The sequence below is a fragment of the Lolium rigidum genome, chromosome 6 (genome assembly GCF_022539505.1).
Source record: "Lolium rigidum isolate FL_2022 chromosome 6, APGP_CSIRO_Lrig_0.1, whole genome shotgun sequence".
NCBI lineage: Eukaryota > Viridiplantae > Streptophyta > Magnoliopsida > Poales > Poaceae > Lolium > Lolium rigidum.
The window spans coordinates 136,583,298-136,655,386 of record NC_061513.1 but is presented as its reverse complement, the minus strand read 5'-3'; the positions used below and the strand labels follow the sequence as shown (position 1 = coordinate 136,655,386).

Here is a 72,089-nt window from a genome sequence, read left to right as displayed (position 1 = left end):
TGAATAGTTCTCCGTTATTCAAAAAATTCACCTTTTTATCCATCAAGTATAAACTCTTTAGATAAATACTAATAGTTCACATATAGTTTTCTATTTGTGAATTCTATTTTGAATTCAATGATTATATGCCATCTCTCGGAACTATTGGACCTATCATCGCTTCCTCATATATAATTCGTAGGACTAGTCATCTTTTATTTTTCAATAAAAGCATGTTCATGATGGACTCATAATTTCTCCAAACGGTTGCACCCAAAATCCATGTCATTGCGGTGCTCCTCCGGCTGGAGGCATAGCCACATACACGTCCAATGGGTAGCAAGATGGGTAACCTGCAAAAAATGAAGCATTTTTTGTCTTGTTAAAGATATAATCATTTCAGACACACCACATTGCCCATAAGAGAGCACATATAACAACTCTAATTTGGTTTTACTCTCTTTTGTATACCATGAATCTAATTCCTGAAAACATTAGTGATATTTTGGGTTGGCGATATTCCAAAAGACATGTGAACAACCCTCCAAACAATCTTTGCAAGCGGACAATCAATAAACAAATATTGTACTGTTTCATCTTTGTCACAAAAACAACATGACTTATTACCGTGTCATTTCCTCTTAATGAGGTTGTATTTTGTAGGAATAACTTTCCGGTGCAAGAACCACATAGAAATCCTTATTTTTTGTGGTGTTTTAAGTTTCCAAATATATTTTCTTAGATAAATAGTATGCCCATTCAATAGATCGCGATACATTGACTTAACTATATACCCTCCTGATACAGTCAAGCACTAAAGCATCATCTTCATTCGATAGGTTTACATGTACCAGTCGGCCTACCAAATACAACCATCTTGTCCACTTATATTCGCTAAGATTTCTTCTAAAAGCTATATTTAGAGTAAATTCTGCAAAAACATTTGCAACTAGGACATTTTTATGGTGTACTATATTGTATAGAGATGGATACTATTGAGCTAGAGGCTTATCTCCTATCCAAACATCCTCCCAAAACCGAGCATGTAGGCCATTCCATATCTGAAAAAACCCCTAGCAAAGAACTCTTCCTTTACTTTCATCAAATCTTTCCAAAAAGGCGAGTCAGAAGGTTTAGATTTAACTTGAGATAGGGTACTAGAATGTAAGTATTTATTATGCAGCAGTTCTTTCCACACTCCCTTTTCGTTTAAGAGTTTAAATAACCATTTTCTATGTAAACACTTGTTTTTGATATCCAAGACCTCCACCCCAAGCCCCCCTTGATCCTTAGGTTAGCATATGATGTTCCACTTAGTTAGTCTATACTTTCTTTTGTGTCCATCACTTTGCCAAAAAATTCTAAAGAAGTCCAATCTCTTACACACCTCTTTGGGTATCTCAAGAAAGGATAACATAAGCATGGGAAAACTAGTAAGAACTGAATTAATAAGAACTAAGCGATCTCCATACGATAGTAGCTTACCAATCCAATTACTCTGCTTTTTCTCAAAGCGGTTTTTTACCGGTTTCCATTATCCATTCTTTAGCTTTCTAAAATGTATGAGAATCCCTAAATAACTAAAAGGTAGAGAGCCAATATCCCACCCAAAAAGGTCTCTATATAGATCTTCTATTTCTTTAGCCCGGCCAAAACAGAAAAGATCACTCTTGTGAAAATTATTTTTAATCCTAAAAGTTGTTCAAAGATACAAAGAATCAACTTCATATTTAGAGAGCCTTTTATAAATCGTGTTCCATAAATATGATGGTATCATCAGCATATTGTAACATAGACACCCCTCCATCCACTAGGTGAGGTATTAATCCATCAATTTGGCCATCCTCCTTGGCACGTGCAATAAGAATGGCAAGCATATCCGCTACTATATTAAACAATAACGGGGAAAGAGGATCTCTTTCTGAAGACCCTTTTGAGTTTGAAAGTAATGCCCTATGTCATCATTAACTCTAATCCCAACGTTGCCATTTGTAACAAAATCATTAATCCACTTACACCATTTACGGTCAAAGCCTTTCATACGAAGCACTTGTTGTAAAAAAGACCAAGTCCTACTAGAGAGAGATCTTAGATGCCTAGGAGGTGGCCCTGGAAGGTGGTTCAAAATGTCGGCTCTTCGGTCGACGAAGTTGCGATGGTGGTGGCTTATCTCATTGGCTGTGTGGACGGCGAGGGATTGTGGTGTTGGCAACAATTCCAAAATCATGTCATGGAGGTCTATTTTGGTGGTGGCGAGCGAACCGTGATATCTTGGGGTTGTCGAGGGTAATTTCACAAGAAAGTCTAGCGCTTCGGCGCTAGCAGCGGCGATGCCTCTGGGTATTGTGACCCTCTTTGGGTGCATCTATGGTTACCTCTTCACGCTAGGGGTCTCGGTGAAAACCCTTGATCATTTCAGTCTTAGAGACAACGACACTTTGTGTCATCACCCTCTTGGGTTGTAATCGTTGAGCCCTAATATTTTTCGGTCGTGTGTTGGTGTCATCAGCGGGCAAGCTCAGATTATGATTCGAAGCTCCTTCGGCTCCGACGTGAGGCGGTCCTAGCGGCCTCCTATCTTATATACATGGCTTAGTTGTCACCATTATCGGTCCTCGTCAGCCCGGAGCGAGAGGATAGGTGGTCCTCTCCGAGTCTCTGGCAATATCTTGGTGTGTGCGGTTCTATGATGTCCGATGCTTTTCTAAGGAGGCGTGATGTCTCTCCTAGTAGATAGTCTAGGGAGTTCCTTGCAGGTGCATGACTACTCCTGTTTTTATCTTTGATTTTATTTGTAAGAGGGTTTTCTCGTCACTTTAGATCAGCTCAGCAATGTTGTTTTATTTATAGACTGGGATGAAAGCATGCTCCGGGGATGTAAGACTGTGCTAATTGGATGACAAGAAATGCAAAAATAATTAAGCAGGTTGAGCAAGTTTATATGCATGCAGGGCAATCTTCAAGAAGTACTTAAATGGTTGAAGTACACCGGGGTACAGGGAACAAATATGACCTCTTTTTGTACATTCTTGTAACTTAAACAAAAAAAAATACAAATATACAGCAAGATCCTACTGCTTTCGTCGAAAGAACACTTCTAGCCAACCTCTCCTACCTTGTTCGTAAAATCTCCTCATTCCCATAATTCTGAGATAATAAGTTGGATTATAAACTCTGTGACAACATGTCACCATCGTAGAGAAAGCGTTGGAGAATTGTAATTTGGAATCATGGAATGGAACAAAGAAAAGTCTTCGAATGGATGCTGCTGCGTTGAGTCGTGGTCATGTTGCACCAAATTTCCACATCCATTGGAGCCAGGCAACCAGGACCAGCGATCGATTCCTCCCAGTACTACTGCCTTATTCACTACCTCGTTCGTCTGCCAGGCACTTCTTCCTCCTCCCTCCAAAGTCCCATACCATGCATCGTCTGCTCCGCCTCCCGGCCCTTTTCCTCCTCTTCACCGCAGCCGACGCCTACGCCGCTTCCTGCAGCAACGCCACCTGCGGCGGGCAGACCATCACCTACCCGTTCTGGCTCGCCACAGGCCCCAACTGCGGCTACCCTGGCCTCGGCATCTCCTGCCAGGAGAATGCCCCCATCCTCGACGTCCAATTCCACCAGTACAGGGTCCTGCACATCGACTACGCCAATCACACCGTCTCCCTCGCCGATGTCGACGCGTGGAACACGACCTGCCCGCGGCTCAGTTTCAACCTCTCCCGCGACCCCAACTCGTGGCTCCAGCTCACACCCTCCAACTCCAACCTCACCTTCCTCTACAGCTGCAAGGCCAACGTATCCCGGCCCTCCGCCGTGAGACTCCATGGGTGCCCGGGACAGAACACTCTCTGGTACGTGCTCCCAGATGATGAGGCCACGGCCAAATCTCTCGGGTATGCGTGCGACGAGGCGGTGACGACGCCAGTGCTGAGCTCGCATCGTCTGGGCAACCAGTCGCTTGTTGAGGTGCTCAGCCAAGGATTCGAGATGCGTTACGACGCCAAATCCCAGGAGTGCAGCGCATGCGAGCAATCCGGCGGACGGTGCAGCTACGGACGCACCGAAGAGCACAGCGGAACGGAGTTCGCCTGCTCCTGCGATGATGGTGCTAACGAGCGCCAGTGCGGTATGTATGCGCTCCTTAAATTTGCTCCTTCAGTTCTATTCGATTTGGCATTTGCTTGACGAACCACGCGCGACAGTTTGCTGTGTGGCCGCTATCTGACAAGTCCTTGAGCGCTTGGCGAATCGCAAGTCCAGGTCTCGCGTGCTGGTAGAGTCGTAGTCTCCTATGCGTGGATATGTGGACTGGAACGTTCAGTCGATACGTGGGTAGAAATCTTCTTACAAGACACACCATCCAAATACCTCACTCCGGGCGTTTGGGAAAAACCCGAAACTTCGGATTGGTTATTTCAGAAAAAATAATTTATTTCAGGTTTCAGAAAATGACGCCCGAAAATTCATCATAAAAATTTGCTACCTCAGGTTAGGGATCAGGTAATTCATGAATAGCCCAAAGTACATGCAGTGAACAAAAATATGACAGCAATCAGCAGCGTTTCTGCAGTATTTCTGCATTTTGACAGCACAAATTATAGAAACAGCAGTATAACAACATTTTGACAGCATTTCAACACTATTTTGACAGCACTTGGACAGTTTTCAACAGCAAACAGTATAAATAACATAACAAAAAAAAGTTGAACTTCGAAGTTCAAACAAGAAGTTAAGTCGATCACAACATGATCGTACATCACACACAAGTTCATGAAATAAAACGAAATCGCATAACAAAAGTCTAGGAGCTGGACGTGTACATGTGCACCTCGTCAACTCCATCTCCATGGCTCTAGGAAGCATTAGACCACCTCTATCACTCTATGGCTTCAATCTCAAGTCCAAGGCTCCAAGCTGCATAGGTTCCACTCATCAGATTAGGCAGATAGACACTATTGTAGAATTGTATGTCAAACACTAGTTCTAGTTTAGTACGAGCGCTATGTTAAGAAGTTAAAATATATCATCACTGAATAAATTATTGACTTGCAATTCTAGCATGATTTCAACAACTAAAGAAGCTCTATATCATCACTGAATAAATTATTGATTTGCAATATTAGGCACAATACACACTAAGTCACTAACAATATAGTAGACAAAATTATCTCAATTCTGAGTTACTTCAGAGCAGGAACTTGTATCACACAAAGAATATACAACAAGCTAAAATGTGTAATGCTTGTACCTGTAGGATTTAAGATGATGTTCCAAGATTGGCATGCTTGCTACAGTTTTGAAAGTGCATACCCTCTTTTTATCACATTTTCTTTTGCTAGTGTGTAGGCCACCAAATTCTTCGATTAGCTCTATAATTAATGCAATGACCAATTTAAAAAATGTGAGTTAGAGACAATGATGCGATAAGGCAAGTACAAATACATAAAAATGAGGGGATATCATTCCTTTTTTCAATGACAGCTAGTTCCTCCATAGTCTCATGGACATCAATAGGAGCAGTCTCTAAGACAATCATGTCTACATACTAGAGCTTCCAAACTGAAAGGATTAAGAGAGGTATGGAATTCATCTAAGATACACCCACTTCTGCTGAAAGCCGACTCGGAAGCGAGCATTCAGATAGGAATAGCAAGCACATAATGTGCCAAGTGAGCCAAGATTGGAAATCTACATGCATTGGTCTTCCACCAACCAAGAATGTCGATCTTCATTTCTAGATCTTCGGTATCTTCAGCAAGATACTTGTTGTTGTGAAGTGTACAAGTACATTGCCAAGCCCTTTCCATCAGTTTGGACTTTTGGTTCAAGTGGCTAGTGCATGAAGCTTAACATGGTATCAGAGCTCTAGGTCTCGAGTTCAAATCCTGGCTTTCACATGGTTTTCGCAATTAAGCCTAAAAATTGTTGTTGCCCCCCTCTTACATGGTTTTCGCAATTAAGCCTAAAAATTGTTGTTGCCCCCCTCTTTAGCCACCGCTGTTTCGGTGTGCTCTTCTTCTTTCACGTGTTGACTTTCTCTTCTCCCGTCACACGCGAGTGGGGGTGTTGTGAAGTGTACAAGTAGATTGCCTAGCCATTTCCATCAGTTTGGACTTTTGGTTCAAGTGGCTAGTGCATGAAGCTTAACACTTGTGAAGTTCTGACTTGGCCTTGTACCATTGTTCATATTCAACTTCTTTGCAATTACATCCTTTAGCATGCCTACACGACCTCCTTTTGATGTTGTTGAATCTTTTACTTCAGTTGTTACTTCAACTGGAGGATACAAAGTTGTATATCCACGCAAGTGCTGATTTCTTCCCAAACAACTTGTCCTCTTTGTTGTCCAAATATTTGTTCAATTATTGCATGTGTGTACAAAGATATTTTTCTATATCTTAGATCAACAATTGTTGCAACAAAAAATGATCACGTTAACACTCTCATTCCCCTTTCCTTTTCCCTTTTCAGTTTCATTAATGCTCTCCTTGTCCTTGTTATAAGTGTGACAAAGTCCCCAATATTTATCAAATTTATCTTTTGTTCTTTGCACCAAAGCAACTTGCAAAGCATGTTCACTATCCAACCAAGTTTGAAACAACAAATGAACTTTTGCAGTCTCATGAAAAATGTGTTGTTCCGGTGATGGAGAGGTGATGACGGCGGCGCGCCTTTGGCTCGCGCTAGTGCTTGTAGTCGTCGCTAGGTGGTCTAAGCACATATTTGTAATTTCTATTACTTTAAATATCTTTATACTAATTTTGATGATTTTTAATAGATTGGTGGAATTTCGCAAAAAAATGGTATTCACTCGTATTTATGTATTCATTTTATTCTAGCTAGACCAGTGTGTCAGAATATTGCTCGAGCCTTCAGTAAAAGAAAGAAGTGTCAGAATCCTCTACACGGGCCTATGCTCTTTTTTTTTCTTGATTGATCGAAGGTAGAGGCGACCTCTACATTATAGTTACATGGTGAGCCAAGCGGCTAAAAAACGCAAAAAAAAAGAGGAGGGAGGACAGTGAGAATTTACAACCAGGATGCAAGCCATGGCAAGGAAAGAACAAAGAAAACTTAATCTGTCAGCTGGACTGCCCACTGCCCTTTGTTTGCAGCTTCGTGATCTCTGTGCCCAAATCTTTATTTTATTTTTGTAAACACCATTTTATTATTTAAGGTTTAAGATTACACACTGTTTTATTATTTAAGGTTTAAGATTACATCCGGTCTCCGCATAACCAAAATGAATATGGCTGTTCAACATCCATCATTCGAGTAAAAAAGATAAAGGCTCAATCCACGTAATCAGCATGAAACTGCAACAAAGCCTAAGAAAACGGAGCAAGCCTAAGATTATGCTGCCACTCATGTCAGATAATATAGTCATTGGCGTGCCAAAAGCTTTATGTCTTCTGCAACCTGCCAAACAAGGAACCGTCTTGTGTAATGCTTTGTTGTTGAAGATTTCTCTATAACAGCTTTTGTTCCAGGGTGGATGACATTCAATCAGAAAGAAAAAAAAAAAACAATCGGTTAATGAGACAACTAGCAATGAGACCAATTTTGTAAAATAAACCATATTTTGGAACAATCAAAAGTCGGGACTTCAAATTTAAAAAGTCTTGGCAATTCAAACTTGCCCTTGATCTACTATTAATCTGTGTCACGGGTATATTGCAAGATACACAGCTTTCTCCCCGTAAAAACTAAGCTACATAGAGTTCAGTAAATTTGTATTTATTAACTCATGAGCATTTGTGTTCACATAATGCAGGGGATACACGCTCTTTGCGCTTGAAGAGACAAAAACTATGTAAGTGACATCTCTCATTCTCCAGTTCATCATTTTGCTTCTCATTTGCGTTCGTACTGTTTTAAAAGAGTAAAATACACCACAAGTCCTAAAAGTATTCGAGGGGTGCGAAGTTAGTTTCAATAATGCGAAAGTGCATATTGAGGTCCTAAAAGTATTGTTAAGTGTGTCGCCTGAGGTCCTATCCAGGCTACATCAGCTTTAACTTGCATGCGTGGCAGGTTAACCCCTGCCATGTGGCAATAGTTGTACAAAAGTCTCTCAAAATTCTTCTCTTCTAAAATTGTAGCCTTTCTCCTTCACATTTATTCTTCCATGTCTTTCTCTCTCCCAGACCTAAAGTGTTGTTTGTTTCTACTAGCTTGGTAGCCTAACACGTAAAAGCCCAACAAACCAGAGCCTGAAACTACATGTATTATTTCTTCTTTTTAGATATGGAAGCCATGCTCCCGCCTCTGCGTCAATAGATGCACACAACCATTAATTTAAAACAAAGTATCAAACATTCCTGTCAGTACCATGCACTTAAGATGTAAGCGGTGACATGATAACAAAGTGTTAACCATTTTCTATACATGCTTCTAGTCGTGTTCTATGCGTACGTATTAATGATAAACATCGTGTATTTAAGATTTCCTTTTTCTCCAATTGCATTCACGGTGCTTAAGCTAGCTAGCCATGTATTTGATTGACTAGTGCATACAGATGCAGGCCATGCACTGATGCAAACATGGTTCTTGGAACGTGCTGTGTGGCGTGGATTTGACAACTGGACCTACGACTTATTTCTGATTTGTTGTCTGCTGTTGGTATTTTCCCATTTCGGTTTAAAACCGAAAACCAAGCTGAATTGTCAGTTATCTGAACTAATGGTTAATTAGATAACCAATCTTATTTTGGTGCCTCTTTTGTATAAAGCAAAATATAGAAAAGTAAAAAATAAACAAACCAAACCAAAATTTTGTATTAAAACCGAATGCCCATCCCTAGGAAAGGAGCTCTAGAAAAAGATTTGGAAAAGACGTACCCTGCTTCAGCCGAAGATCCGAGGAAACAATTTGATGTTGTGATGGTGGCCGACTATGACATGATTGGAAGAAAATGGCCACAAAAAATTGGATACACATAACAAACTTTTACGACATCTATATACGCACTTTCATAGTTTTAGGACTAACTTGACACCCCTCGGATAGTTTTAGGTCCAGTCATGTATTTTACTCTTTTTAAAAACAAACGAGTATATGTGAATGACGGTCAGCGTCTACAGAGGTAAGAGATCAGCAAGCAGAAAAAATGATCTTTGGTTCAGCTTTTATTCGCCAAATAGCAAGGTGTCTGCCAACATTGCCAGCCAACTGGCAGTGATAGCCCAAACTTTTTTTTGAAGCGTGGAGGCAAAGAGTTGCCTCCATTCGTTAAATGAGAAGGGGCGTCATGGCATGAGAAGTTTTAAGGTCCAAGGTCCAAGAGCAACAAACAAGATTGCCCTTCCAAAATTACATGACCCAAAATGCTTTGTCTCCACGATGCTAAGAGAATTAGTGGTGTATCCAATTTTTCATTTAAGACTCGAATTTCGCTCCTTCCAAACCATCCAACTTATGGGCATGGTGAAGGAGGCCATATTTTTTTGGTTTTAGGAAGTCATCGAAGTCTACCATGACTTGACGGTGAGGTCGCAAGTCCACTCTTTCATTCGGATGGAGGGAAGCCAAGCCAATGTTTGGCAAAACCCCAAAGCCTCTTGGTGAACCGACAATGGGAGAAAAGATGTGCCTCCGTCTCTTGAGTTTGCTTGCAGAGCGGGAAAATGCCACAACTGTTCCAGCCTCTTTTCTCAAGGCGGTCGGCCATCCAAAGCCTATTGCAAATAGCCAACCACGCAAAAAACTTAATCTTCGGTGGTATCCAAGTCTTCCAAACCAACCTATTCATGCTAGTAGCCGTGGCCCCGAAGAATTGGGCCTTATATGCCGACTTGGAAGAGTACCCACCACTTGGCGTTAGGTTCCAAACAATAGTGTCTTCAATCTCCTCTTGGAGGTGAATGGAGTTGAGGAGGCCCCAAAGCGTAATATACTCTCGATTGAGCGGAATAGATAAGGACACATACATCTTGATCTTGGGAATCCACCAGTGTTATGAAGAGCTTGTTTGACATTCCAGTTTTTCCTCGAGGAGGCATCGAAGAAGAGGGTCACAATGTCTTTGGGATTTTTCCCAAGTATCCAAGAAAAGTCCCAAAAATAGAAATATTTCCATTCCCAATGGTGATTGTTGTGGCGGCGTAGAAAAGATCCAGGTCAACATCATTGCAAGGGTTGCCCATCACAACCCACAGCCTCTTTGGGTCACACCATTGTAGCCAAGGCCATCTCAACCTAAGAGTCCTCGCAAATTTGCCAAGGTATAGAATCCCAATCCCCTAAAGGCGGGTCGCCTACAAACCGCTTCCCAATTTAGGTTGCATTTTCTTCTGGTAACCACTTTGGTGCGGGCGGCCCATAAGAAAGCTCTCTCGATTTTTTACATACTAGCTAGGCATCTCGGTGGAATGTTGAGTGGTGTGAGGTGGAAAATTTCTTATGAGGTGAGTAAGGACTTGACAAGAGCCCCACAACCAACCGCGCTAATGTTCTTTCCATGCCAAGGGACAAGCTTTCTGGCAATTTTATCCTCAAGCGGTTGAAAGTTGACCCTTTTTAGTTGTCAAACCTAAGGGGGGGGGGTATTTCATGGGGAAGGACATGCAGATCACGACCAACTCCTCGAGCACCACATCAAGGTCAATGTCATTGCATCTAATTGGCACCACCATGCTTTTTTTGAAGTTTGTCTCATGCCGGTGACCTCCCCAAAAGACTCAAGGGTGTATGAGAGGTTTTGTATATTATCCTTGTTGGGGGCCACAAAGACCGCCACATCATCTGCATAGAGGGAAGTTCTAATGATGGCTCCTCTCCCCCTAATTTTTTGAGGAACCCAAGATGAGTGGAAAGCTCAAGGATGCGTTGGAGAGGGTTAATGGCTCAACTCTCCAAGTTCAATCACAGTCTCGGAGTCAGTCCATCGCCATTGAATGTAATGCGGCTGATGAGTGACAAAGTGAGGGTGATGTCCTAAACTTCAGGCCAAACGGTGACAAAGAAAATTGGCACCACACCACCGAAGTTGCATCTGCGCATACCAGATTAGGCCCATATGGGCCCACGTAGCAACAACCAAAACCAGGAGCCTGCGGGCACTCGCTACGACTGTACCGCGCCGCAACTCCACGGGCTCCACCGCTTCTCTCATGTGCCACATTCGGAGGCAGGGCAGCCGCCACTGCGGTGATGCCGGTGTCATCGGCGGCGGGGAAGAGTCTGGAAGGGGAACTAGCGGCGGTGGCAAGGTTTCACTTGAGTCACTTCCCACGAAGGGTGATGCGAGGGACGGAAATATGTTGGAAGTAAACTTAAACTTGCAGGGATTACCCATACATTTGTGTTGCTAGATTAGTTAAATGTGGTTTATATTTATTTTGTAGTATGTAAGAATGTTTTAATATAAAATATTGTGTAACGCAAATACACCATTTCCATGGGAGATCAATTCCCTTGGCAAACTAAATTTGGAACTTAAATATGAATTGTTATTTTGCCATCTATACTCTTTCCAGAATACAGTAAATTATGAACAAGTATTAACTAATCGCTTATGTTTCTCTTATTCAAACTCTACACCCTTTCTACCAATGTGGTATGCTAGATAGATTCCACTTCACAAATCTAAATGCTATTGCAAGTCCTCTTAATGCATTTTCTGCTTTTATGTGCAGATATAACAGCAGGCAGCTTGAGCATAATTTTTATATTCCTACTACTTTTTGCATGTTTGTTGGGCTATAAGAGATATGGATCCAAAATTATATCAAAGGTAACATCAAAAATTAAGTCCTTCATAGAAAATTGGACCGGAAAGATATCAAAGCGGACACAAAGGATTGAGTCTTTCTTACAAAAGAATGGGACCCCATACCCGAAAAGATTCAAGTACGCAGAAGTGAAAAAAATAACAAAATATTTCGCTGCAAAGCTGGGTCAAGGTGGATTTGGTGCTGTTTACAAAGGCAACCTCTCCGATGGTCGACAGGTAGCTGTCAAGATACTACATGCCTCAAAGGGTGATGGGGAGGAGTTCATTAATGAGGTAGCAAGTATTAGCAGAACTTCTCATGTCAACATTGTAGCTCTATTAGGATTTTGCCTCGAAGGATCCAAAAGGGCTCTCATCTATGAATACATGCCTAACGGTTCACTTGAAAGATATGTTTTCAATAGCAGCTCTAAAGACGCAATTTCTATCACTTGGGAGAAATTGTTTCATATAGCAGTTGGCATTGGCCGAGGACTTGAATATCTTCACCGTGGATGCAGCACTCGCATCGTGCATTTTGATATCAAACCCCACAACATTCTACTGGATGAAGAGTTCTGCCCTAAGATTTCTGATTTTGGAATGGCCAAACTGTGCGTAAATAAAGAGAGTATTATCTCCATCGGTGGTGCAAGAGGAACAATAGGCTATATTGCCCCAGAGGTATTTTCAAAGCATTTCGGAGCAGTGAGTAGCAAGTCTGATGTCTATAGCTACGGAATGATGGTCCTTGAGATGGTTGGAGCAAGGGAGAAGAATATCAATGACAGTGAATCTAGCAGCCAATATTTCCCGCAGTGGATCTATGAGCATCTAGATGATTATTGTGTGAGTGCTTCTCAGATAAATGGTGAAATTACAGAGATCGTGAGGAAGATGATAGTGGTCGGGTTGTGGTGTATACAAGTAAGTCCTAGTAATCGACCAACAATGACTAGAGTTGTAGAGATGCTAGAAGGGACCACAAGTGGCCTGGAGTTACCTCCTAAAGTGCATTTAAGTTTTTTTGAAGATCGAGTAATGAGTTTGTAATGTGTTGTTCAGTAGTTGCAAACCTGCAATACTGCACATGTTAGTCAGTAGGATATATTTAAAACCTACATTTAGTGTTGAGTGGTCTGTAAACAGTGATGGAACCATGAACTGGAGTTCAGTATTCAGGCTTATTCACGTGACACTACATTATGGCGTAATCTGGATGAAACTCGCTACACTCTTCTACCCAGTTTTGGTTAGATCATTCCCTGAAGCCTGATGCATTACCAAAAACAAGATGGAAAGGAAATGGTCTCTAATTCTAATTCTGTTGTTTGGATGTATATGGTATTTATTGTTAGAATCAAAGGGTGGCATCTAATTCTAATTTCTGTTTGGATGTACAAGCCATGGAATTTGATGTTTTGTTAAGTTTAGACAACATAAACTTATGTACAAATATAAAAATAGTATATGTATATATTGGAATGTTTATATCTCTGTCACATGACCTGTCATCAAGTTGAAAGCTCAGCAGCATAGTTACTAACGATGCTTCAAATTTGTGCAATAAGTCAATTGAAATACTGCTGCACACATGCTTGTATTCGTTAGGAGCTAATTTCAGCATAGTTGTGCAACTCACAATTGCAACATCCAGATTACGGCAAAGCATTTTCGTTCAACCAGTTCAATAGAAATTTCACAACGAGTCTGAGAGATAACAATTTCACAACATCGTGATGGATTATACATTCACGACTACATCACAGATTGTCTGCACTAGATTCTGTATAACATCAAACTAATAAACAATTCAGGAAAAAGAAAGGGCTACACCCTACGGAACCAAGATTGAATGTCGCGTTCGCCTGGGGGCAGCGATGTGTCCACCGAGTCCGCCATTGCTGCCGAGCAGCTGCAGCGCTCTACCGTCCCCGGAGCTCTTACCTAGTCAGCCGCCGCCATTCACCCTCCCGCCACTGTCCTAGTCCTGTCCCCGATCTAGGGTTATGACTGGGCGGACAGGAGGACGAGCGCCAGGGACGGGAGGCCGTGGAGAGAGGAGGCCAGGGAAGGGAGGGTGGGGAGGAAGGCCTTACTTGCCCCGCCGCCGGCGGGGTCTTCTCTGCTCGCGTGGTCGGCGGCCTCAGGAGGTCTCGCGAGCGAGCCAATTCTGTTCGACGAAGCGTACCGCTTCGCTTCGTACGATTCCAGGCAGTTTCCGAGGGTGGGAGCTCCGTATTGCGCGAGGTCAATTTTGCACGGGAGAGAGCTGGGCTCGGAATTTGCCTCCGATTCCAGGCCCAGATTCTAAGCGCACCCAAAAAGCCGAATTTGACGCCCGAATACCAGATTCGACGATTCCGAGCACAATTCTGTGCATCCAAACACAGCCATAGAACATTTGGTTCAACTAGAATTTCAAAATCCTTTCAAATCAATATAGCTCAACAGAAATAAGATCTTTTCGGACGTGTGGACGCCATCCACAATCGTGTCTTATTGCTTTATGTGTGACTGTATTCTAATACATGTTTTACAAGCTGAATATTTCTTTGCTTTACATGAACAAGTTCTATAAGTTGCTATAAGCAAGATGGAAATTTCCATGTATAGTGGTACCAACAAATGTCAGCAATTGTAGACAGAAAAAAGCTAGAATGGTTCATGTTTTATTATATTATATGTTCTTAGAAATGTATTTTGTCTATATTATATTGTGCTATGTGATGTTAGAAGGTTCTTTTTGTATAACTCCTTTTTCATTGTTGTTATTAAATTTTATATTTTGTTCGTTGATATTTTTAAGGAAGTTTATCTTCATGTCAATATTGAGGATAAAAAACTGAAGTAAGACGCCGCCCACCCAGTGGGCTGGTTCATTTAAATTGCGTGGACTGGGTTCCCTGAGTACCCCTAGTCCATGTCTGGTTGTCTATTTTTTTTCGATAAAGGGAATATATTAATATCAAAAGATACCAATTACACCCAGCCTCTGCAACAACGCCCCACCCTAATGGCAGTACGGATGCATACAGCCAAAAAAGAGAAAAGAAAACTAAGAAATAAAAGTCCCGCTACAGCCTTCTAGACCTAGCAATAGCAATACAACCACCACCGTGACAACACCTGAAGTACAGACTCTCCAAAAGCAACGCCTCCAAGAAGGAAACAGTGCACCAGCGCCGTCGTCGCCCGACCAAAGGTCTTAGGATTTCTCCCTGAAGATAGTCTCAACTCTCAAAACAATGCCTCCAACAAGAACATTGCCAGGCACAACCAGTTAAGGCCAGACCTTGGGTTTTCACCCTGAGAGGTAAGACTCCGAACTTTCCCTGTGATGCCGCCCCCACATGCATACCACTGCTGCAAGCCCGGAACGCCAAGCAGATCTATGAGCATCACGTTGACTCGAACCTCCTTTAGTCAGTCCACCAATCCGGCCTTCATGATATTCCTTCTTCTGACTTCACCATGGACCAAAAAGTCACCAGATGTCAACACAGAATATAGCTTCGCGGCGCTCCCTCCGGAACCAAACGGTCGGAATAAAAACATGGGTGCGCGCGACCGAATACCACCCGATCCAAGCAACCGCAGGCAAAATATGCACTTGTTCCATTCGCCACGTGAGCTTTCCGGAACTCATCTCTCCAGCCAGATCAAAGCAAACTGACATCCGGTAGATCTTCATCTTCGCTTGCAAGAAACCCGAGGACCACCACCAAGAACAAAGCAAGACCAGCAGCCCCCACGCTGCCAGTCCCTCCTGCCGGATCACCAGGGAAGAAGACGGTGGCGCGGATCATGCGTACCACCGCTGAACCCGTCACCGGGGCGGCGGCCGCCACCGCTCCATCGAATCCTCCATGGCTACCGACGGAGAGCATCAGGCCCCGGCCAAGTAGTCGTGCCGCCCGGCTTCCTCCACCGGCGCTTCATCACCTCCCATGGAACGCCACCGTGGAAACCCTCTCCTCCCCCTCGTCGTTCGACGAAAGGGGCGCCGCCACCGCCGCCGTGGCCGAGGCCGGGGCCGGGGCTGTGGCCGGGCCGGGGCCGAAGCCGGGGCCAAGGCCAAGGCTGTAATATCCCAGGTATTGGGGTTACAAAAATAGAGGAAACAGATGTGTGCAATGCATTCATGCATAGAAAATCTGGGGAATTTTCACGCTTTAAAGTAAAACAGTCACAGTGACTGAAGTTTCACTTGACCTTGGTGGAATTGAAGTAGCTCATCAAGTCAAGCGCTATAAACCTCAATGTGACTTTGTTCCAACCTTGTTTTGGGTAGAGATGATTTGATCTAAGGGGTTAGATCAAATGGAACTAATAATCAACACAACAACACTTTACTCAATGATCAATTGCTTGATCTTATAACATATCATAATATGGTAATCCTTACCATAACATATGAACATACATCTATTTGGAAATCAAGTAACAATAAATGGAGAAACCATGCTTCCCTTATCTTTTCCATGTCTTAAACAAATCCTTGATCCTACCATGAACCTCAGGGTATTCATTCTACTCTAGTCTTGGAAACATAACAAGGAGATCAACTCTAGAAATACATTTCTCTATTCCATATAATTAATACACACCAAACCTAGAGAGGTGAGAGTTCTATTATAATTATTAGAGCAGCAATAACAAACCTTGAGTTAAACCTGGGATATACATCCAAGGATTCAAATCATCCTCTTCATGAGGAACCCTAGAGTAATATACAAGTCCTTCCCAAATATGAGAGAGACCAATCATACTAATTCTAGTTTTACCTATTTAAGAATCAATGTTAAACTTTGAACTAAAGTAATAGGTAAACCATTCCACCTTGAAGTGGTGAGATCACCAAATGCCAAATGGAATAAGACTATATCCATGACTTAGTGAAATAAGGAGTGGAATAAACCAACTAAGATAGACAATTAAATCTTTGGCTCAAGTAACCTAAATAAATATTAGGAGTACACCATAAACCCTAGAATAACTATTCTTAAATGAGAAAGCTCAAACCATGGTGTTATACTCAAGATAATTGAGACAACCATAACCATGTCCACTCAAGAAACTATAAGGGAGATATTATGTTTAGTTAATCTAGACAATGCTTGATCATGGAAGTGAGAACCCCATTTAATGAGAGATCCTTAGGAAGCCAAACTTTGATCATTATAAATTGAGTGATGATCCTAAACCCTAAGAACTTGAGATAGAGATATTAAGAACAAGTTGATCATGCCTAATCCATGATCATGCTCTTGAGATATGTGAGAATAAGTTAAACCCTAATAGGATAACTAGATATCATTCACCACATGAAATATTAGGGAGGTAACTAGTAAGAAAACCTAAGCTTATATTCCAACCTTAACTTGTGAATCACTTGGTGATCATAAGTAGAATCCTACCATATCTATACTCCATAGATTTAAGAACCTAAGAAAACCTTAGAGTTAAACTCTCTATTTTATATGTTGAGAAACCATACATTTATATGACCAAAGTTAACTATAAAAAGAACTATAACCAATCTAGTTACTTCAATGATGAATTAAGGATTCTAATAGAAGCCCAATGGAATAAGATAGAGCCCATTCTCAAATCCTTAGTAATTAGATAAGCACATGAAATATTAAGCAAGTAACCATCTTATCATGGTTAGGGGAGATTAACCCTATCCCATGCAACATGATGTCATTTCATCTCTATAACCTAGAATTATATCTCAAACCTAGTTGTGGATCACTTGGGTGATTACAATTATAAAACCAGACCATAATTGAGATTCAAAACAATTACCATTAGATGAATATGGTTAGAACCCTAATTGTTCATTAAATCAAATCCTATGCTTCAATTGTTAAACACAAGAGACACCCAATGATAAACCCTATATTAAAACCATGTGTGATTATCAACCACCCCTTTCTTATAATTTGAACCAAACCATAATGAGAATAGTATCTACTCTAGGTATTTCAAGGTGTTAGTACTAAACCTGAAAAGGGAGTTACAATAGAACTTACAAGACTCTTAATATTAATGAAGCATCTTATCAACCCTAACAAAATACTCTTAAAGCCAAGAGAGGGATTAATTGAATTATCATCATTAAGAACCTTACTTAAAAAGGTTAACCATATTCAAATGCAAGTGTACAAACAATATGGTTAAACACATAACAAGGATCCACCCATAATTCTACCATGAAAAATAAGGCAGGTTAGAATTAATCCTCTAGGAAAAAAAGGAACTAAAGTGAGTATCTAAAATCATATGTAATTAAAAATTGCAACAAAGCTCGCATATGTGAAATGATTATTCAGAAACAAAACTGTAATACAATGGCCCTGGTATTAGACCTCATGAAAGTCAAATTGTCAAACACCTGCAAAATGAAATGAAATCAAATTAGATTCAAACCAGAAAATTATATAAAAGAAAACAGAAAAAGAAAAACTGAAATAAAAAGAAAAGGAGAGAAAGGAGACTTACCTGGCCAGGAAGCAGCGCAGCAGCCCAACCACCGCAGGCCGAGCAGCCCAGCAGAAGCCCACCAGCATGGGCCAGACCATCACCAGACCAGCCCACCATACCCCTTCATAAAAATTTAACGAGGAGGAGTTCATCCTCATCCTCTCCATCGTGCTGGAGGCCACGACGACGCCGTGATCGTATTCCTCTTCGTGCTGGCGCCCTCTCCGCGACCGACTCCGTGACGAGGCACGCCCTGGCGTTGTATAAAGGCTCGCGACGACCTCTCGTTCTCGAATTTCTTCCTCCCTGCTCCATTTTCCCCCATACCGAAAACCTGACCCGCTCCGGCACCGAACATCGCCGCCGATTGGGGAAGCCCCAGGCCCCGCTGTGACCACTGTTGGCACCACCATGCTCGACATCATCACCGGGTAGGAGGAATCGAGCTGACGCGCCTCCTATCAATCGCACCAGGTCGTCTTCTCCGAGGCCGGCATCGAGCAATTCCGGCGACTGCGACATTCCCTCACCTCGCCGACAAGCCCATCGTGCTCGCGGTGAGCTACCGAATCTCCCGAGCATCTTAGCTCCCTCTAATTCGTCCTAAATCATGCCCGAAGCCGTATACCTGTGAGCGCCGCCGTGGTACCTCATCGACGGCCACACTCCGATGACCTAATCGGAGCGGCGCCGCCACTGGGATGGTTCACCGCAACGTGTTGGGTCGAACGGACCCGGTAGTGCGTCTCGCGGGGCAGCCCAACGCCGGCGCCGTCGCAGATCGATCGCCGGCAGAGTGCCTTCCAGGCCACATCATCGCCACCTGGGCAGCTGATGTGGACCACTGGTCCACCAGCCAGTGGCTAGGGGTAGTTTAGGTCTGGGTGCATTTAGTAGATTTCAATTTTTTCCAATTCAATAAATGCTGAAACTTTGAAAATGATTATAAAATCCAATGTAGCTCAGAAAAATATAAATGAGACATCAAAATTCTTAGAAAAGTAAACTCTATCTAATAAAAATATAAAATGAATTTTTTTACTTTTAATAAAAATTCAATTATTAAATACTTATTATTTAAGCCTTTAATTTTAATTCTAAATTCAATTAAAATTCAATAATTAGTAAAAATTTCCAAAACTAAATAAAAACCAGTAATTAAATAAAGAAAACATTAAAACTAATTTTCTTTATTTATTATTTTGTTAAATCCTTATTAGAAGGATTTAAACCTAATTGACCTAATTATTAATTGCTCTAAAATAAAAAAAAATGCCAAATTCAATGTTATTTTATCTATTTACAAGTTACTAATAACTTCAATCTTAAATTGAAGTTATTAATCATAGAACTTCATGGTAAATAATAAACCCTAGTTCCATATGGTAGAAAACTAGGAACCTATCATTTCATGTGCAATTCTAAAACCCTAATCCAAATTGGAACCATAGCTCCACTAATTCTTTTGAACCCTAATTTACTTCTAAAACCTAAACCCTAGATCCTCTCATATAATCTTGGTGTTCTAATTTTCATACATAGAATCATAATAGCAATTACATACTTGCCATGCCACATAAAATTGTAGGAGCCCTATTATCAATAATTGGTAGTCCATGTAGGCATACCTATCCAACCTAGATGATCAAATAGGACCAACACTAGTTCCTATACTTAGAGGCAACAACTTTAAATATCCATATTTATCATCACACCAATGTGATGAACCTTAGGAGCAATCATACCAAATCTTGAGCATTCCATAACCATACTCCACTAAACCTTATTAGTGTTGGATACTTATCCACCCTCCTATTTAGTAGCCAATTAAACCTTACTTAATAGAACCAACAGTAAAACCTAGACCACCTCAACCCTAATTGATATACTTCTTATTATTTAAGAAGTATGTTCTTCAAAAGTTATTCTTTTGAAGTAAATAAAGAAGCATCACCAACCCTGCTTATAAGGACCTATAAACCCTAGCTAGTAATCACCAGTCAGATGAATCAACCTTGATAGCAACCATGTAAAAATACTTGCTTAGGATGCCTAAGCTTAACTCAGCCTTACCAGCCTTAAGTATTGATGAATCCAACCTTGTTTGGATCCATCTAAACCTTACTCCAGAAATTAGTTGAAACCATAGTAAACCATAGAACTCCACAACCCTAATTATCATACTTGTTCTTTATTAAAGAACATGTTCTTCAAAAGTTATTCTTTTGAAGAATATAACAAGTAATCATTAACCATGCCATATAGTACTAAAACCGACAACTGTTCTTTACATGTTAACATTATGCCAATTATCATTCTTTGTGTGCTCAATTGATTACTGTGCTTTATTATCTACCTGTTCATGATACCAAGTAATCACACCTGAATAAGAACCTTGTATGTGAATCACTCTAAAAGTGCAACACACCCTGAACCAATCATTACAACTTACTGATCCTAAATCATCGGGGTTAGGTCACGTTTAGAACGATTGCATCTCATTCTTATGCATTATTGCATCCTTGCCAATCTTTCAAACATCGTCCTTACCGGACGATGATGCTATTTCAGAATTTGGAGTTATTGCGTACCGAAGACCTTGCCTGCATAATCTTGCAGTCAAGAAAGGCAAGTTCATCGCTTGCTCATGTCATTTGAGTATTTCTATCAAATTAATTGCAAAGTACGATGGTTATCACTATTGCATAAAAATCAAAACCACTACTTTCATAACTATGAATATGACTATGTGGTGGGCAATGGAACCATGGATTGTGTTGATATGGTGGAGGTTCCATTGCACGGGTTTATATCCATCTAGGATTAAACAACAAATGTCGCCGATGATTCTTGTGCCGTAATACCCGTGTTAACCATAAGATCCGGAGTGGGACGGAGTAGTCAAAAGTGTTTCCACCTCTCGTTCATCAACGGATGCGCTTTACCGTAGTACACTTGTGATCCAAGGGGGCAAGCGGTGAGGCTGGGGAGTCCTAAGTCCCCACGGCATTGTCCGTAGTACACTTGTCGCCCGAAGGAGCAAGCGGTGAGGCTGGGGAGTCCTAAGTCCCCACGGTATTGCGGTCTAGGATGGGTTGCAGCTACCGGCGTAGGAGTGTATGGTAGAGCCCAGCACTGTTGTCGTGGTCGGGGTCCACCTTGAAATCTACAGGAATAATGGGACCGACGTGGACCCAGGGTCGGGGCATGCAACAAAGGGTGGGTGTTCGAGGTAGCGGAGGAACATGATTGGCTAGACCTTATACCGGGCCTCACACCAAAGGAAGTGTGGACGGGAACAATTGCCCGGTTGGCACCAAGGTTAAGATCTCTTATGGGTAAAGCAACACACCTCTGCAGAGTGTAAAGAACCGTGACCTGTCACTCCCTGTTCCGGGATATGGAACTGCGAACGCGGCCGGAAAGGAGCTCCATGAAGTTCTAGTAAACCGGTGAAGGCTGACGGACATAGTTCTTCTGAATAAAAGCAATCTCTTGAAGAAATGATTATGAAAACCTGCATTGGTATTAGACTTTCTGGTCTAATGCTGTAGCTAGTGCATTAAACACCTCTTTCCTATAATGAACTTGTTGAGTACGCTCGTACTCATCCCACTCTTAAATCCCCTGCTTAGATATGGAGGCATCGGAGGAGGATCTACAGTGCAACTCTAAGACCGAGGAGTCGACAACTACTTCAAGAGACAGGACCCTGTCAGAGGAGCCAGATACCACATCCATCAAGGAGAAAACCTAGTTTAGCCATAGAAGGGAACAAGCTTCCTAAACCTAGCTCCTATTTAGCTAGAATCTATTCATAGCCTCTGTAGCTAGTTAAATACTCTACAAATAGAGTTCGTGATAAGTCTAGACTATGAGTCGTTCTTCTGGAGTTTATCTGCAATTTACCTCATTGTAAAGTAGGAGGCTTTGATGATCTTATGTAACAGAGTCAATGTTGTAATTCTATAGACATGCCTTGGACCCGCATATGTTTCTGTTGTACCACTCTGAGCGATATAATACTCGTGGAACGGTGTTTCATTGGTGTTATATCAGACTTGCATACTACACCATGCAGTGGTATGCCGGGTCACCACAAAGGCCGGGGCCGAGGCCGAGGCCGGCAGCAGCGGCGGCTGAGGTGCGGCGATCCGGGGGCGGCTGCTCGGAGCGGGACGGGTAGATCCTCCGCCGCCGCCCGGGAAGGGGGCGGGAGAGGAGGAGGCGGCGGCTAGGTTAGAGGAGGAGGCGCGGCTAGGTTAGAGGAGGAGGGGCGCTTGTCTGGTTGTCTATGGCTTCTCAAAAAGATAAACCATGGCAAAGAAAAGGGAAATAAATTACTCTCTCCGATCCATATTACTTGATGCTGGGAGTATAACCTTTATTCCTAAAATAAATGGTTCAAGAGTTCAAAATAAACTCTCAAAACATCTTATGTTTAGAACATGGAGGGAGTTGGTTTTATTTGTCATCTAGTCACTGGGGGTGCCATGGGTGCCATGGCAGACCCTCCAAAAAATACAAATGTTGTTCTAGCTACCAATATTTATATTGATCCTGGGATACTGATCATGGGATTCATGGCTAGATGCAAAGCCTAATAGGAAATTTTCTAACGTTGGATCGTAAACTCGTGACAGCAAGTCACCATCGTGCAGAAAGCGACAGGTAATATTGTAATTTGGAATCATGGAATTGAACGAGAGGAAAGGTCGTCGAATGGATTAGCAGCTCCGTTGACTCATGGTCGTATGACACCAAATTTCCACATCCAATGGAACCACCGAAGCAACCAAATCCTCTCAGCACGACTGCCTTATTACTCTCTCGGTCGTCTGCCATGGCACATCTTCTCATCGACCCCTGCATAAACTGGCATTCCTCTTCCCTTTTGGTCTCTTCTTCCTCCTCCCCCCATAGTCCAGCATACCATGCGTCACCTGCTCCTCCCGGCCGTTGTGCTCCTCTTCGCCGCAGCCGAAGCCTACACCGCTTCCTGCAGCGACGCCACCTGCGGCGGGCAGACCATCGCCTACCCGTTCTGGCTCGCCAACTCAGGTCCCAACTGCGGCTACCCGGGCCTCGGCATATCCTGCCAGGACAACACCCCGATCCTCGACCACCAGTTCCACCAGTACAGGGTCCTGCGCATCGACTACCCCAATCGCACCGTCGCCCTCGCCGACGGCGACGCGTGGAACACGACCTGCCCGCGGCTCACCTTCAACCTCTCCCCCGACCCCAACTCCTGGCTACAGCTCACGCGTTCCAACTCCAACCTCACCGTGCTCTACAACTGCAAGGCCAAGCTACCCCGGCCCTCCGCCGTGAAGCTCGACGGCTGCCCGGACCAGAGCGACACCTGGTACGTCCTCCCCGATGACGGGGTCACCGGCAAAGCGTACGGGCACGGGTGCGAGAAGGCGGTGACGACGCCGGTGCTGCTGAGCAGCGCGCATCGTCTGGCGGCCAACCCGTCGCTCGGCGAGGTGCTGAGCGCCGGGTTCGAGATGCACTACGACGCCAACTCCCAGCAGTGCGGCGCGTGCGAACAGTCCGGCGGGCGGTGCAGATACGGCCGCATCGAGGAGCACGGCGGGACGGGGTTCGCCTGCGTCTGCGACGATGGCGCCGACGAGCGCCAGTGCGGTACGTGATTTCCTCCTTTCAGTAATCTCCTATCTAGTACATGACTTCTGTGCACGAACTGGAATTTGCTCGCCGAACCACGCGCGCGCGCGTCTTCGCCGTGGTGGCTGCTGAGTGCTGATCATGAACATGACCTTCCGCGCGCTTGCGTTGCGTGTTGCGACTCCAAGTCTTGCGTGCTGGTAGTGGTAGCCTGCGTTGACCGGTAGTAAAGCTATGCTGCCATTGGTAGACCGGCACGCTTGATTACGACCCATATGCTTGTAGAAATAGTTCATTAAGACAGACATATTCAAATACTAGCATATCTGCATATTCAAGTACTACCTCTGTCCATAAATAGATGTCTGAGATTTTTCTAAATCTGGATGTATCTAAACACTATTTAGTATCTAGATACATCCAGATTTCAACAAACCTCAGGCATCTATTTATGGACGGAGGGAGTATGTAATTTTGAATGTTTGCATTCTGACTCCGCTTGGCGGCTTACCGAGTCAGACGGTCAGTACAGGACGGCATAGGATAGCAACCCCCGTCAGTTTGATAGGGTGTTCCCTGTCAGTGCCAAGCTGGTAGTATACAGTTGAGTCTTCAAAACTACTCCTTCCAATCCTATTTAATTGACTCAGATTTAGTATAAAAATCCTAGTCAATTAAAAGAGATCGGAGGGAGTAGTTGATACCGATCTACTAGCTAATGAAATGTTAAATTGTGGCACATAAGTGTTAGCCGTTCAAACATATGTGAAAACTGGGAGAACCTTTTTTTAGATAACCAGGGCACAAGTGCCTGGGCACAAATTTTCTCCACGTTGATGTACGACCGATCTGTTTCTAAATATAAGAAATTTTGAGAGTTTAGATTGGACTATCAAAACCTCTTATATTTAGGAACAGAGTGACTATAGTAAACAATTTACAGTTCAATTCGTATGAGTTCAGACCCATTACGAACAGAATACCATGCAACACACGTAAAAAAACAAGATCAACCGACTAACTTGAGGGAGGAATCACTGTGGTATTTTATTAAGCGAGTGTTGAGGCTCGAGCTCGGGCTGCCTAGCACACCACGAACAAAATACCATAAAACACACCGTAGAAAAAAAGAGTAACAGAGGGACCGGAGGAAGGAACCACCATGGTATTTTATTAAGCAAGCGGTGAACTCGGGCTGCCTAGCACACCACCTCATGTGCTAGCCAGTAAGTCCCGGGTCTTTCTCCAACGCATGTGAAAGAAAGACTTCTTACTCAACTATTACTCTTATTAGGCAGCAAACATCACATAACAAAAATTTCTAACCATATTTTGGAAGGAACAAAAGTACGAACTAGAGATGTAGAATATTCTTCGCAACTCCCTCTTACCTTTACATAGGATCATTCTGACAACAATAAATTTCAGAAAATTTATAATTCATCTGCTAATGAGAATTTCCGTTCAAATATTGCAGGGGATGCACGCTCTTTCCACTTGAAGAGACAAAAACTGTGTAAGCAAAATCTCTTATTCTTTGAATTTGTTGTTTCGCTTCTCACTTGTGTTCATATATATTATTATAAAACATGCTAGTATCTCACTACAAAAGGAGCAAAAGAGACTCGATATAGAAACAAAAAAAAAGATGACACTCCAAAAGGTTTGATATCCCTGAAAGGATTGTTAAACTTGCTCCCGCCATGTGCACTTAAAATGTTAGCAGGGACCATTTGAATGGCAGAGCCACTCCCTGACAAATTAAATTTGGACATCAAACGTGAACAAGCATCTTACCATCCGAGCTATTGCTTCTACTTTGTGAGATATAACTCGTGTTGATCTTTCTAATATGTGCATAAGCTTTTGTATTTTTCCCCTATCTTGGTGAATAGGTAGAGAGCCTGCCAATTTCGTCAAATTCCTTTTACCAGTCACACCCTTTCACAAGTTATGAACGATGTTAATACTCATATACGGTTCTCTTGTTCGAAGTTGCTCCATTTTGAATGATGTGGTATAGTAAATGACTGCAATCTCTCTTAATGTCTTCCCTCCTATTTGCAGATAAAATAGAAAGCACCTCAAGCGAAGTTTTGATATGCCTACTATTATTGGCATGTTTGTTGGGCTATAAGAAATACCACTCTGCACTTTCGGCCAGTCACCTTCCGTGCTCCTTTCAGGAGCCTGCCGAGGTTTCCTTGAGCCTCTTGGCGGGTGATGCTAAATTTTGCTCGTCCATATAGGATACAAGGTCGCCACAACACGAAGAAGATCTTTTTCCACGACAATTTGAATTTTAGGCTTCGACACTTTTTTCGTTGTTGTGTTGGTTGGTGGAGCATATGTCCTTGGTGTCCGTTTCTTCGTCGGCCGATGGGGGCCCAAAGCCGATTGTATCCGCCTTTGCCATGTATGAAAGGTAACATCTCCCAAAAGGCATCAAGGATTAAGCCCTTCATAAAAAAATGACCAAAAAGATATCAAATCCAACACAAAGGATTGAGTCTTTCTTGCAAAGAACGGAACCGTACACCCAAAAATATATAAGTATGCAGAAGTGAAGAATAAAAGAAATAGTTTACAAAGAAGAAAGGTGAAGGTCATTTGGTGTTGTTTATAGATGAAACCTATGATGGCTTCCAGATAGCTATCACTCAAGATTTTGAAGGACTCCAAGGGTGACAGCGGAAAATTAGGTTTCTTTCTTCAATGGGATAATTTTACCAACTCAAATGTGACATCCAACAATAAAGACAAAATAGTTTACACACGGCCTCTACATAATAAATATAAATGCAACCCAACAAGGAGAACTTAAATTTTAACAAATAACTCTGATGATAACGAAATGAAACTGAAGTGCATGGTGTATCCCTTCTTTATGTCACCCTTCATTACAACAAGAGAACCTTTGGTGACCTTCAGGACTCCACCTCCACCTGAATACTTGTACCCCTTATCATCAAGGGCACTTAGCGAGATAAGATTTCTCTTCATCTTCGGAATGTATCGAACATCCGTGAAAGTTCTGATTGTGCCGTCAAACATCTTGATCCGAATAGAGCCTTTGCCTTCTATCTGACATGGTGAGTTATCACCCATCAAAACAGAACCAGCAGCAGGTTCATAAGTGGTAAACCAATCTCTATTCGGGCACATATGAAAAGGGCAAAGGAGCTTAGAAGGGTGATTTCGAGTCGTTATGATTATTAAGCTCAAATAACTTGAGGTGTTTTAAGCTAGCCTTTCAGCGGGGGCAATGTACACACAGATGCAATATACAACAACAACAACAACAATGGCCTGATAATCGACCGACAAAATAGCAATACAAGGGAGAGGGAAAGCTAAAAGGTGAGCAGCGAGTATAAAAACGATGGAAAAAAGAAGAGCCAGTTCAATTTGTAGGGAGCTAGAAACCTCCTTAACTGATGGCTCTACTTGTTTACCTGTCGCCATAAAAATCTCCTTGTGCTCCGACTGCTGAAGAAGGCCAAAGTTCAAAAACAATGGGTACATGGGTAGATAACCCACAGAGTAGAGTGAATCTTCTTTTATTAAAAGAATAGTGTCATTCCTGCAAACACTACAAAGGAAAACCTTTTTTTTGACAAATCACTTTCGTCATTTGAAGGCCAGTTTTCGTCAAGGATTACTTCGCGGTGACGAAATTTGATCGTCATGGGGTTCGTCAAGGAAGCTCCGTCATAAAATATCGGGGGTGACGGTATGCATTTTTTCGTCAATGTCAAATGTTTGATGGTGACGACCTGCAAATTCGTCAACATCGAAGGTTGATTGTTAACAGACAGGTTTGTCACGAAAAATTGCAACTTTCGTCAATATCTAAATCTTGGGAAGTTTCTGATTGGTCCAAAAAAAGCATACGTGGCCTTACATGTGGGTCCCATTTGGGTTCTGACAACATGGTCCGACGGCGCTGACATGGTGGGACCCACAAAATATTATGAAAAGCTGGACCCACAATATTCTGACCGGTGGGATCCACAAAATTCAGACAAGTGGGACCAGGTTGTTGCCGACATATGAGTCCCAATAATGCTTGATCGGTGGGACCCACAAATTCTGACAAGTGGGACCAGAAATTGGTGCCACGTGGTTTCATTTAATAGTGACGTTGTGACATTTTGCGTCACCTTTTGAATTTGACAAAATTTGAGAGCATTTGAAATATTTGCGAAATTTGGGAAACAAAAAAACTGGCGAAATATCAAAAAATAGACAATAAATATCATGCATAAATGGTGGCACAAGAAGTATATATGTCTCTCACGAGACCGAAAGATTCATAAGAAAAATTACAATTGGAACACAAAGAAATTAAAAGACCTATGATTAATAATGTTGTAGGACGGTGGTGCAATAGATCGGCTTGCCCTGGGATTCAGACATGGATGGTGGCTGGGATGTCCTCAAGAGCAAATTAAGCACGGCATCCAATTCTCTCTGCCTCTTTTCATAAGCCAGAGTCTTTTCTTCTTGGGCTTTCTTCATAGCTTCAAGTTCTTCCTCCTGCTTCTTCCTGATCTCTTCAAATTTTTGATCTTGTTCTTGCGAGTCTTGCTCGCATCTCACTGTGGTACCTTTCAGCTGCCTGTATGGAGTTCTGCTCTTGATCTGCCAGTCTTTGTTGTAGCTCTCGGATGCGTGTAGCTGAGACAGAAGACTTCCTGGAACTTGTTGCGACACCCAATCTTGGTAGGAATGTGCTGTTGCAGGTGGTGGATGGGCTTTTCTCGCTCAGAACTAGCTGAACAATTTGCAAATCAGTCAAATCAGGTTCATCTTCATTGCGTGGCGCCTTTTTTTTTGCCAGCATTTTATCCTGCATAAAGATTACAATCATTGCATGGACAACATACAAAACTGGATTATATTATATTGTGGTAATATGAACTATTTCTTACATATGCACTTTTTGCTTCAGCACTCATAATGTTATCCTTGTTAGTGTGTGTGATTCTAAAAAATTCAATTGGAGAGGTTTCTTCTTCCTGCTGCTTAGCCTTCGCTTGAAAAAATGTAGAATGCACATTACCATTGTACACTGTGTATGACGAAGTATGAACTGTATGGGGAAATTCGGAACACTTACTATAAGTTCCCGAGTGAGCAACATAGCTTCGAGATCCGGTGGTATGGAAGCTGTTTCACGGCTTCTCTGTTCTTTCCATTTTTTACACACACTACCTATGTTCAGTACATGCATTTTATTTATCCACATCAGAGAAATGTAAGAATTCAGTAGCTGTTATTGAAAGGAATAACGTTTATGTACCTGATACTTCTCATCAAACCATCTCTTCACCAGTTTTTTCCAGCTTTTCTCTTCTACATGACCTGGCTTCTTCAGATATGCTTGCTCCAGTGTGAGATTTTTAATTTTCGGCCAATACTCCTTTTTAAGCCTATATCGGAACTGCCGAATACTAACTTGCAGCATATCAGTGCACACATCTTGAGCCACCTCATCATTTTTGTCCATACTAAACTTTCCTCGCAAAATAGTGATGCATTAATCAGTAGATTCTTAGATAGTTGATCATGTAGCATACTAATTAGGTTAAACCAAGATTGTACAGGACTCACCGCTACTGTATTTATAGCATGAGGAATGACATGTTTGAGAGTGTCATCTTTCTTGTACTGTGTCCAGTGTGTTGCAAGCGGCATTTTCTCACGGATGTGAATACCAACCTCACTGCTCAGCTTTGCCGACTGGATATAATCCTTGGGTCTCCCGACACCAGCGAGAGAATTCAATTGGCATCTTATTGCCACCATGTCTTCTTCCGTACTCATGTAGTCCATGGCCCATGGTAGGTCCGCGTCCACCTCTCTTTCTCTTACTACCGTCGGATGTTGTCAATGTCTCCGAAATAAGAGATATGAAATGATTCTCTTTTATATGAAAATATGCGGTACATTGTTTAGTTTTTACAAACTTTCATACCTTGCCGCTGAAAGTTTACAATTTGATTGTCCTCAGGAGATGAGTTGCTGCCTCCAGATGTCATGATCTGGTTAGGTGAGTGTAATATCCCAGGTATTGGGGTTACAAAAACAGAGGAAACAGATGTGTGCATTGCATTCATGCATAGAAAATCTGGGGAATGTTCGCGCTTTAAAGTAAAACAGTCACAGTAACTGAAGTTTCACTTGACCTTGGTGGAATTGAAGTAGCTCATCAAGTCAAGCGCTATAAACCTCAATGTGACTTTGCTGAAACCTTGTTTTGGGTAGAGATGAATTTGATCTAAGGGGTTAGATCAAATGGAACTAATAATTAACACAACAACATTTTACTCAATGATCAATTGCTTAATTGATCTTATAAAAGATTATAAGATGGTAATCCTTGTCATAACATATGAACATCTGTTCAATTACAAACCAAGTAAGAATAAAATGGAGAAACCATTCTTCCCTTATCTTCTCCATGTTTTAAACTAATCCATGATCCTACCATGAACCTCATGGTATTTCTTTTAATTCATTCTGGGAAACATGACAAGGAGATCAACTCTAGAAATACACATTATTCTCTATTCCAAATAGTTATACATCAAACCTAGAGAGGTGAGAGATCTACTATAATTATTAGAGAAGCAATAACAAACCTTAAGCTAAACCTTGGATATGCATCCAAGTATTCAAAACATTATCTTCAAGAGAAACCCTAGGATATTATCCAAGACAATTCCTAGAGAGATAAACCATTTATATTTAACAAAGACATTGATGATCACATCAATCTCTATAAAGCCTAACCTCAGGTTAGAATTAAAGCCCTTCCCAAATGAGTGAGACCATTCATACCAATCTTAGCTTTACCTATTTAAGACTCAAGGACTATTATTGAACTAAAGTATTAGGTTGAAAACCATTTTCCTTGGAGTGGTGAGATAACCTAATATCACATGGAATAAGATGATATCCATGAATTGATAAAGTAAGGAGGAAACTAATTCAATTAAGTTAGACAATTGAATATTTAGCTTAGCTACTTAAACAAATATTAGGAGTACACCATAAACCCTAGAATAATCCATTCCTATATAAGAGAGCTCCAGATCTGGTGTTACACTCAAGTTAGTTGAGAAAACACTTGGATTCAAGGGAGAGATTTATTCAAATATCAAAATGGTTAAACCATCATTCCTTGAGTAAAACCCTAAGTAATTATCTCAGGCAATCTCCTGGGATATAAATTATTGAGACAACCATAACTATGTCTATTCCAGAAACTATAAAAGAAAATCTATATTTAGTTGATCAAGACAATACGTGATCTTAGAAATGAGAAACTTAACTCGAGAGAGATACCTTAGGAAGCCAAACCTTGATCATTATAAATTGAGTGATGATCATAAACCCAAGAACTTGAGGAAATGATATCAAGAATAAGTTGATCATGTTTAACCATGATCATGCTCTTGAGTTATGTGAGGATAAGTTAAACCCTAATCAGATAAGTAGATATCATTCATCACATGAAATTATAGGAAGATCACTAGTAATCAAATCCAGGCTTATATCCTAACCTTAACTTGTGAACCACTTGGTGATCATAAGTAGAATCCTACCACATTTATATTCCACCTATTCCCCAATTAAAGAACATCAGGAAACCTTAGAGTAAAACTCCATACTTAATATGGTGAGAAACCATCCATCCATATGACCAAAGTTAACTATAAAAAAGAACTACAACAACTTTAGTTACTTTAACAATAGATTAAGAATGTAATAGAAATCTATTGGTATAAGATAAAACCAATTCTCAAGTCCTTAGTAATTAAAGGAGAACAGAAACAATCAAGCAAATACCCATATTACCATGGTTAGGGGAGATTAAACCCTAGCAAGTGCAATATGGTGTCATCCCAACTCTACAAACTAGAAGTATACCTCAACCCTAGTTTATGTATCACTATGGTGATCATAATACAAACCAGGCCATAGTTGAGAGTCAAACCAATTGCCATTAGGTGAATCTCATTAGAACCCTAGGATTGCTCACAAACTACATCTTATGTTTCAATTATGAACCTAAGATTAACCTAGTATTAAATACCATAATTAAAATCATATGTGTGATCAACCACTTATCCTCATAAGTCAAAACCAAACTATGTTGAGAATAATGTTCACCCTAGGGCATTCAAGATAGAATTAATACAATTCATTAGCACATAGTTATGCACATAAAATAATAGGCAAGTGACAACCTTTTCAAATAGGAGGTCAAATCCTTAAAGATATTTTAACACATGAACTTATGCCATTAAGTCACCCCTGATTGAAATTCATTAATAAGTATTACTTTGGGATTGTTTCATACAAAGTAATACCAACAAAACTCCATATATCACTAAGTAATAAAACTATCATATGGAAAACAATTTTTAACATTCTTAAAGATAATAGTCAAATTCATGTCCATATGGATATTTGAATACAAATCCCAATAATAACAACTAAACCAATGTTGTAGTACGCACATTAAATTTTATAATACATTATCAAAGTGGATGATGAATCTTGGGCTATTCCTTGTATTATTCAATTAAGAAATACCTGCAACATAGAAAAAGATTCAAATTTAAATTTAAACCAATATTTAAAATAGAATTTGAAAACAGAAAATAAAAACAGAAAAAAAAGAAAAGGGGAGAAAGGCCTTACCTGGCCACCTGGACCTAGCCAAGCCGACGCAGCCCACCAACCAGCCCAACACCATCACCAAACAGCGGCCCAACGCCAGCCCAGCTTACCCCTTCGCTTAAAAAAAATCTGGGAGGCTCGTCCTCATCGTCTTCTCCCGCATGGAGGCCACCTCGATGCCGTGGCCAGCTCCTTCTCTCGCTGGCGAGCTCCCAGCAATCGGCGTCGTGACGAGGCACCCTCCGACGCCGTATAAAAGCCCCGGTACGAGCCCTAGCCTCGGTTTTCTTCCTCCTACGCTTAATTCCCCCCAAGTCGAAACCCTAACCGAGCCGGTCGGCGACCATCGCCGTCGACTGGGACGTCCCCGTGCCAAGCCGTGACCACCAGCAGCATCGCCGTCCTCTACTTGCTCAACCCAAGAGAGGAATCGAGCTGGGGAGGTCCACAGCACCTGCGCCGAGCTCGTCTTCTCCGATGCCGGCCACCGTTGTCGCCGTTGATTTGGACCACCCTAAGCCTCGCCGACGAGCTCTACATGCTCCTGGTGAGCTCCTCAACCTCCTGGTGTGCACGCCCGCTCAATCAGGGCGCCGTAGCTCCACCGTGTCGACCAACCCGTGAGCACTGCCGCCATTCCTCGCCGCCGGGCACGCTCCGGCGACCATACCGGAGCGGCGCCACCACGATGAGGCTCGCCTCGGCGTCCTCTTTCCAACAAGCACAGGCACAGCCTCGCGGGAACCCTGCATCGCCGGCGACGTCCACCTCTGGCCGCCGGTAAGGTACTTGGTTGCCACGTCGGCACCACGTGGCCGCCAACATGGACACGGCCCACCAGTCATGGACTGTGTGGGTGTCCTATCCGTGTAGCTTTAGTTATTTTCAATTTAAATTCAAATCTCACAAATTGCTGCAACTTTACAGAAATAAATCAAATTCATTTCAATTCTGAAAAATACCAAATGTGATATCAAAATGATCCTAAAAATAAACTCTGTCCAATAAAAATATAAAATGAAATTTTTCTTTTTAATAAAAATTTAATTACTTAATATTTGTTATTTAAGCCTTTAATATTAATTCTAAATTCAATTAAAATTCAATAATTAGTAAAATTTCCAAAAGTAAATAAAAACCAGTAAATAAATAAAGAAAACATTAAAACTAATTTTCTTTATTTATTATTTGTTAAATAATTATTAGAGAGATTTAAACCCTAATTAATAATTACCTAATTATTAATTATTGAAAAGTAATAAAATACCAAATCCAATATTATTATTTCAAAGTTATTAATAACTTCAAATTTATTAATGAAGTTATTAAGTTAGGAATTCTACAGTAATTATGCAACCCTAGTTCCATAAAGAAGAAAACTAGGAACTCATCATTTCATGTGTAAACCCAAAACCCTAATTCCCTAGAAACCCTAGCTCCACTATTTTATGTGTGAAACCTAAATTATTCCCAAACCTAAACCCTAAGTAACATGTGATCATGTTACTTCATTAATAATCATAGATTCATATCTAGCAACTAAATACTTGTTCAAATCCACATAAAATATGGGGACCCTATCACTACTAATTAGCATCCCACGTGTTCATCTTCATCAGACCTAGATAATTAAGTAGGGTTAACCAAGTGTAAACCCTAGATCCTATTACCCAAGCCATCATCCTTATTCATTCCTATTTAGCATCACACCATTGTGATTAACCCTAACAACAACCAAACCTACTATTTTACTTTACATAACCCTGATCCACTAAACCCTACTAGTGTGAGATACTTATGAACCATCATACTTAGGAGCCAATTATTCCTTACGTAGTGAATCCAATAAGCAAACCCTAGACCACCTCAATCCTAATTGATATACTTCTTATTATTTAAGAAGTATGTTCTTCAAAAGTTATTCTTTTGAAGTAAAGAAAGAATCATCATCAACCCTGCTTATAAGGACCTATAAACCCTAGCTAGCTATCACCAACAAGATAAACCAGTCTTGATAGCAACCTTGTATGAACAAATGCTTAGGATGCCTAGGCTTAACTCAGCCTTACTAGACATAGGTATTGATGAATCCAACATTGTTGGGATCCATCTACCACTTACTCCAGAAACCAATTAGAACCATAGAAAACCATAGAACTCCACAAACCTAATTATCATACTTGTTCTTCATTAAAGAACTTGTTCTTCAAAAGTTATTCTATTGAAGTATATGATAATTAATCATTAACCATGCCATATAGTACTAAAACTGACAACCTGTTCTTTACATGTTAACATTATGCCAAATATCATTCTTTGTGTGCTCAATTGATTACTATGCTTTATTATCTATCTGTCCATGATACCAAGTAATCCTACCTGAATAAGAACCTTGTTTGTGAATCAATCTAAAAGTGCAACACACCCTGAACCAATCATTACAACTCACTGATCCTAAATCATCGGGGTTAGGTCACGCTTAGAACGATTGCATCTCATACTTATGCATTATTGCATCCTTGCCAATCTTTTAAACATCGTCCTTACGGACGATGATGCTATTTCAGAATTTGGAGTTATTGCGTATCGAAGACCTTGCCCGCATAATCTTGCAGTCAAGAAAGGCAAGTTCATCACTTGCTCATGTCATTTGAGTATTTCTATCAAATTACTTGCAAAGTACTATGGTTATCACTATTGCATAAAAAACCAAAACCACTACTTTCATAACTATGAATATGACTATGTGGTGGGCAATGGAACCATGGATTGTGTTGATATGGTGGAGGTTCCATTGCAAGGGTTTATATCCATCTAGGATTAAACAACAAATGTCGCCGATGATTCTTGTGCCGTAATACCCGTGTTAACCATAAGATCGCGGAGTGGGACGGAGTAGTCAAAAGTGTTTCCACCTCTCGTTCATCAACGGATGCGCTTACCGTAGCGAGTGGTATCCGGCGGAACAACCGGAGGGTGGGGATCCCATTCTAATTCCCCACGGTAATGCAATGCTTACCGTAGCGGTTGTGTCTTGCGGAACAACCGGAGGGTGGGGATCCCATTCTAATTCCCCACGGTAATGCGGTCTATGATGGGTTGCAGCTACCGGCGTAGGAGTGTATGGTAGAGCCCAAGCACTGTCGTCGTGGTCGGGGTCCACCCTGAAATCTACGGGAATAATGGGACCGGCGTGGACCCAGGGTCGGGGCATGCAACAACGGGTGGGTGTTCGAGGTAGCGGAGGAACATGATTGGCTAGACCTTATACCGAGCCTCACACCAAAGGAAGTGTGGAGGAGCCTGCAACTCGGTTGGCACCAAGGTTAAGATCTCTTATGGGTAAAGCAACACACCTCCGCAGAGTGTAATGAATCGTGACTCGTCACTCCCTGTTCCGGGATATGGAACTGCGAACGCGGCCGGAAAGGAGCTCCATGAAGTTCTAGTAAACCGGTGAAGGCTGACGGACATAGTTCTTCTGAATAAAAGCAACCTCTTGAAGAAATGGTTATGAAAACTTGCATTGGTATTAGTCTCTCTGGTCTAATGCCGTAGCTAGTGCATTAAACACCTCTTTCCTGTAATGAACTTGTTGAGTACGCTCGTACTCATCCCACTCTTAAATCCCCTGCTTAGATATGGATGCATCGAAGGAGGATCTACAAGCAGCAACTCGAAGACCAAGGAGTCAACAACTACTTCAAGAGACAGGACCCTGTCAGAGGAGTCAGATACCACATCCAACAAGGAGAAAACCTAGTTTAGCCATAGAGGGGAACTAGCTTCCTAAACCTAGCTCCTATTTAGCTAGAATCTATTCATAGCCTCTGTAGCTAGTTAAATACTCTACAAATAGAGTCCGTGATAAGACTAGACTACGAGTCGTTCTTCTGGAGTTTATTTGCAGATTTACCTCATTGTAAAGTAGGAGGCTGTGCTGATCTTATGTAACAGAGTCTGCATGTAATTCTATAGACATGCCTTGGACCCGCATATGTTTCTGTTGTACCACTATGAGCGATATAATACTCGTGGAACGGTGTTTCATTGGTGTTATATCAGACTTGCATACTACACCATGCAGTGGTATGCCGGGTCACCACGAGTTGGTATCGTGAGCAAATGCGTTGACCTTAGGATTAAAACCCTTTAAAGGAGACCTATAGGATTGGTAGTGTCTATAGGAAGTTGTCCTAGGTAAACCAAATACTTCTTATGACTTAAGATGGATATTCACTTAAGAATAATCCTGACACACTTGAGTCAACATTTCTTACCTAACTTACCAAGATAAAGTGAAGTTAGTTAGCTAAACCCAAACATGTAGCACTCCATTAAATCCTTTAAAAAAATCATAGATGAGTAGACCATAGTTGGTATACAATACATGGTAGTCCAAAGAGAGGATACAATCATAAGGAAGCTATCCTATTGGAAGATGTGTACCAACATATGTTATGATTAAGTAAGAGTTATCCAGAGCTGTAATAGGAGTTATGTCAAAAGATGAAGAGAATTAAGATATCATAGTAGAAAATGTAGACCAAGTTAAGTAATGAGTAAGTAAATTATCCAAACTTGTGAAACAATTGATAGTAAGTGATAACTATGAGTGATATAAGGTAGTATAGACCATGATGAGTCAATCATGGGAAGTAAGGAAGAGTGATAGGAAAAATATATGTCTATTACAAGTTAGAGTTGATAATCATATATGATTCACCTGAGAATCATTATGTGATGGAATAGAACATCATAAACATTTAGGAGGAGAACAATAAGAAGTCAGGTCTTCAACAACAAAGCAAGAATTGTATTCCAAAAACATGGGAACTGTGTCAAGCACATCATGACCATAGTCTTATAATAGTATAAACACTTGGAAGTATAGGAAATATATCTTAATAGATATGTATTCAGAGTAGCCATGTGTTGGAACTCAATGTATCATAGGAAGTAGTCCTCAATAGCACTTATATATGGTATAATACTTTGTTAGTACTTCCAAACAAAACTAGGTTAACCTTAGCTATCCTAGACCACCTTGTTTCAAGTTTATCTCATTGCAAATGTGCAATTAAGGTAAATGTTGAGACAAATAGTAGAAATCCACCTATTTGTACTAAGTACCACGATATAAACCTATCTTATGTGGTGTTATATACTACGCATCAGAGCCTGATGTTTAGAGATGTCTTACTCAACTATTATATTCAGGCTTATGATGATGTGTATTATAAACACAAAGCGGAATTTTCTTGGATTTTATTGGACTTTCATTGTTTGACTAGATCCATACATGAAGTTTGACATTGATATGCAAATGCATGTTGCAATATCAAGTCCTTACTTGATGCTATAGATCTAGAGGGTAATGGTATTCGTGTGAGGAAGCGACGAATTCTGGAAGATTCCGAAGACAAGATGAGGATTAATTAGAAGAAGGAAACAAAGTTGTGGGAAGTAACCACAATACCCTGAAGGAAGTACAATCAGAAACTCATGCTTAACCTCATCAGAGGAGTACTTTAGTACGAAAGAAGCATGAAGGTAAGAAATATGGTGATTATGGTGAAGCTGAAGCAGATCCATAGTCAACATAGAAGAGGGAATGCATGGGAAATCACTTAGGATACTATATTCATAGTGTCAGTTAGTGGTTCTCTTACAAAATAAACCCTGATAGAAGGAAGATGACCTATGAAACCATAGCAGAGATAAGAAGACCATAGTTGATATCAGAAGATCACAATTGATATAGGATCAATACTGCGAGATAAAGTAGAGGATGTCTCGTCCAGTTGATCAGAACCGATAATAGAATCCATTTTTAGATAACAAATAGACACAATTGGTATCAAGTAGTCCACCATTGGATTATTTGCACCAAGAATTTGTGAACAAATAAAATATTGTCAGCCGAATAACAACGACCTATAATCATTTAGTCGAAGAATTCACATTGGATGTCCACAATTAAGTGGAGATACCACAAAGATTCTTCGTGAGACTTTTAGAAAAGTACAACCCATAAGCTAGACTTAGACCAAAAATTCTAATCATAAGTCCAATAGTTGGAAGAAAAGGAGTGAAGACCATAAGAAAACTCTAAGGGGTAGAGTAGTGATTGAGTTGGAAGTATAATAACTCAATAGTTTGAGCAAGATAGTTGATGAAGGTCTGAACTGAGAGGAAGTTCGATCTTATTTTCATAAGATTGTTGGACATTACTTTCAGAAGGATGTCAGACTAGAAGTCGAGGTTCATACCTCGAGGAAGTAAGAAGGGGACTATAACTTGAGAAAATGAGTAGTATTTACTCAGAAGTACGAAAGCTCAAGTAAGTTAAGCATAAAGAAGTTGGACGAAGAAAATACCATAGACAAAATACAGCTCAAGAAGGCCAAAGACTGAAGTAGATTGATCATACCAAAACTAAAGTCTATTTGAAAGATTCCTTTCATGGAACCTAAATAACCCAAAATAGTTATAGGTATCAATTACAAACCCTGATTGGATGGACTAAATGAGTCTAATCCATTCTTAGAGGAATAAACCACCATGATCATCTCCCCGTTAAGTACCTTACTTAGTACCATTATTATAGTTTTGGTAGTAAGGGAAAACAAAGACCTATTTATCAATTAGGAGTGTATTATAAAATCAGTCTTCAGTTAAGACTAGCAGCACCAGAAGAAGTCCCATCATTGATTCTTCAATGAGAAAGGAAACAAACTTATAGAGTTGAAATAAATCAAATAATTAAAAGCCATGGTTCAGAGTCAGGTATTATTAGATTCCAGGAAGAAAATCATAGAACTGGAGTAAGAAACTAATGTTCAGAGACAAACCCTAATGGATTCCAGGAAGAATCTGGACAAGGGATATATTCAATTATATCCAGTGAGATCACTACGGAGTTCGAGAAAAGTCGTAGTCTGCACAAGTCAGATCCACACTTCGGAAACGTGAGAGAGATCAAACTTCGATGACGAAGTTTAGTTTAAGGGGTAGAGACTGTAATATCCCAGGTATTGGGGTTACAAAAACAGAGGAAACAGATGTGTGCATTGCATTCATGCATAGAAAATCTGGGGAATTTTCGCGCTTTAAAGTAAAACAGTCACATTAACTGAAGTTTCACTTGACCTTGGGGGAATTGAAGTAGCTCATCAAGTCAAGCGCTATAAACCTCAATGTGACTTTGCTGAAACCTTGTTTTGGGTAGAGATGAATTTGATCTAAGGGGTTAGATCAAATGGAACTAATAATTAACACAACAACATTTTACTCAATGATCAATTGCTTAATTGATCTTATAAAAGATTATAAGATGGTAATCCTTGTCATAACATATGAACATCTCGTTCAATTACAAACCAAGTAAGAATAAAATGGAGAAACCATTCTTCCCTTATCTTCTCCATGTTTTAAACTAATCCATGATCCTACCATGAACCTCATGGTATTTCTTTTACTTCATTCTGGGAAACATGACAAGGAGATCAACTCTAGAAATACACATTCTTCTCTATTCCAAATAGTTATACATCAAACCTAGAGAGGTGAGAGATCTACTATAATTATTAGAGAAGAAATAACAAACCTTAAGCTAAACCTTGGATATGCATCCAAGTATTCAAAAGATTATCTTCAAGAGAAACCCTAGGATATTATCCAAGACAATTTCTAGAGAGATAAACCATTTATATTTAACAAAGACATTGATGATCACATCAATCTCTATAAAGCCTAACCTCAGGTTAGAATTAAAGCCCTTCCCAAATGAGTGAGACCATTCATACCAATCTTAGCTTTACCTATTTAAGACTCAAGGACTATTATTGAACTAAAGTATTAGGTTGAAAACCATTTTCCTTGGAGTGGTGAGATAACCTAATATCACATGGAATAAGATGATATCCATGAATTGATAAAGTAAGGAGGAAACTAATTCAATTAAGTTAGACAATTGAATATTTAGCTTAGCTACTTAAACAAATATTAGGAGTACACCATAAACCCTAGAATAATCCATTCCTATATAAGAGAGCTCCAGATCCGGTGTTACACTCAAGTTAGTTGAGAAAACACTTGGATTCAAGGGAGAGATTTATTCAAATATCAAAATGGTTAAACCATCATTCCTTGAGTAAAACCCTAAGTAATTATCTCAGGCAATCTCCTGGGATATAAATTATTGAGACAACCATAACTATGTCTATTCCAGAAACTATAAAAGAAAATCTATATTTAGTTGATCAAGACAATACGTGATCTTAGAAATGAGAAACTTAACTCGAGAGAGATACCTTAGGAAGCCAAACCTTGATCATTATAAATTGAGTGATGATCATAAACCCAAGAACTTGAGGAAATGATATCAAGAATAAGTTGATCATGTTTAACCATGATCATGCTCTTGAGTTATGTGAGGATAAGTTAAACCCTAATCAGATAAGTAGATATCATTCATCACATGAAATTATAGGAAGATCACTAGTAATCAAATCCAGGCTTATATCCTAACCTTAACTTGTGAACCACTTGGTGATCATAAGTAGAATCCTACCACATTTATATTCCACCTATTCCCCAATTAAAGAACATCGAGAAACCTTAGAGTAAAACTCCATACTTAATATGGTGAGAAACCATCCATCCATATGACCAAAGTTAACTATAAAAAGAACTACAACAACTTTAGTTACTTTAACAATAGATTAAGAATGTAATAGAAATCTATTGGTATAAGATAAAACCAATTCTCATGTCCTTAGTAATTAAAGGAGAACAGAAACAATCAAGCAAATACCCATATTACCATGGTTAGGGGAGATTAAACCCTAGCAAGTGCAATATGGTGTCATCCCAACTCTACAAACTAGAAGTATACCTCAACCCTAGTTTATGTATCACTATGGTGATCATAATACAAACCAGGCCATAGTTGAGAATCAAACCAATTGCCATTAGGTGAATCTCATTAGAACCCTAGGATTGCTCACAAACTACATCTTATGTTTCAATTATGAACCTAAGATTAACCTAGTATTAAATACCATCATTAAAATCATATGTGTGATCAACCACTTATCCTCATAAGTCAAAACCAAACTATGTTGAGAATAATGTTCACCCTAGGGCATTCAAGATAGAATTAATAAAATTCATTAGCACATAGTTATGCACATAAAATAATAGGCAAGTGACAACCTTTTCAAATAGGAGGTCAAATCCTTAAAGATATTTTAACACATGAACTTATGCCATTAAGTCACCCCTGATTGAAATTCATTAATAAGTATTACTTTGGGATTGTTTCATACAAAGTAATACCAACAAAACTCCATATATCACTAAGTAATAAAACTATCATATGGAAAACAATTTTTAACATTCTTAAAGATAATAGTCAAATTCATGTCCATATGGATATTTGAATACAAATCCCAATAATAACAACCAAACCAATGTTGTAGTACCCACATTAAATTTTCTAATACATTATCAAAGTGGATGATGAATCTTGGGATATTCCTTGTATTATTCAATTAAGAAATACCTGCAACATAGAAAAAGATTCAAATTTAAATTTAAACCAGTATTTAAAATAGAATTTGAAAATATAAAATAAAAACAGAAAAAAAGAAAAGGGGAGAAAGGCCTTACCTGGCCACCTGGACCTAGTCAAGCCGACGCAGCCCACCAACCAGCCCAACACCATCACCACACAGCGGCCCAACGCCAGCCCAGCTTACCCCTTCGCTTAAAAAAAATCTAGGAGGCTCGTCCTCATCGTCTTCTCCCGCATGGAGGCCACCTCGATGTCGTGGCCAGCTCCTTCTCTCGCTGGCGAGCTCCCAGCGATCGGCGTCGTGACGAGGCACCCTCCGACGCCGTATAAAAGCCCCGGGACGAGCCCTAGCCTCGGTTTTCTTCCTCCTCCACTTAATTCCCCCCAAACCGAAACCCTAACCGAGCCGGTCGGCGACCATCGCTGTCGACTGGGACGTCCCCGTGCCAAGCCGTGACCACCAGTAGCATCGCCGTCCTCTACTTGCTCAACCCAAGAGAGGAATCGAGCTGGGGAGGTCCACAGCACCTGCGCCGAGCTCGTCTTCTCCGATGCCGACCACCGTCGTCGCCGTTGATTTGGACCACCCTAAGCCTCGCCGACGAGCTCTACATGCTCCTGGTGAGCTCCTCAACCTCCTGGTGTACGTGCACGCCCTGCTCGATTAGGCGCCGTAGCTCCACCGCGTCGACCAACCCGTGAGCACTGCCGCCATTCCTCGCCGCCGGGCACGCTCCGGCGACCATACCGGAGTGGCGCCACCACTATGAGGCTCGCCTCGGCGTCCTCTTTCCAACAAGCACAGGCACAGCCTCGCGAGAACCCTGCATCGTCGGCGACGTCCACCTCTGGCCGCCGGTGAGGTACTTGGTTGCCACGTCGGCACCACGTGGCCGCCAACATGGACACGGCCCACCAGTCATGGACTGTGTGGGTGTCCTGTCCGTGTAGCTTTAGTTATTTTCAATTTAAATTCAAATCTCACAAATTGTCTGCAACTTTACAGAAATAAATCAAATTCATTTCAATTCTGAAAAATACCAAATGTGATATCAAAATGATCCTAAAAATAAACTCTGTCCAATAAAAATATAAAATGAAATTTTTCTTTTTAATAAAAATTTAATTACTTAATATTTGTTATTTAAGCCTTTAATATTAATTCTAAATTCAATTAAAATTCAATAATTAGTAAAATTTCCAAAAGTAAATAAAAACCAGTAAATAAATAAAGAAAACATTAAAACTAATTTTCTTTATTTATTATTTGTTAAATAATTATTAGAGAGATTTAAACCCTAATTAATAATTACCTAATTATTAATTATTGAAAAGTAATAAAATACCAAATCCAATATTATTATTTCAAAGTTATTAATAACTTCAAATTTATTAATGAAGTTATTAAGTTAGGAATTCAACAAGTAATTATGCAACCCTAGTTCCATAAAGAAGAAAACTAGGAACTCATCATTTCATGTGTAAACCCAAAACCCTAATTCCCTAGAAACCCTAGCTCCACTATTTTATGTGTGAAACCTAAATTATTCCCAAACCTAAACCCTAAGTAACATGTGATCATGTTACTTCATTAATAATCATAGATTCATATCTAGCAACTAAATACTTGTTCAAATCCACATAAAATATGGGGACCCTATCACTACTAATTAGCATCCCACGTGTTCATCTTCATCAGACCTAGATAATTAAGTAGGGTTAACCAAGTGTAAACCCTAGATCCTATTACACAAGCCATCATCCTTATTCATTCCTATTTAGCATCACACCATTGTGATTAACCCTAACAACAACCAAACCTACTATTTTACTTTACATAACCCTGATCCACTAAACCCTACTAGTGTGAGATACTTATGAACCATCATACTTAGGAGCCAATTATTCCTTACGTAGTGAATCCAATAAGCAAACCCTAGACCACCTCAATCCTAATTGATATACTTCTTATTATTTAAGAAGTATGTTCTTCAAAAGTTATTCTTTTGAAGTAAAGAAAGAATCATCATCAACCCCGCTTATAAGGACCTATAAACCCTAGCTAGCTATCACCAACAAGATAAACCGAGTCTTGATAGCAACCTTGTATGAACAAATGCTTAGGATGCCTAGGCTTAACTCAGCCTTACTAGACATAGGTTTTGATGAATCCAACATTGTTGGGATCCATCTACCACTTACTCCAGAAACCAATTAGAACCATAGAAAACCATAGAACTCCACAAACCTAATTATCATACTTGTTCTTCATTAAAGAACTTGTTCTTCAAAAGTTATTCTATTGAAGTATATGATAATTAATCATTAACCATGCCATATAGTACTAAAACTGACAACTGTTCTTTACATGTTAACATTATGCCAAATATCATTCTTTGTGTGCTCAATTGATTACTATGCTTTATTATCTATCTGTTCATGATACCAAGTAATCCTACCTGAATAAGAACCTTGTTTGTGAATCAATCTAAAAGTGCAACACACCCTGAACCAATCATTACAACTCACTGATCCTAAATCATCGGGGTTAGGTCACGCTTAGAACGATTGCATCTCATACTTATGCATTATTGCATCCTTGCCAATCTTTTAAACATCGTCCTTACCGGACGATGATGCTATTTCAGAATTTGGAGTTATTGCGTATCGAAGACCTTGCCCGCATAATCTTGCAGTCAAGAAAGGCAAGTTCATCACTTGCTCATGTCATTTGAGTATTTCTATCAAATTACTTGCAAAGTACTATGGTTATCACTATTGCATAAAAAACCAAAACCACTACTTTCATAACTATGAATATGACTATGTGGTGGGCAATGGAACCATGGATTGTGTTGATATGGTGGAGGTTCCATTGCAAGGGTTTATATCCATCTAGGATTAAACAACAAATGTCGCCGAGTGATTCTTGTGCCGTAATACCCGTGTTAACCATAAGATCCGGAGTGGGACGGAGTAGTCAAAAGTGTTTCCACCTCTCGTTCATCAACGGATGCGCTTACCGTAGCGGCTTGTATCTGGCGGAACAACCGGAGGGTGGGGATCCCATTCTAATTCCCCACGGTAATGCAATGCTTACCGTAGCATTTGTGTCTTGCGGAACAACCGGAGGGTGGGGATCCCATTCTAATTCCCCATGGTAATGCGGTCTATGATGGGTTGCAGCTACCGGCGTAGGAGTGTATGGTAGAGCCCAACGACTATCGTCGTGGTCGGGGTCCACCCCGAAATCTACGGGAATAATGGGACCGGCGTGGACCCGTGGTCGGGGCATGCAACAACGGGTGGGTGTTCGAGGTAGCGGAGGAACATGATTGGCTAGACCTTATACCGGGCCTCACACCAAAGGAAGTGTGGACGAGCACCGCAACTCGGTTGGCACCAAGGTTAAGATCTCTTATGGGTAAAGCAACACACCTCTCGCAGAGTGTAATGAATCGTGACCTGTCACTCCCTGTTCCGAGATATGGAATCTGCGAACGCGGCCGGAAAGGAGCTCCATGAAGTTCTAGTAAACCGGTGAAGGCTGACGGACATAGTTCTTCTGAATAAAAGCAACCTCTTGAAGAAATGGTTATGAAAACTTGCATTGGTATTAGACTTTCTGGTCTAATGCCGTAGCTAGTGCATTAAACACCACTTTCCTATAATGAACTTGTTGAGTACGCTCGTACTCATCCCACTCTTAAATCCCCTGCTTAGATATGGATGCATCGAAGGAGGATCTACAGCGCAACTCGAAGACCAAGGAGTCAATAACTACTTCAAGAGACAGAACCCTGTATGAGGAGTCAGATACCACATCCAACAAGGAGAAAACCTAGTTTAGCCATAGAGGGGAACTAGCTTCCTAAACCTAGCTGCTATTTAGCTAGAATCTATTCATAGCCTCTGTAGCTAGTTAAATACTCTACAAATAGAGTCCGTGATAAGACTAGACTACGAGTCGTTCTTCCGGAGTTTATTTGCGGATTTACCTCATTGTAGAGTAGGAGGTCATGGCTGATCTTATGTACAGCAGTCCGCATGTAATTCTATAGACATGCCTTGGACCCGCATATGTTTCTGTTGTACCACTCTGAGCGATATAATACTCGTGGATCGGTGTTTCATTGGTGTTATATCAGACTTGCATACTACACCATGCAGTGGTATGCCGGGTCACCACAATGAGGGTGCTCCTTCAGTGTTCTGACCAGCAGTGGCCGTCGGCTCATCAGATGACCCAGCTTTAGGTTCAGTTGTTGCCATTGATATTGTTGCAATGTTGGATGGTGCAACTTCAGGTCTGGATCGCTTCTTCTGTGCAACTGTTGCAGAAGAAGCAACTATCTGCAAGCAAAGTAGAGGCTACATTAGTAGGAAACATTTAGCATGTACGTATTTTCTATCATAGTTCAGACATAGTTCCACGGACACTGAGCCGAAGTTTTGTCGATAGTGCGCCGATCCTCATCCGAATGAAGATCATCATCGGTAGTAGCTATCTCTTCCGGATTCGGTTCGTACGATGGGTCCTCTTCGACCTCCTTCTCTTCGCAGTCTGTGTCCTTTAGATTGTTACTAGTTCCTATTTGTACCCCACCATACACTAATGAACGTGCAAAACTAGAGAAATCTTGCTGATTTTTGTGGCCAGGTCCAAATCTTTCAGCCAAATTTTTTTCCATGCGTACTACATTTTCTTGCATTTGTTTCTCCTTGACAAGCTCATATGCCGGCTTGACGGGGTTTTCTGTGTGCGCTGAAATAATCGGAAGAGCGGAGCGTGAACAAAACATAAGAGGGGGCCAATTCCATAGAAAACAGCAAATAATTGTCTTTGCAAAATATTGTACAAGCAGCAAATGATTGAAAACATAAGAGTCTACGTATGATGTCGGCGAACAAAACATAAGAGGGGGCATATGCCAGGCTAAGGGACATCATGTGCTTTTAGATATCTACTCGTAATAAATAATTTTCAATGGGATGCAGCCAAGTCCCTCTACTTTTGTTTGAAGTCGTAATTAGGATGCACCATTTCTACCTGATTAATCCCTTGTCTCAGTTACTAACGCACACGCGCACCAAAAGCATCATTGAGGTTACAAAATTAGAATCGAAAAGAACTTAAAAGGAAGTATGTTTTGTGATCACCTAGAAAAGAACTAACTAGATCCATATAAAACAGACAAACAATTGTTCTAGATCAAACTACGCTTCCTCCGAAACCGAGGAATAAAAGTCCGAAGCAATGTCGTTGTTCACTGTAGCTCGTCAGGCTGTTTTCGGCAACGGCTGGAATTAGTTCAGTTAAGTGTTTCGGCAAACAATTGTCTATGCAAAAGATTGTACAGCAACGGGATGGCAAAGATTGTATAGCACGACATGATTGTCTCTGGAATAAAAACGATAAACCGTAGACGTATGATGTCGGGATTGGATCTATCAAATATGCAAGATCTAGATATAGGTCAAACGGGCGTGGTAGACATGTAAAACCGATCTCTCGATCGAACCATCCGAAAAACACAACAACAAGCCGATCACCGACAGATTTACCTCGGGGTTTCTTCGAGCCGGGCGCCTTCTTCGGCGTGTGTGCGCGATTTTCCTTCCCCGACGTTTCGACGATCGCCGGCCATGGCGACCACCGGCCGGGGAGATAGATGCGAGATGGAAGAACATCCGGCGAAGACACCGGATCGGGGTGAGCACGAGAGGATGAGGTCGGGGGGTGGGGAGTTAAGATGCTCGTAAATCATGTGGGAGAGGCACGACGTATATAAGGGAGGGCGAAATATTTGTTAGGTGGGGTGCGCGGGAGGAGTGGAGGGAACAAAAAAATTTGGGCGTTTTGGCAGCCGGCGTACTACAATTTGGAGGGAACAAATTATTGCCGTGAAAGAAAAAATATTACTCTGAAAATGGAACTGTACATGTATATTTTAATTAAAAAATGACAGAAAACGAGTAAAACTCATAATAAATGCTAAATTCAATGTAAAATCATCAATAACTAGTGGGACTGAGTAAATGTTGTGACATTCATGTGGAAAATTCAAATTTAAATTTTTTATGAGGTTTGGTGTAGTTTGATGTGAATTTACACAAGTGAGGGCATTTTCGGCATAACGGTCGAATCGTCGACCCCGGAAGTTGTAAAACCTTTTGCATGTGAGGTATATGTGAGAAAACATCCCACATATACATGTTATTGTTCACACATGTGAGATTTTGTCTGAAAACAGTTGTGAAACCTCATGTTGGTTGGGTCGATCCATGTGTGGACCCACATCGATGATGTCGGTGAAGGGCTCTTTTTCAAGCAAGCTGCACTTCAAAGACTCAGATTGAGCTGTAAATTTTTGTGAGTGGTCATGAAGGGTAGGTATGTGTGCCTGAGGAGTTTCATATTTTTCTGACAATTTTAGGTGTTTGTTTATTTTTTTATTTAAAAAATGACAGAAAACAAGTAAAACTCATAATAAATGCTAAATTCAATGTAAAATCATCAGTAACTAGTGAGACTGAGTAAATGTTGTGACATTCATGTGGAAAATTCAAATTTAAATTTTTCATGAGGTTTGGTGTAGTTTGATGTGAATTTACACAAGTGAGGGCATTTTCGGGATAACGGTCGAATCGTCGACCCCGGAAGTTGTAAAACCTTTTGCATGTGAGGTATATGTGAGAACACATCCCACATATACATGTTATTGTTCACACATGTGAGATTTTGTCTGAAAACAGTTGTGAAACCTCATGTTGGTTGGGTCGATCCATGTGTGGACCCACATCGATGATGTCGGTGAAGGGCTCATTTTCAAGCAAGCTGCACTTCAAAGACTCAGATTGAGCTGCAAATTTTTGTGAGTGGTCATGAAGGGTAGGTATGTGTGCCTGAGGAGTTTCATATTTTTTTGACAATTTTAGGTGTTTGTTTATTTTTTTAATTAAAAAATGATAGAAAATGAGTAAAACTCATAATAAATGCTAAATTCAATGTAAAATCATCAGTAACTAGTGGGACTGAGTAAATGTTGTGACATTCATGTGGAAAATTCAAATTTAAATTTTTCATGAGGTTTGCTGTAGTTTGATGTGAATTTACACACGTGAGGGCATTTTCGGCATAACGGTCGAATCGTCGACCCCGGAAGTTGTAAAACCTTTTGCATGTGAGGTATATGTGAGAACACATCCATGGTGGAAAGTTGTAAGGAATTACAAAAACAGGCCATATACTGTAAGGATTACTCATACTTCCAAAGGGACTGAAACCGTCTGTGGCAAAACCTAGTCTTATGTTACGAGGATCTTTAGCAAACCAATGAAACTTGGCATCAAAGTGCTTCCATGCCTCACCATCGGCAGGGTGCCTCGGTACATTGGGCTCAACAAACCTCTTCTCTTTGTGCCATCTAGTATGTGTCGACATTTCCTTTTTAACAAATAGTCTACGCAACCTTTTAATTATAGGAAAGTACCTTAACACCTTGTGAGGGATTTTATTTTTTGCAGTAGGGTCTCTATATCTTGATAATCCAAAAACATGGCAGTGCGTATCGTCCTTGTGATCTCCCCAAAATAAAGAACAATCAAACTTGCATACATGAATTGTCTCATAACCAAGCCCAACATCGGAAAGAACACTCTTAGCATCGGCATATGATTTGGGAAAGTCCACACGTGGCAAAGTCGTACGTAAAAGCTGAAGTAAGAGATCAAATCCTCTGTTTGTTATCCGGGTGTATGATTTGACATGAAGGAGCTTAATAATGAACGACAACCTAGTGAAAGTGGTGCATCCCTCATGAAGTTCTTTTTTGGTCGACTCAATTAGATTAGCATAAATATTTGGCGAGGTTAGGACCTTTATTTCCGGACTTCGCAGTTCATCGATCATACTAGACGAATCATCAACATAACAATCACCATTGTCTTCCTCTTCATCATTGTCACTATCATACGCACCATCATCATTTCTATCCCGCCCTTCGTCATCACTAAAACCTTCCCCATGTCTAGTCCATCTTGTATACGTCATGGACATACACGAACAATTGCGGTGATCCTCGATCGTTTTTATATCTCGACGTATCAGATTTAGGCGGTCCTTGCAAGGGCACAAGATTGGTTCATCCGTATTGTCCAAGTGTTCTCGCGCAAACTTGATGAAATCCCTAACACTCGCCATGTACTTTGTTGTGAACTTCGGGTGCCATCGGTTATCCAACTTCGATCCATTGCCTACAATTCGGTTAAGAATATGCCAACGTTCTTCGAACGGATCTTGACAACTGATTAAAAAATCTAGACCTACCGAACAATCAGGAGAACTCACCGATGATGCGTCTCGCCGCCTCCACAATGGAGCCTTCACGGATTTCTTCTCACCTCCATGAGAACCCTAGTCGATTCGACTGTTAGCAAGATCACCTAGATAGGCCGTGTCTACTAGCGACGCGACTTAAAAGAGGCACCCGCGGCCGACATAAATATTAATGAGGAAATTATTATGTCGTAACATCTACATCACACCATTGAAATAAATATGTAGAATAGACTAGTTACGGATCCAGATCAAAACTCCATATCTACCTTAGCGGTAACACTCCGCGTCGGTCACGTCAAAGCCCTGGTTCGATTCTTCCAAAACACAATTTTTACTTAATTAAATATGTTCCTGACAAGTGGGTCACGCATGATATATAAAACTAATAGCATTTAATAAAGTAACTTAGTATTATTTACCTGCTATGTGGGTCCGTTGTATATGCAAATCACGGTTTACATACACCATGATCTTTGATTTCGTCACCTATTAACAGACACGATGGAAGCCCTTCCCGGTTGGGTAATGGGTGACGATTTTTTGTTGACGAAAAATCATACCGTCAAGCATTACCTTAAATGCATGACGGAAGATGAATTCGTCACCTATAAGGACACATCCATGACGGTATGCATTTTTATCACCAGGGTTTTCGTCAACAAATATCCCTTTTCTTGTAGTGAAATCCACAAAGCTGCCAAAGGGCTACCTCTCTAACCAGGATATGTTTTAAATATTTCAATGAAATTCCCCATAGCCAGACCTAACATATTAATAACACTTTGGGGTTGATAGAAATTAGATGCAACATGAATGAACGACAAAGCTGTGGCATGAGCGATTTTGAATTCAAAAAAAGTTGCGTAATTGTTTCATCATGGTGACAAAACCAAAACCAAAACTATGTCTAGGAGGATAATACTTTTTTTAATATGATTCCCCTTCTTAGGTACCATAAAAGATGGAAATCCCTAACGGGACCTTATTTTCCATATTTTCCTATTATTGATTGGTGCATCCCCATGAACTAGGGCTTAGTAAATTTGTTTGACCTTGAACAAACCATTCTAATGAAAGTTCCAGCAGTACAAGTCATGTCCAAGAACTAAGACAATGTTTACTAGCCTCTTTGGTAAGGTATTTTTTAGCAAACATTAAATAATAAATCTTGCCTAAAAGACACATTTGGAACTTTGGAAGTGATATAGCTGGTACTTCCTTAATTATATTCTAATGTATATTTACGTCTAGCAGTATGATAGATTCATTGGTATTCAACACTCAACGGTACATTCCCAAGCAAGGGTCTTCCCAAAATCTTATTTGCGAACCTAGAAAATATCAGATGTTAATCGGAGGTTCTTATTTCTCTATGGAGGCACCAGTTGAAATACCTAAATAGGAATAAAGGAGAAGGGTAAAAGTGAAAGTTAAATCCTAAGGTCAAAGGCAGCCCACAAGGCAGGAGGCCCATAAAGGAGAATGAAGCCCACTATTCCCATAGGTGCTCATCCCTCATGGTTCAAGGAAACTCTCCTCCATGTACTAAGTACATGGACCAAACAATACAAACATGATGTAAATCCCACACAATAATAGCCTACTCTCTCCATCCCGATATACATGACCGCATAAATTTAATCAACAGTTAATTATTCTAAGTTTGCTCAAGCCAGATATACAAATATGGAGATCTACAATATCAATAGATATACCTCAAGATATATTTTCATAATATGTTTATTCAATATTTAGTTGTTAAATATTGTCCTCTATATATTATTTGGTCAAAGTAAGTTCTGATTTTGGAGTAAATTAATACGCTCGGTTTTTCGGGTAGGCAGGAGATACTTTCACATATACTGGCACATGGTCAATATTGTAACACTTCAATGGTAGACCGAGACACTATGCCATGGCTGTCACATACTATTTCACCAGAGTGGCATGCTTGGATCAATGATTTCGTGTCTGGAGAAAGTGTTGCGAGCTGTGTTAACGATGACACATGTCAATTTTTCAGACAAGAAAATGTTTGCGCCAAGGTGACCCTCTATCACCAATTTTATTCAAAATTATGGTTGATATGCTCGCCATCTTGATCGAACGTGCTAAGTCTGATGGTCAAATTGAAGGGGTGATCCCACACCTGGTAGATAGGGGCTTACCAATCCTTCAATACGCTGATGATACAATTTTATTTATGAAATATGACCTCGATAAAGCTTGAAATTTAAAGCTAATCTTGGTTGCTTTTGAGCAACTATCGGGTCTCAAAATTAATTTCCATAAAATTGAATTGTTTTGCTTCAACGAGGCTCAGGACTCAGTTGCCACATATATGGAACTATTTGGTTGTGTGCAAGGCCAGTTTCCTATCAACTATTTGGGTATCCCGATCCATTATCAGAGATTAACAGTTGCTGACTGGAAACTAGTAGAGGAAAGACTTCAGAAGCGACTTAGTAGTTGGAAAGGTAAAGTATTATCCCTAGAAGGAATATTGGTACTCATTAATTCAGTACTTACCAATATGGTGTTGTATATGATATCCTTCTTCCTTTTGCCTAAAGGTGTTTTACACAAGCTCGATTATTATCGATCGAGATTTTTCGGAAAGGGGATAGTGAGAAAAAGAAATATCGACCGGTTAAGTGTAATGTTGTATGCCGTCCCAAGGATATGGGTGGGTTGGGTGTTCATGACCTCGAGGTCAAAAACTTGGCCTTACTAGGTAAGTGGATTTTCAAGCTTCTTACTGAAGATAGTGTATGGCAGACCCTCGTTAAGAGAAAGTACATTGGCGAGAAAGCGTTATCCCAAATCCTTTGGAAATCTGGGGACTCGCATTTCTGGGTCGGCCTAATGGCTAAGAAGAAAATTTTCTTCAAATATGGTACCTTTTCCATTAAGGACAGATCGGCGATACGGTTCTGCGAGGACTCCTGGTTATGGAATAGGCCTCTTTCTGAACAATATCCGGCGTTATATAGCATTCTTTGTCGCAAAAGTGATACCATTGCTTTAGTAATGATGAACTCACCTCCGTCAGTGATGTTTAGACAGGATTTATATGGCCTAAGGCTTCATGCGTGGAACACCTTACTTCTTCGTTTGGAATCCATTCAATTGTCGGAAGGGCCGGATAATTTTTTTTGGAAATTACAATCCACTGGAAAGTTTACAGTAAGTTCATTGTACAATGCAATTATTCAACCTAATATACCAGTTGATAAGAACAAGAAGATTTGGTAGATGAAAATACCGCTAAAAATTAAGATTTTTGGCTAGTATTTACATCGAGGAGTAATCCTAACCAAAGATAATCTTGTGAAACACAATTGGTTTGGGAGTACTCAGTGTGTTTTATGTCATCACAATGAGACGATTAAACACTTGTTCCTCCGGTGCCAATTTGCTAGATCTATATGGTCATGCATCCAAGTAGATTCTGATTTGTATCCCCCGACTAGTGTAGCCAATATCTTTGGTAATTGGGTTCATGGTATTGATCACGGGTTTAAAACGCTTATTAGGGTGTGAGCGCTATCCGTTATATGGTGGCTATGGTTATGCAGAAATGACAAAGTTTTTAACGATAATAATTGTTCTCTGTTGCAGGTTATATCCAAATATACCGCTATTCTCCGTTCGTGGTCTGCGCTGCAAAGAGTGGAGAACCACGACCTCTTTACGAAGGTATGTACACGGTTGTAGAATACGGAGAGAGATACTTTTTCCCTACATGGGTGGCAACATAATCCATGGATTGGACCATCACTTTCATCCTAGGCGTTCTACAATTGCTCGTGATTGATATGTAATTCACCTTTTCTATTTTACTTTAAGACATTGAGACTCGGCTGTGTGCATCTTAATTGTGCAGAGGCAAGGTGTAATTGCTTATTTAAGTAATAAAGCGTCCATTATTAAGAAAAAAATTCTAGTATATCTTGACATGCGTTAAATGGCTTCTTGGAAAACAAAGGGAAACATAAGTTGGTTGGCCTTCTGTTGTTTCTTCATTGATAGTTTGGACTTTGGATGAACATTAAGATATAGGTACACCTAAAGATGACACTTTATATTTTTGTTCTTGCACTTGGAGAGCGCTTTCTGACACAGAATTTCCTAGGATATGGATAGTCTTTTCCAATGCGATTAAATAAAGCGACATCGTGTCAAGCTAACTTTATCTGTAAGAAGTTTTAGGATTTTTTTAAGTACTATTAAGTATAAGTAGAACTTGTAGATGGACGGCACAATGTTTTTTTTTTGGCCTGCACCGATCAAGCCATGGGTCATGCTAGAACTTGGCAACGGACCTGTCGCCCACCGTAATGGTAGTGGCCGAGTAGAAGAACTCTATGTCATCCTTGTTGTACATGTTGTTCAAGGAAAACCCAGCTCTAGCCAGATCATTCCAAGCAATTCAAGGCCACAGAAGCCGAAGAGCCCGCGAAAATTTAGCCATATGAAGAATTCCCAATCCTTGGCAATTTACTTCGAACTTTCCCCATGTAACCTTGTTTGTCCCAGCCCAAAAGAAGGCTCTCTCAAGTTTCTCAATTTGTCCCGAAGATTCGACATTCATTTTCGAGGAGGCATTATCTAACGAGGATTGGATAGCTCAGATCAACATGAACAATGGCCTCATACTTGCCACCATTTAGGAGTTCGTCAAAGTTTGGATAGTGTTGCAGGAGGTTCACCTCACAGAGGGTGTAAGGGATGATATAACTTGAAATTTTTTTCCATTGATGGTGCATACTCCGCTTCCTCCGCTTACAAAGAACAATTTTTTGTCTCGCCAACTCCGAGATGCCCTAGCTCATTTGGAAAGGATAGGCCCCTCCCAAAATCATTTTTTCATGGCTTGTAATTCAAGACCATGTTTGGACTGCAGATATGCTTGAGTGGTGGGGATGGCCCAACCGCGGGACATGCCAACTTTGTAAGCAACAAAATGAAACTGCAGCTCATCTCCTCTTCACTTGCAGTGCATATACTCTCTTCGGATATGGCGCTCGATAAAGGAGTGGTTTGGGCTTACGAAGCTAAACCTAAAGAAGTGGGTGGTCTTCGGCGAGGTTAAAGATTGGTGGTCATTGGTGTTGCAACGCAATGGGTCACGGTAGAAGATTTTGACATCCATCATCATGCTAGTCTGGTGGGAGATTTGAAATGAGAGAAATGCTCGAGCCTTCCACAATAAGAGCTCCATGCCATCTCTAATCGTATACAAGATCAAAGGTGAGCTAAATAATTGGGTCAAGGCGGGCTCCAAACACCATGGAGATGTAATCTCGGGAGAGTACGTAATCCCTTATATCGGCCACTTTGGCCTTGGTTTGTTTCTCTTGTAAAAACTTGTGATTTTTTCTTCTTAATTAATCAGATGAGGCAAATCTTTTTGCCTCCATTTTTTTTTAAAGACAACTTCAGGAGATCTTGGTGTAACTTTTGCTTTGTAAAAGTTTCTCCTTGCTCGTGTTTGTTCTATTTTTTTGGGGGTATTATATAATTTTTTCTGTATCAACAGTAATGAAGTCAGACACGCTTCCATTGACCAGTGAATAACAATTTGCAACGAACGTGGGCGAGGGGCATAGAAAGGAGGAAATGGCGTGGAATGGACCAGCAGCCGCGTCCAGTCGTGGTCATGTGGAGCTAAATTTCCCGAAGTGCCCGCTGCCCTTCAGCCATATCGTGACTATGGACTGTCCCGAGCAATCCCACCGTCGGTCAGCTTTACTGACCGAGAAAATCGGCACTCTACCTAGTCTCGTCTTCTTCATCCACACGATGCTTCCACTACCCCTCCTCCCTGTCCTGCTCCTCCTCGCCGTGGTGGACGGCTACCCGTCCGTCTGCAGCAACGCCACCTGCGGCGACCTCACCATCGACTACCCGTTCTGGCTCAACTCATCTTCAGCCTCCAGCTGCGGCTATCCGGGCCTCGGCCTTGCATGCGACGACAACATCACTCTAATTCTCCTCGCTCACTCCCACGATCGGTACAGAGTCTCACGCATCGACTACTACACGCACACGGTGTCACTCGCCAGTCGTCATGGCTCACCCACTCCGCCTGCTCGTCTTCGTCTTCCTCGTCGTCCATGCCTCCCCTCTTCCGCTCAGCACCTACGACGATTCCATGTGCTCGGAATCGTTCAGGTGCGGTGACGTTGACATCGCCTATCCATTTTTTCTGTCAAACGCGACACAAGTAAGCCCAGACTACACATCCAACTACTCCTGCGGCTACACCGACCTGAAGATCTTCTGCGAAGGCGAGGGGAACGCCATGGCCCCGATCCTTCATCTCGGAGGAGACCGCTACACCATCGTTAACATCTCCTACGACAAACATACCTTCATCCTCGGCGACACCGACGTGCTCCGCGGCAACAACTGCCCCAGAGTCAGCCACGACGTGTCACTCGGCCAAGCGTGGCTGGGCTACACCGACTCCTTGAGCAGCCTAGCCTTCTTCTTCGACTGTTACGACGCAGGCGAGGTCCTGCCTCCTGATTTAAAAGATCACCAGATAAACTGCACAGGGTTCAGTGGAGACGGTGTTTCCTTCGTGTTCGTCGCTGGCTATGAGGAACGCAATGTTTCTCAAAAGTACGACTTGGCTGGCCACTGCAATCATAGTTTCGTTGTGCCGGTACATGAAGATCCTCTACTGGGAAGTGGTCAGCAGCTCATGCTGCCGGCGGAGTACGGTGGCGTGCTTAAGAAGGGGTTCGAGTTGGAATGGAACCAGGGCGCAGAGCAAGTATGCAACCTGTGCGAGCAATCTGACGGACGGTGCTCCTACAGCGAGAACAAGCAATTCCTTGGTTGCTTGTGCACTGGTGGGAAGGTGGGCGTTCAGGATTGCAACGGCGGCGGTGCCACCCCTGCTTCTGCAGAACCCTCGTCAAGTAAGTTTTCTTGAAACAAACATTATCTATATCACGCAAGTCCTGTTAACTAATTGGTGACTTATAGTCGACTTGTGAGTTACGAAGTTCCCGGCTATCTCTTCCAACAAAGTTTTCAGTATACTTACTATGTTTTGCCGCTTACAGATATACACGGTTTTGACGATTCAAAATTATAAAATCTTTATGTGAGAAGGAATTTCGGCAGCGCTCTGCTCATCTAAATCAATCTAATTTAGATACAGTCAGCAACACAAACTGGAAGACAGAGACAGCAGAGGAATAACTACTCTGGCGCCGAGATACAGATGACTGGCAAGACGCCGCAATGTAGTACCGTTGAATCTTACGCCCCATTAGCCGCCCTTCCTTCTCTGAAATTTCCTTATCGGAGACCAAGAGCCCTCGCAACATGTGAACAAAGATAGGCGGGCGGGCAGCGAACCAAAGCAGGCAATGGAACCGTGCCGCTAACTTAGTCACGCAGCCATGCCTTTCTTGCTAAGCCCCCACCACCAGCTGCTGCAGCTGTTTCTCCTCTTGGTTGCCGTTGCTGCTTCCCATGGCGATGCATCCGGTGCTACTTACGACAACTCCATGTGCTTGTCAAAACCTTACACCTGCGGAGGCGTGAGCTTCAGCTACCCGTTCTATCTCTCTAGCGAGATAAAAGAGCTCAACGGCAACGGGTACCAGAGTTCTTACTGTGGCTATCCTGGCATGGGGATCGTCTGCGACGACAGCAAGCCCATGTTGCAACTTGACGGCGTGGAGAACTACACAGTCAAGAGCATCGACGGCGCGCGCGCAAATCTCTCTCTAGCCGATCCGGAGGCCGTGGATGGCAGCTGCCCAAGAGTCGATCACAACGTGACCTTCGGACCGGGCACATGGCTGGACTTCCCTGCCAGCACGGTCGACTACCTCGTCTTCTTCCTCAGCTGCTACTTCGGGCCTGGCCTCGTCAAACCGGCTACCGTCGATCCGATCACCTGCTCCGAATTCGTCAGAGCTGTTCCTGGACTGTCGTTCGTGCTTCCTAACGAGTCAGTTCCTGCCGGGAACTGGTCGCAGGCGTGCCGCCAAGTCATAATAGTTCCTGTGTTCAAATACGGCCCGGTCGACCCAAGTAATAGCACATGGAGAAACACTGGATACGGCGACGTTCTTCGCCAGGGCTTCCAGGTGTCGTGGGACAACAGACCAATCTCTTGTACGCAGTGCGAGGAATCCGACGGACGGTGCGCCTACAAGCAAACAGGAGAATTCCATGGTTGCTTGTGCACCAACGGCCAAATCGGCGATAGGAGCTGCACTACCTACAATTCAACTGGTAAGTACTTCTCAATCTAAATAGCAACAAGGGAATCAATTTTTTTTTGTGAGACATATGAATGTAGATTTCGAAGAACTCGTAAGCAGTACGTGTACTAACCCATAAAAAACGTACCCTACTTAAAAAAAAAACTTACCCATCTAGATAGACTTAAACTGGATTTAGTTTCTGGAAATTATTCGTCAATTTGTATCTCGCACCCTCCGTTTCCTTTCTATGCCTAGGACTCGGGCTGCCTGTGGCTCTTTGGTTTCGTTTCCTTTTAGTTTTATGCTTCAGTAAAGGTTTCTTTAATGCAGATCGACAAGGAGACACTCGTTGGGTAAAAAAAAAATTAATGACGAGCACGAATATTCCGAAACTAGTTGCACCCACACTCCATTATTGGATGTCGCACTTTTGAATTTTCAAAAAATGTGAAATAAAATCTTGGAGATGGTTTATATTGTATCATATGTGTGCACATAGAAAATTTTACGTGACTTGTGGAAAAAAAGAAAAGACCAAAGGAATAGTATTCCATAATTATTTGTCTTTTTGTGTACGCCATACGTTTTCAAAGAAAAATGATGAAACTTCTCAGATGCTGAGATGCATAATGCACAACATAATATATGTCCCTGAATTTTTTCGTCATTTTTAAATACTTAAAAACCGTGCTTTAATCCACTAGCCCATGCTACTAGTGCGTGCATCATTAAATCCAATGATGCTTTAATCCACTAGCCCGTGCGTGTAGCCTCCTGATCTCTCTCAACGGCTGGTCCAATAGTGCCCTGTCCAGTCTGACCAAAACCTCCAGCACTGCATATGAATTGACATTTGTAAGAAAAGATTACCTGATGTCGGGGTTATGCCAAATAGGGTATTACCGCGGTAGTCGGTAGAGGTTTAATCCAGCAAGCCCGGGTGGTCCATTTGGGTGGCGAAACTTTCAAGCTAGTCAAGAGGTCCAGTTGCTAGAAGATGGAAGCCCAAGCCAACTAAGGAAGGTCCATGACAGATTTTCTGGAAGAAAGAATATTTGTAGTATAAGTCACGGTGCATAGCTTATAGCCACGACGATTTCTGAAGCTACAGAAGGCTATAGCTTTAACTGACGACCTGATCTTTGAGAAAGTCAGAAATTGCAGTTACTTATCATGTGCTGTATCAAATTATTGCTTTTGGATTTATACATGCAAAAAGTTCGTTGTTTTTCATCCTTTTGGGTACAAGATTAGTTGTTCCTGTAACACAAATTACTAAGGTGTTGGATGCCTGGACCCGTAGAGGAACAACAGTTAAGTTACCTTCTACTATTTCAATGTGTATGGTACGGACGATGATACTAACCATGCAGTAAAAAAATTATTTTCTGAATAAATGCATCTTTCATCTACTTATGAGCCCTTATGTTGATTTTTGCAGGACAGAAGAAGGCAAGAATAAAAATATGTAAGAAATATCTCCCGACCAGATTATTAATTCTTTTCCATCTTCCATCTTTTACAAACTGTTTGTTTCAATCATATGTATTTAGCAACTCCGCAATATATTGCACTTTAACATAATTTTGCGATGCTTTTTATCCCATTGACAAATATTGCCGTGTTTTATTCCAAGCTGTGACCATGCGACAGGTTACCCCCATGCCCCCATTTTATCAATTTCCCCAAATTGTCGAATTAGACGAGAGTGGATTTTGTACACTCGCCTATGGGTGATAACAAAAGGAGAGAGAAAAGAATCTTTCCATCTATCATGGTGGACACAAATCTCAAAAATAAACGGATGGTGACGGAAATAACCACACCTATGCGTGTGTGTACAAAAGTATTTCCGCAAATTAGACCCACTTTTTCGGATAACATGGCAGCTGACAGGCTAGGCATGTATTTTCTGGGGGACTATAGATTATATTAAATGCCTATAATTTCATAAATGAGGTCGAAAGAATGAAACTGCGTCGCGCTACAGCTTCTGATATATACGTGGACATGTCTTGTCAATTTATGGGATACAACATAATGAGATAAATATCTTCGCAATGTCACAACTAGAGTTTAAAATATGACAATATTTTTTAATAGTGTAAATCCTGTCAGAGTAACAACTAAAGGCAAAAGGTGGAACATACTCTAAATATATCTATACCTTTAGAATACACAATGCAGTCGGTTTGTCCACAAGGATCTTCGGTAACTCGAGATCCGTTGCTTTCTTTTACGTGACACTAGAAATTGTGTTGCTTCCATATATGCACTAATTTATGGCTTTGTCATTATGCGGTACAATAAAAGAAGGGCAAAGAAACCAAATTAGTATAAGTTTTCATAAGTTTCTTCCCCTTTTGATGCCTTTTCCCTCAAATTGTCCACACAGATATAATAGCAGGCATCTCAAGCATAATGCTTTGTCTGCTTTTGTTTGCATTTTGGTTGGGCTATAAGAAGTACGGACGCAAAAAGAAATCAAAGGAAACAGCAAGAATTGAGTCTTTCCTACAAAAGAATGGAACCATACATCCAAAAAGATACACTTATGCACAAGTGAAAAGAATGACGGCATCTTTTGCTGAAAAGCTAGGTCAAGGTGGATTTGGTGCTGTTTACAGAGGAAGCTTCTCTGATGGCCGTCAGATAGCAGTGAAGATGTTGAAGGACTACAAGACTGATGGGGAGGATTTCATCAATGAGGTGGCTAGCATTAGTAGAACTTCTCATGTTAACGTCGTTACTCTCATAGGATTTTGCTTGGAAGGATCCAAAAGGGCACTAATTTATGACTATATGCCTAATGGTTCACTTGAAAGGTATGCTTTCAAAGATAACTCTCAAGGTGGAAATACTTTAGGTTGGGAGAAATTATTTGATATAGCAGTCGGCATTGCTCGAGGACTTGAGTATCTCCACCGAGGATGCAATACTCGCATCGTACATTTTGATATCAAACCCCACAACATTCTGTTGGATCAAGATTTTTGTCCTAAGATCTCTGATTTTGGACTAGCAAAGTTGTGCCTCAATAAGGAAAGTGCTATTTCCATTGGTGGTGCAAGAGGAACAATAGGTTATATTGCCCCCGAGGTTTATTCGAAGCAATTTGGCGTAGTGAGTAGCAAATCTGATGTCTACAGTTATGGAATGATGGTTCTTGAGATGGTTGGGGCAAGGGATAAGAATATCAGTGCAAACAGTGAATCTAGCAGCCAATATTTCCCACAATGGATTTATGAAAATTTAGATGAATATTGTGTTAGTGCTTCTGAAATTAATGGTGAGATCACAGAGACTGTAAGGAAGATGATAGTGGTTGGTCTGTGGTGCATACAGTTAAGTGCTACTGACCGTCCAACAATGACTAGAGTCGTCGAGATGCTAGAAGGGACCACAAGTGTCCTTGAATTGCCACCAAAGGTGTTGTTTAGTTGATAATCATCATCAACAAATATGTTAATATAGATGCTGAGCACTTGCTCCAGTATTGCACCATTGTAAGGAGCTGAAAATTTCAAGATTTCCATATAATGTTGTAAATTGTGTGCAAGTCGCCTACCAAATTGTGCACTTGCTTACCAGGCCGTTGGGTCATCCTCGGCCAATAATTTCTGGACAAAAGACATGTGCTCAGCTCGGCTTTATACCCTAAACCCTTTTGTGCATTAGAGAGTCAGTATTGCACTACTGTTGCTCAGGTCTAATCTTTTATTTGCCACTGCACAAATCTATACAACAGGATACTTGGATTCAGTATTAAAATTTCGGGGTTCAGGTTCAGAGCGTACCTGATTCAGAGTAGAGCAAAATGCCGAGTAATCAAGTCATGTTGCAGATTCCGGATCTCAGCGGGCCGCCGCCACCCTAACCGTGCCCGTAGCAGGCGCACCGCGACGGAACGCGGGGTATCCAGCCGCTAAGATAGCGCCTATTGCGGTGCGCCGGCAGGCCGCAGGCGTCTAGTGTGCCCGGCAAGGTAGGGAACACCAGGATGCGGCGACGGCCGACCGCGGCGTGACGGCGCGAGGAGAGACAGTTGAGAGTAAGCGTCGATGCGGATTTGCCTTCTTTTTTTTGCGCTAGACTAGAGGAATGGTGAAAACTGTCGGCGTTCTCTGCCAATACAGCCTGGGTCCAACGGCCAGTGTCATCCGCGACGAGAAAGGGAATCGTCCTTCCATGTTTCTCTACTATTATCTCTATCTCTATCTCTATCTCTACTATATAATATATAAAAAGGAGGAACTGGTTCTGTTTCCTCCGGTTGAAACTTTCGTCCTACATATTTTCTTGTGTGACCATTTTACCCTCCCACCACAACATCAAACAATGCATCAGGCAATCCCGAACTACGTGGCGAATTCTCTTTCCGTCATTCTTTTTCCTTTTTTGGCACCGTTTCCAGCAGCCCCGCGCCCCCGCACCCCGCCCCCTGCCGCCCGACGCCGGCCCCATCCATTCCTCGCCGGCTCCCTCCCTCGGCAACCACCTCCCCTTGGGGCTTCCAAGATCGGGAGGGAGGATCGGAGCCTTAGCTAGCCACCTCCCCGATCCCCTTTCTCTCGTTCTTCTTTCCCTCTCCTAGATCACCTCGCTAGGGCTTCTCCCCCTCCCCGATCTAGCAGCCGCAGCGGCCAGCGAGGAGCAGCACCAGCAATGGCATCCGGCGGTGGCGCGCTTGGAGCATGGACATCGACAGGGAGGAGGTCAAGGTCTAGATCTGAAGCAGTGCGAGCCACTGCTGGAGGCGGAGTTGAATGTGCTCTGCCTCATGGCCATGGAGAGCAACGTCCACCGCATCGAACCCCGGCCCATCAAGGTACGTGTTATCCCTCACCTCCTCCGTATCAGGCGCAAGTGGCCGTCCGCTCTGCGCTGGATATCTGCCTTTGGTCCATTTGTAAGAGCGACGTATTTTTCAGGGGTCTTAATTGGTATAGGTTGTCATGATTTGGCGGAGGAAGACTGGAAGCAAAACCAAGTTTCGGCTGATATATTTTATTTTGTCTTCCCTTCACTGTATATAATCAATCTTCTCATTCCATTTTAACTGTTAGGAACGTAGGATGCTATTGGGACTTGGGAGTATCACATAGAAAAATCTTAGTTACCCAGCCAGTTACTGGTTAAGGGATACAAAATCCTGTGTTCATCCTTGGATCGGACTGATAAAATGTTATGGCCAGCTTCAACTAATACTGGACCAGATGAGTTATAGTAAAATCACTTCATATTTAGTTATAATCGAACTTTACACATATGAATATTAACAGTTATACCTTTCCTGTTTTTCTGCAAAGGTAAGCATGTCATCGGAGAGTAGTTATAGCTGTGTTGGTGTAGTATTTTAGATTGCTACTTCTACCCTGTGATTTCACATGTATCTGCATTAAAAACACTGTTCCTGATACCCATCTGTGTTTCATTTCAGATACGTGAAGAACCACCATCATATTCAACATCTGTCCTACAGAAGTGTGAGTCGTTTGACAACCCCCATGTGGGTGTGCGAGTCGAAGTTCTGGATCACACGAGGATACTGATAAGAGTTCCAGTTTCGGGAATCCTCAATCCGGGAAAGCATTGTATGACTTCACAAGGCGGCGATGATGAGGTACATTGGGTGCAATTCCTGGCTAAATCTTATCTTTCTGAAGTCCAATGCATCAAGTTTGATGGGGCATCAGTTATCAGGAAAACAATCATCTGTTATAGTGGGGTAATTATTTATTTCCTGAAGCTAAATTAGTTGATGTTCATTTGATATTGGTTTACATTTAGTTGGTTATTTTTTCAGTTTTCTAATTTTTTGCACTCAAAACTGACCTCAAGCGAACGTCGAAATAATCAAAGCTGTCTCTATTTTCGAAGTGAATGCCAAAACAATCAAGTTAACACATATTTATGTAACTGTTGTTAGCTGAGTTTGAACTCTCGAGAAGATGTCGATCGAATATGAGGTTGATGGTTGGTACTACGTAAGTTCTTATGACCTCACCACTTATTACTTATAACCTGGCTGCAAATGAAAGATTTCTAATAGGGCAACTATTGCTATTTGCTCAGGTAAAGAAAAAAGAGATCTAGAAGGGATGGGAAGATAGCAGGTCTGGTGCCTGCTTTGGGTATGTGAGCTCGTGATAGCAATGAACCTTGTGACATACTACTCTGAGAGCTGTTTCTATTGAATTTGGTAACAAATGTGGTATCAATGTGAGTACATCTTATTGATTTTTCTCCAGATATGTGCAATGTATTGATGATTTAACGAGAAACTGTTCCGAAACATGTTTCTACAGGTTAATTGTATGCTAGAAATATGTTTTGGGACAAGTTAATGCAACACGTTTGACTCGGATTTGGTGAACTACATGTAAATTTAAACAAATGTTATATTTGTATACTCATATGGCATGGTCAAATGGAACTTTTCCATCTTTTTATATTTCAATCGTATATATGTTTTGCTCTTCGCATACATTGTTATTTTGTGCCAGGATTTGTGTTTTCACTTTTATGTAAGCCTGTACTATATAGTATACGTATATCTAGGTCGTTCTAGAAGTCAGCTGGTAAGTAGAGAAAAACTTATTTTTAAAATTATCCTAGCAGTGATATTATGATTTACGTTCCACGTTGCTGATGGACATGATTTATTTCTAACCAAGCTGTGCAAAATTCTCACTTATTAGATTTCCATTTGTCATGCAGTTTCCTGGCTATTAGCCTTCCATGTCATGTTCTATAAAAAATACCAAGACAGTAACACTTTGCAATGTTTGCTTTCAGAATGAAGTAGTTATAAGAGCATGTGGTCAAGTAGAATCACGGTCAACTTCAGGAACGGCTGTCGCAGATGGGTAAAGCTACAAATTGCTCTGGTATTTTCTTCTACTCGTGATTCCCTAGCTTTTTCGTGATTTTTTTTTCTTTTTCATGTCAATGGGAATAGTGGAACAGTGCAAAAAATAAGTTCTGTACCACGTTGAAAGTGGCAGTTGATTCTTGTTGCAATTGGAAATTGTTTGCTATACCCCACCCTATTTTTAAATTTTTACCCAAAAATAAGACTGTCCCAAAAAAGGAATTGTAGGTCAACAAAGCTGATTCCATGGTAATGCATATCAGTGGACAGGAACTGGATTATCCTCATCATTAACAAGAGACGGTCTACACAGAGAATTAGTACTTTTGATGTACAACCATACCTAATGTTTCACTTTAATTGGGACCAAGGTCTGAAGATTATTTCTTTTGGTGGACACTCACTATTATTGATGTTTATATTTCTTTTGGTGACTCTTATTCTTGAGACCAAGTTATGTGCCATCTTTTTGGGGTGTTCAATGATGATTGATGTTTATATTTTAATATTTTTCAGTCTTTAACGTGTTCTGTTACTCGTGGCAACGCACGGGCATTTTACTAGTATAGTAAAAAGGAAGAACTGGTTCTGTTTCCTCCGACGAAAGTTTCGTCCTACATATTTTCATCTGACCATTTTACCCTCACACTAAATCGTTTCGTCCTCTGGGTTGTACTTCCGCACGCGCCCATATGGGGCAGGCCCAACTAAAACCGCCACACATCCTTCGTCCCCTGCTCTATACTCCCCCATCACGCCATTCCTCCGTCGCTACACCTAGGGTTTTGGCGCCGTCACTGCCGGCATTGTCCTCAGTCGCTACACCTCGCGCATCCATCCACCTCCGCCGCGGCTGAATCCTCTGCTCCCGTGCTACGTACCGGCAGCCATCAACCCAACGAGCTAGCTACGCCTCGGCACCTACCAGCGAGACCCGCTGCCTCACGAGATCCAGATCTCCACCGCAAGGTCGAGCTCCGGGCGCCTAGAGATAGAGGAGAACCAAGTCGAGATCAAGACCTTGAAGCATTACGACCTCAATTGCTGAAGTGTGGAGTCAAGACGGTTTAATTGCTATTGTGGATGTCACGCTTCAATTACTGCACATACTTGATCTAGGCCTCTAGGGAGACGTCAAGGTAGAAGCATAGAACATTATACCGGCGATCAACTCAGTCAACACAGGATACTGAATTCAGGTATAAGCCATCGAAAGACATGTTTTCAATTTTTCAAGACTTGCGTCAAGTGAAGTTTTCATTAACGAGATTGAGCAGTCTTAACCATATAGGAATCATACATAAACAAGCAGCAATGTTCGACAAAATTACACGTCCAGGAATCACTGTTGCTAGACTTTTAATAGAGTTTCCCTTCTCCATATTAATGCGCCTGATTTGTGTTATAGATGTTTTGGCTTGACACTGCCTTCAATTATTTTTAATACTATTTTCTTTGCAAAGCCAGAAACATGCTTAACTCAGACTATTCTAGCGTTGGAGTTGTGGCCGGCTGGCCGCTGCCGCATCGTTCCAGGTTTGACCTCCTCCGTCGAACCCCCTGATGGATCACCCTCAGTAGTGTTTAATGTTGTGATTTTTCTACAAGGCGAACAAGCCGATGGTGATCAACGACATGTAGGTGGCACCTCAGCAGGCCGGCGAGGTCCGCATTAAGATCGTCTTCACCAAGCTCTGCCACACCAAGAGGTCCATGGCGAGGTGGTGGGTTTTGGTATCTGCAGGCTGAAAGGATCTTGCTCGTGGAACCTCTTTCAGAACTGTTGGCTATAAAACTGAAGTAATCTCTATCATGTGTTGCAGATTCGGCCATCTATCATTTTCTTTGTGCTTGTTCACATCTGATTTGTATGTAGGTGTGCAAACAGGTAGGACCAAATTCAATTGATTGTCAAAATGCGTTACCATTAGCTTTTGTCTCGGTTTTGTTTCTCATTCTTGGTTACATGTTGTACATCTTTTGGTTCTAATTCTCAGTCTTGAACTAGCTCTGATTTCATAATCTTGAACTAGCTCTGATTTCAGACCTATTCTTACCAGGCTATGGGTTGTATTCGTTAGTTCACAAGAGGTATTACAGAAGACTATTGTGTTTGTGCTGATGCCTAGATCAGGTACTTCCAATACATTATTGGTTTGCAGACTGTAAGTACACATGTTTGTTAAGCCTGTAGAAGTGTAAAACTTCAGAAGAGGGTGAGTGCATACAGATGGAAGCGTCATATCCAATGTTGACTTGCTATGTTGCTTGGACCATATATATAAATTTGTTCTTGCTGGTATGTGGATTTCCTAATATTAGGTGATAATTTCTTGGTCATTAGTGTTGTATAATCTGAAGAGAAACAATAATAATCAGCTTTGCTATATTTTTTAGATTCAGCAATGGTGCATAGAGGTGGTCCAAATTTACTCCAATCCTTCCTCAATGTATACTGATGGCGGGCAGATTAGTTCAGGGAAGTGGTGATTCCAGTGATGCTCACGTCAAGGACATATTGGATAAGGGGACTGTTGGGAAGAGTGACAACGGATTGAGGATGAATTCAGGTGGTGATGCATATGCTGAATCTATTTTACTACTTCAGAGAGCGCAGTAATCTCTTGAGAATGGTATGTCTGAATTCTCACCCAGTTTATCTTCATTCATTAACCAATTCCTGAATAGTTTGTTCATTCAGACAAATGTGGCATGCCAACTGTCTATATGAACCAAAAAAAATTTGGGTGCAGTTCATCTTCCTGCGTTTGTAAGAAGTGTAAGATCAAACTGATATTTATTCTTGATGCTTGAGAAATACAAGTCATGCTTCAGTTATTCTGATGTTTTTTTATTTCGTTTTCTGGAAAAACCTAAAGCTGTTATATGAACCATCAATAATTGACGTTAGAAATGATGCTGGTAGGGAATTCGTATTACTTAAAAAATTCTATGTCTAACATGATCCGTTTGTTCATAAATCTGGTTGATTTGATAAAGCAACTCAGGAAATGGTCTTGTTGTTGTTCGTCGATTCTGCAGCAGGGGAGCTCTGAAGCTGCTCCCGGGAGTGCATCCATGGCAGTTTTTCTTCTGCCATCCAAGATGGTCGAAGGGCGACCACTCCCACCCTCTTCGTCGGCCACGGTTCTCTCCGGCCGACGATTGAAGGCGAAGAACAACCTCTAGGCTGCCATGCCAAGGGTGTCCAGGTTTGAGAAGCTCTCGTCCGGATGATGCAGTGAATCTTGGCTTCCATCTTCTCCTGGAGAAGTTGATAAAGATCAGGTTGTTGATACTTTGAATTGCACATCTCCACACCCTTGTCCTGCCGAGAGCTTCCAGCTCAAGTATTCTTGAATCTTTCTCGTTGATCAGTGTTGATGCAGTTTTGACTCGAGATCCTTTCCCTTTCCCTCCACCATAGGTTCCTCAAGGTGGAGCAACTCGCTCCATCCATCATCATGTGCATCAAAATCATCAGTTGATTCCTTCCTGACCACCACAGAGTTTTGAATCTTTGCAATACACAACGGAGCAATGATTAGCATAGGAGCCCTTCTGTAGAGGTAATTTTCTTCTTTTAACAGAAGAGGTCCCAAAAGGACCTAGAAGCTTTCATTCATAGCGGTGGTGCAACAAATACAAGAAGAACCATTAAAAGTCGAAATTACAAATAGGTCCAGACAATATACGTAGAGGACCCTAGATCTAGATCTGGAAATGCCATCAGATCCAGCTCCTTCACCACCGCGTCGGAGCACCACGGCACAGCCAAATGCACCTACATCGGGGACAGAACCACTTGGGGCGAAGCATCGGGAGCTAACTGTATAGGAGCAGAGGGGCCTCCATCTTGGCCGGTGACCGAAGAGCTCTCTATGAGCAGCAGGAATATCTGCTCAGTGACTACAAGCAGCTCGAATTCAAACTAAGTCAATCAGAGAACCGGGCAGCGATACTAGGAGAGATGGTAGAGAATTTGGAGGCACAAGCCAAAAGAGCTCTCAGCGAGTCTTAATTTTATTTTTGGTTCTCTTCTAACATTTTTATGATCTTTTTTTTTACCTTGTTGGAGTACAGTTGCTAAATAGTTAAAATTTGATTAGTTTGATATGTGGAATTCAGTGACGCAAATATAAGTTATCTCAATTTTTTTACCAAATGATGTGTTTATTGGACTGAGTCATAATGGAACACTTAGCGGTTGCTTATATTTTAATAATATTTTAAAAATATTTTACCAAATGATGTGTTTATATTTTAATAATATTTTGGTTTGCTTATATGCATCGCTGTCCCGTGGCAACGCACGGGCATATTTACTAGTTTAATAAAAAAGTTAACTACTCAGTAGATATACTTAAAAATAATAGGCATTAATTTTCCTTTGAGAGTACACTCACATTATACAGAAGTGGTATTTTTTTGCTGGATTTTGTAAGTATGTTAGGATAAAAATTAATCAGTGATCAAACTTGTGTTTCTGATGTCCAAAACAACCTCTTTTTTTTATATAGAAACGAAGACACTAGAGTAGTAGTATTTTCTTACATTCTAGCAAGATAAATTCTACTGTAATAGACTTTTTCAATAACTGGGGAAGGGGGAGGGGAGGTTTAACTCGTCACCATTCTCTCACAGGGTGGAGTGTTTTTGGAGAGTGGTGTTTCTTCCGTGCACGGGAGGTCTAGTGCACAGATCTACCGTTTATTTGCTTTGAGATTAGTACTTGAGACAATCTTTGCATGTAGGATTACCCTACACTAGTAATCCCTCTTCCATTGTTTAATATATAGGTTTAATTTTTAGTATGAATTTGAAATAACGATATCTATTGGAATATATATCAAATTAAATTTTTAGTATGAATCCAATTGTCTACGACCAGGTTTTATCGTCTGAAGAGGTGGAACTTTCTCCAACCTGGGCTATCATTCTTGAGGCACGAGAGTTACTGAAGATCTTCCGAGAAATCACCGTCTCGAAGGTGGACCGTGTGAGCAATGGCATAGCTCATGTCTCGGCACAAGTAGGAAAATCAGGTGTTAGTACTATTTTATGTGACTCTGTCCCCAACTACGTTCGGGACCTGGTTTTTCTAGATTGTAGGAACACTCTGTAATTTTGTGGGTAGCAGGTTTCTTTCGCACTCTTTTCCTTACCAGGTACCTGAGGGGACTGGAAGATTTTTAATGAGGCGGCCGGGTGCATCTTATAATATATGTGTTCCTCCATCCAAAAAACACCTTGTTTTGATAAAGTTCAAATTTGAATTTCTGAACACATTCAAACGTGATGATAGACATTGAAACTCAATAAAACTAGATAGCTCCCAAATCCGATAAAGGGAATATATTAATATCAAAAGATACCAATTACACCTAGCCTCTTCAACAACGCAACACCCTAATGGCAATACGGATGCACACAACCAAAAAAGATAAAAGAAAACTAAGAAAGAAAATACCCACTAGACTATCCCAGGCCTAGCAACAGTAATACATCCACCCCTAGACAACACCTAAAATACAGAATCTCCAAAAGCGACGCCTCCAAGAAGGGAACAGTGCACCAGTGCCGTCGTCGCCCGATCAAAGATCTTAGGTTTTCACCCTGAAGATAGTCCCGCTCTCAAAACAATGCCTCCAACAAGGTCATTACCAGACACAACCAGTTAAGGCTAGACCTTGGGTTTTCACCCTGAAAGGTAGTACTCTGAACTTCACATGTGCTGCCGCCCCCACTTTCATACCACTGCTGCGAATCCCGGAACATCAAGCAAGTCCCTCAACATCACGGAGACTTGAACCTTCTTTAGCTAATCCCCCAATCCCGCCTTCATTAAATCCTCTCCTTCTGACTTCACCATGGACCAAAAGTCGCTTGATGTCAACACAGAACAGAGCTTCGCGCCGCTCCCTCCGGAACCAAATGGTCAGGATAAAAGCATGGGTGCGCGCGACCGAATACCACCCGATCCTGTGAACTCCAGGCCGGCAAAAGATGCACTGTTCCATTCGCTGTCGGAGCCTTCCGGAACTCATCACTCCAGCTAGATGAAGAAAGATCGGCATCTAGAACGTCTTCATCTTCGCGGAAGAAGAACCCTAGGACCACAACCATGAAAGCCGGAACGGTCGGGCCCCACGTTGTCGCCATGGCTGGGAGCCACGATCCATCTTCCTCCTCGAACTCGGCCGGTGGAGGTCAGCGGCGATCCCGCTGCCGCCCTTTCCCCGCCGAGTTCCGCCACACCACCACATCTCCCGCCATGATCTAGGTGAAGTAGCCGAAGGCCACCGCCACCAGACCCGCCGTCCACCATCGCCGCCCATGGAAGACCCCGCCTCCGCGCAAACAGGAGTCCATGGACGCGTCACCACCGCTCCCTGCCTTTGGCAGCCGGACGCGGCCGCCACTGCCGACCACGCTGGCGGCAGCGGCCATGAGGAGGAAGATGGGCCGCCTCTTCTTGGGTTCGGGTCGTCGCCCGGAGCCGCCTCGCGTGAGACGACCCGGGGCGAATGTGGGAAGGGAGG

General features: G+C 41.5%; 5 protein-coding genes across 10 annotated transcripts; all 5 read left to right on the top strand.

Annotated features, from left to right (window-relative positions):
• Window positions 1-3,402: 3,402 nt before the first annotated feature.
• LOC124663330 (LEAF RUST 10 DISEASE-RESISTANCE LOCUS RECEPTOR-LIKE PROTEIN KINASE-like 2.1) lies at window positions 3,403-12,751 on the top strand. Its single transcript, XM_047201052.1, has 3 exons — window positions 3,403-4,111; window positions 7,760-7,798; window positions 11,622-12,751. Exons 1-3 carry the CDS (start codon window positions 3,403-3,405, stop codon window positions 12,749-12,751), a joined length of 1,878 nt encoding a protein of 625 aa, XP_047057008.1.
• Window positions 12,752-23,061: 10,310 nt separating this feature from the next.
• On the top strand, window positions 23,062-26,136 carry LOC124665016 (LEAF RUST 10 DISEASE-RESISTANCE LOCUS RECEPTOR-LIKE PROTEIN KINASE-like 2.7). Its single transcript, XM_047202414.1, has 3 exons — window positions 23,062-23,839; window positions 25,299-25,337; window positions 25,889-26,136. Exons 1-3 carry the CDS (start codon window positions 23,122-23,124, stop codon window positions 26,068-26,070), a joined length of 939 nt encoding a protein of 312 aa, XP_047058370.1. The 5' UTR covers window positions 23,062-23,121; the 3' UTR covers window positions 26,071-26,136.
• A 30,190-nt stretch (window positions 26,137-56,326) lies between these two features.
• On the top strand, window positions 56,327-57,975 carry LOC124665013 (LEAF RUST 10 DISEASE-RESISTANCE LOCUS RECEPTOR-LIKE PROTEIN KINASE-like 2.7). Its single transcript, XM_047202412.1, has one exon. It carries the CDS (start codon window positions 56,510-56,512, stop codon window positions 57,380-57,382), a length of 873 nt encoding a protein of 290 aa, XP_047058368.1. The 5' UTR covers window positions 56,327-56,509; the 3' UTR covers window positions 57,383-57,975.
• A 3,094-nt stretch (window positions 57,976-61,069) lies between these two features.
• LOC124665011 (LEAF RUST 10 DISEASE-RESISTANCE LOCUS RECEPTOR-LIKE PROTEIN KINASE-like 2.1) lies at window positions 61,070-62,240 on the top strand. The gene has a single exon (XM_047202410.1). It carries the CDS (start codon window positions 61,095-61,097, stop codon window positions 62,115-62,117), a length of 1,023 nt encoding a protein of 340 aa, XP_047058366.1. The 5' UTR covers window positions 61,070-61,094; the 3' UTR covers window positions 62,118-62,240.
• Window positions 62,241-63,128: 888 nt separating this feature from the next.
• Window positions 63,129-70,744, top strand: LOC124665014. Of its 6 annotated transcripts, none has more exons than XR_006990456.1 (11): window positions 63,129-63,501; window positions 64,114-64,296; window positions 64,603-64,660; window positions 64,749-64,895; window positions 65,472-65,563; window positions 67,015-67,083; window positions 67,156-67,435; window positions 67,608-67,681; window positions 67,758-67,846; window positions 67,945-68,180; window positions 68,590-69,751. XR_006990456.1 is itself a non-coding variant. In XM_047202413.1 (2 exons), the coding sequence occupies exons 1-2, from the start codon at window positions 63,454-63,456 to the stop codon at window positions 64,429-64,431; spliced, it is 366 nt and encodes a 121-aa protein (XP_047058369.1). In that variant the 5' UTR covers window positions 63,129-63,453; the 3' UTR covers window positions 64,432-64,573. The 6 variants fall into 6 exon arrangements, 1 of the variants encoding a protein (XP_047058369.1); XR_006990453.1 differs by having other exon boundaries at window positions 67,608-67,846; window positions 68,590-68,835; window positions 68,975-69,751; XR_006990454.1 differs by lacking the exon at window positions 68,590-69,751 and adding an exon at window positions 70,439-70,744 and having other exon boundaries at window positions 67,608-67,846.
• The last annotated feature ends 1,345 nt before the right edge of the window (window positions 70,745-72,089 follow it).

Bases quoted from the DNA above. Each gene is read 5' to 3' on its own strand.
- LOC124665013 (XM_047202412.1), top strand. From the start codon at position 56,510: ATGGCTCACCCACTCCGCCTGCTCGTCTTCGTCTTCCTCGTCGTCCAT.
- LOC124665016 (XM_047202414.1), top strand. From the start codon at position 23,122: ATGCGTCACCTGCTCCTCCCGGCCGTTGTGCTCCTCTTCGCCGCAGCC. The intron at 23,840-25,298 runs GTACGTGATTTC...CAAATATTGCAG, and splicing joins CGCCGACGAGCGCCAGTGCG to GGGATGCACGCTCTTTCCAC. The intron at 25,338-25,888 runs GTAAGCAAAATC...TCCTATTTGCAG, and splicing joins CTTGAAGAGACAAAAACTGT to ATAAAATAGAAAGCACCTCA.
- LOC124665014 (XM_047202413.1), top strand. From the start codon at position 63,454: ATGGCCATGGAGAGCAACGTCCACCGCATCGAACCCCGGCCCATCAAG. The intron at 63,502-64,113 runs GTACGTGTTATC...GTTTCATTTCAG, and splicing joins TCGAACCCCGGCCCATCAAG to ATACGTGAAGAACCACCATC.
- LOC124665011 (XM_047202410.1), top strand. From the start codon at position 61,095: ATGCTTTGTCTGCTTTTGTTTGCATTTTGGTTGGGCTATAAGAAGTAC.
- LOC124663330 (XM_047201052.1), top strand. From the start codon at position 3,403: ATGCATCGTCTGCTCCGCCTCCCGGCCCTTTTCCTCCTCTTCACCGCA. The intron at 4,112-7,759 runs GTATGTATGCGC...CACATAATGCAG, and splicing joins TGCTAACGAGCGCCAGTGCG to GGGATACACGCTCTTTGCGC. The intron at 7,799-11,621 runs GTAAGTGACATC...TTTTATGTGCAG, and splicing joins CTTGAAGAGACAAAAACTAT to ATATAACAGCAGGCAGCTTG.